Raw genomic sequence first — 69,240 nt, 5'->3', positions numbered from 1 at the left:
AGTTTGAAGATTTTTGTTGTGGAAGAAAATTGGTCTTAGTCTTGTAAAACCATTGTGGAAATCAGTGTGGAGATTCATCACAAAACTAGGATTAGAGGTCCCACTTAACCCAGCTATTCCCCTTCTGGGTGTTTTCCCAGAAGAATTAAAAACATCATACCACAATGATATATGCATACCTATGTTTATAGCAGCACAATTTGTTGTAGCTCAGTCTTGGAAACAATCTAAATACCCATCAACAGAAGAAGGGATAAGAAAAAAAGAAGAATGGATAAAATGATGTGGTATTTTTATACAGTGGAGTATTACTCAGCTATAAAAAAGATAAACTCAAGGATTTTATAGGTAAATGGATGCAACTTGAGACTATACTCATAAGTGAAATAAATCAGACTCACTGTGTAAACATCCTATTGTCTCCCTAGTGTAAGAACTTGAAAGAGTAAATAAAACCCAAAAGGTACAATAGATATTGTGAAAGGACAAGAAATTTCTCAAAGGAAAGGAACAACTGGGATGAGAGAAAGAAGAAAAGGAAAGAGAGAAGGATGGGAAAAACACATATGTATATATGTATATAGAAGGATAGCTGGGATAATTGTACGGCTGATGTCTGTTGTTTTATTGAAAGGAACAGTTAATGCTTAAATTCTTTTTTTGGACCAGTTTTGCATGTTTATATCTGATAACCTGAACAATTAATCTGAAGACATCAATATGCAATATAATAACCAATGATGAATTCCTACCATCTTGCTTAGTGAAGCTCTGTATCATTTCTAATGTTTTTTTAAATTATTTTTTATTCTCTTTAATGGTTTGATCAATCTTGCATTCTTATGTCTAGTAATCTGAACAACTTCACTGAACATAACAATATGTAATATAACAACCACTATTAATTCCTATCATTTTGTTTTGAAATGCTGTGTCATTTTTATATTGTTTTGTTCTTGTTGATGTTGTTATTCTATTATTTTTTATTCTCTTTAAAATAAAAAAATTAAAAAAGAAAAGTCAGAAAGAACAAGTGCTTAGCAATATTCATAAATCTGGATTGGATGCTAGTTACTAAGTATTACACCTTAATAAATTTGAATAATCTTATAATTTTAATTCTGATCCTCCTGTTCTTATCAGTCTAGTAAGAAAATTTTCTTAAATACCTATTACACACCAGAGCATCAAAAATTGTATTTTAGCTCCTATAGGTTCCATGTGAGATAGAGGATCCCAGTCGCAGTCCCTTCTTGACGCATACAGTATTGTCACACTTAATTTGTAATCCTAGAGGTGACCCCAGGTGGGCTTTTCCGATTACTGCTTTTTGGGTGTAGAAATTGATCTGTTGTGTTTTATTAAACCGCCATGACACTAGGATAAATTCAAATTATTTTTTGAACAAAGCTGAGGTATCAATAAAAGACTGCTTTGCTATTTCAGTCCAGGTGACACCTACTGGGGCTCTGAGGATCTGTCGAAGCCCCACTAACCCGCTTGCTCTCTGTGTCTCTGAGCACCTGCACCCACTCCCTGTTCCTTCCCAGGCTCGCCGGCCCACAAGTCCTCCTCCTTTTCCTTGGAAACAAGAGGGTGTTCTCAGTACATGAGCAGAAATCACCTTCAACACTTTCTCCTGGTCCAGAAGTCACTTAAGGATAAAAAGTCCTCCACACAGGCCTTTCAGTTAGCACTTGAACCTTTCACTGTGGAAACCTATTTAGATTAGTGAAGTGGAGACTCAAAGTCAAGTGTTTGTATTAAATATTTAAATGAGTCCTACTTAGTTTAATACAGGAGCTTCGAGGGTTTTATATCTCCTATCTCAGAAACAGTACTTTTACAATAATAATGAAGACAGTACTAATATCTTGGTCCATTGGGGCTGCTATAACAAGATGACTTAGGCTGAATAATATACAAAGAAGAGAAACCTATTGCATACAGGTGTGGAAGCTTGGGGATATAAGATCAAGGCACCAGCTGATTTGGCATCTGGTGGTCACCCATTTTCTTAGAGCTGCCTCCATTTGTGTCCTCACATGCGGGAAGTAGCCTTCTTTACAGAGGCACTACTCCATTCATGAGTCGCTCCCTCAAAGCCCCATCCTTTAATACCATGATCACAGTTGACATTTCCATATGAATTTTAAGAAGGAAATAAATATTCAGACAGAAGCAACTAATGCTGCTGAAATAGCAAAAATCCTCTTGAAATGCTTCTATCTACATGCTTATTTCCTTCACTAGAACAGTGAAAGGAATCCCTTCAATTGCCTCCTCCCGCAAAGTCTCTGCTAAAAGCTTACCTTGTGGCTGTTCTTCCACCGTGCACATACCTTATGCGCCTCTTGACACAGGGGGACCTGAGAGCAGGCACCATTACCGCATGTTTGTGGAGTCATAATGGATGTGGGTAACTGTGATGTTGTGAGACGTGCATTGTGATCTTGTTGGCCATAATGAGATGCAAGTAGCATGAAGGGAAAGGAGGCCAAGAGGAAGTGGGAGGGAACTGGGAGGACATCTGTTTCAGAGGATTTCACTGAAACTCAGCAAAAACAAGACACAGTAGTTGAAGGGTAGATGACGCAGTGTTAAAGAAGAGGTTCTTATTTTAGGTTGATGGATTTGGTGGGGGGATACGAGAGGAGAGAAGATGAGGGAAGGAATCGCTGGCGTCATTTGTAAGGAAACAGATTAGCCCCAGAGCCCAAGTACAAGGGTGGCACTGCCTGGAGCACAGGCAGCTGTTCCTGGGGAGAGGGTGTCCCTCCCTGTTCACACAGAAAGCAACTTCACGCTGCTGAAGTCAGAACAATATTCCTTCCACGCGGGAGTCACAGTACAACACCCAGCAATGCTGTGATGGTAAAATATGCACCAATTTTACAGGATAATAGTTACCAATTAAAAAGAAATAAAAATTCCAATAATGATGTGAATGGGAAATTAATAGTAAAATCAAATTACACTTGAAGTCACACACTGAACAAAAGATTGTGAGATCAGCAGGAAGAGTAAAAGGCAAAGAGGGGCAGTGCTATGAGATGGGATTCAGAGAGGGGATAGTACAAAAAAGGTGAAAAGATTTTTATTCAAAATAGATGTTTCTGGTGTCCGGACTTTAGCTGTAGTGTAAAAATTAAGTGTAGTATAGCAAAAAAAAGGCATCATTATTCTCTGGGTGAAACTACTTCATGACTGGGGCAAACATTTTAATGGTCATTTGTCCTTGAAAGGCAAGCAGCAGGAAGGCGTCTATAAAACAGATCCCATCGAGTAAGAACTGGATACCTTTACCTTTCCAAAAGCGCTCTGGTTTTTCCTTGAGATCAGGCCCATATTTGGCTTGAGGCTCAGAGAGTGAAAATGAAAACGGATTCTAGTTGGAAAAAGGATAGGTGCGCGTGTGATGTGAGGGCAGGACATGGCCTAGAGATGAATGGGAGAGAATGGCAAGAGACCTTTAGCTACAGTGCGGCCTGATTTCGAAACTGACAAGTGTGTGAGAAAACCACCTCTCCTTCTTCTCAAAGTTTTACCAAATCCTGTCTCGCACTGTGGTTGGAAGTGGCAGAGAGCCCGGGCCATGCTCCAGGGGAAGCCGCTGAGACACGGAGCAGCTGGCAGAAAGAAGGGAGGAGCATGTGCCGACAGTGCTGCAGGAGGCCGCGGGAGCTCAGGGAACACCGAGAGCTGGGGACCGGCAGGGCGTCCTGAGAAACAGCCGAAGATCTGCCTGGGTTCAGGACAGGGCAGGTGGGGCTGCTCAGGAGGAGAACAAGCCCAGAGATGGGGGGTGGGAGTGGAAGGGCACAGGAAGTACCCAGAATTGAGCCGTGCTATGCGCATGTACCAACTCCGTGATGAGTGAGATCATTCTACACTGGAAACATGAACTAATAAAAACAGAAAAGACACTTTGAACCAACCATTTAAAAAAAGAATGATGGTATAAGTGTATCTGAGCAGACAGGGGAGCATTTTTAGGGGTGTCAATGACATCGTGTTTTACTCTAATGGCTAAAAAAATAAAAGAGGCTTGGAACATTTTCAGAACGCTTTCTAACAAAGGACTTCTTACAGTCACTTTCTAATCCTGCTTTACATGAAAATAATGAGAAAATTATAACTATCCTATTTTGCCTGGACTTTCTGGAGGAAGGAAAAAAATACTAACTTCATACATGGCATCTTATCTTGATTTTTGTTGTGTTCATCTTGCTAAATCTTAAAAACTAGCACCTGAATTTTTTACCCAAGTGTCTCAACTTAAGGATAACTCTCTTGAAAGAAAGGTTTTGTGAGAGGCAGACATAGTTTACTGTGTATACTCTGTCTGTGTTTGACAGAGATTTTCGAGTGTGTGGATCAGCATCTTCAGTTTTAGGATATCTTCATTTATTTGTTTTTCAACACTGCTGCTGTACTTCTGTCTGCTTTCTTCTGGGAAGTATAGTTCTACTATAAATACATAAAGTGTTTAGACATGTCCTCACATGCACTTTATCATAGTTTCTATATTTTCCAGCATTTGATCTCTCTGCACTTTAATTTGAATTTTTCTATTGACCTTTTTCTAATTCTTGGACCTTCTCTTCTTCTATAACCAGTTTGATATTAAATCATCTCCTGTGACATCTATTTCAGAGGTGACATTTTAAGCACTTGAATTATTGCTTGGCATTCTAATATTTCATGGAAAATATATAGAGTGTATTGGCAGCTATTTTTTTGCAGATCCCTGCCCTTGGGGTTAGATGTTTTACCCTGAATCTTCCCATGAGTAAGGTAAAGATGAAGCTGCTTTAAAGATGATAATTCTAAGTGAAACTTTATCAGAGGGAGAGGACAAATCACTGAAGAAAAAAACTAAAATTGTGAGGCAACTTGGGGGATGTGGGACCTCCATGAATCTCTAAAAAAAACTGTCGTGGAAACTTAAGTGCAATTTTCTTAGCTTTCTCATATAGATGTATAATTTAGAATAAAAATGTATTTTTATTTTATTTATTTATTAAATGCATTTTTAAAATTGAAATTATCAATAAGATTGATAAATTTAGCAAATAAGATACAGGGCTTCCAAGTAAATGTAAATTTTAGATGATCAACCACTAAAACTCTTCAATATAGTATATCTCATGTAATATTTGGGATGTGCAAATATCAAAAAGTATTCACCTTTCTTTTTCTGAAGTTCCATATTGAGAAAGTGCTTAGCAGTGTTCCAGGCACAGAGTAAGCAAGTGATTATTGCTACTTTATTTTCATTATTGACATTATGATGACAGAATGAGAGTAAGAAAATGTTTAAATTATTTAAAACTCTCTTGTCCCTGGTAGTAAGTGGGTAAAAGTATAAATACTCACAGTGTTTTTACGAGTATGAGCAAATGAAAGATAATACATTAATTTTAAAGAAAACAGCTGCATCTTCCTTTTATTTGAGCATGCTAGGCTACTTCTTAGGAGCTGTCACTACATAGAGAAACTCCTCCCTGGCACTGATAGGAAAGGGTTACTTAGGCATCTACCTGTTTTGCAACTATGGATTATTGTGCAAGAAAAGAAGCAGAAGCGTGAAGTGCACCTCTGCTTCCTGCCTGAGCCAGGGTCTGCAGTCTGGAGAGGAAAGACGGAGCAGGCATGTTTGTGACTGTTCCTTAGCAGGCGGGCTTCCTCTGTGAGGAGCCCTGTCAGAGCAGCCCTGGGGCCAGAGGTTTTCTCTACGGCAGTGCAGCTGGCCTTGTACGAGTCGGGGAAGTCAGTGCTTTCTTGCTGCGTCCTCTCATGGCAGAAAGAACAATGAGCTTCTCTGGACCTCTTCTCTGGGTCACTGATCCCATTCAGTAGGGCCAATTCTCCATCACCTAATTCTGTCTCAAAGGCCCAAGCTCCTAATAACACGACCTTGGGAATTAATGTTTCAACATGTAAATATGTGACAGTCACAGAATGTCATACCATACCATTTCCCTGTTACCTGTGAGCTTCCTTCCTCTGTCTGTCCATCCACTTATTCATCTGTGTATTGGGTCTTCACAAACTCACTCATTTTTTAAACAGCCATTTTAGTACCTTCTCTACATCAGCTACTCTGGGGGCACTGAGAGTGTGAGATAATAAAAACAAGACTTGTTCACTTTAGAAACTCACACTGTAGCAAAGCAGACAGACATAATCAGAACAGAAAACATGGAAAACAGAAAGAAACAGAGAAAACATGAAGAGAAATGGCAATGTCTTATTTGTATACTTTGATGATTTGTTGCATAAAAATGCATTGGTGTACCACCTGCATTAGGAAATTGTCTGGTCCTTAATATCCATGGACTGTGTAAGAATTTGTCACATCAGACCTTGCCCACCATGTGTATAGTCTCTCTTTCAGTCTGATAGCAGAAATGTTTGCAGGGAATGTGCAGAAAAGGTAATTTCCAGTTACAAAATCCCTTCTGCTGTTTTAGCTTCTGAAAAGGGAGAACCAGATCAGAAGAGCTTCATCACTGGTGATGTGGCCTGGAGAACTAGATCTTCCTGCTCAGCTCCTTCTGTCTTGATTACAGAAGTTTCTGTATTTTAATTTGTACCTGGGGCCAGTGCCTCCTTTGCCTGACTCTTTTGTCAGATGCATCCATCTAGACAAAAATATGTACACAGTAACAAGGTCTCGTTTCTTCTTTTCAGTCTTGAGAATTTAGGAAATCTGAGGTTTTATGTTAGACAAGAATTGTACTTGCTTAGGAATAGGTTATATGCATTTTACATGAAAAGTCAATATAAATAAACAGAGAGCTACACCAACAGGACACATGAGCAGAGTTGGTGAGTGAACTGTAAAACACCTTCATGGGCGAGACCAGTATCTGCTTCCTTCTCACCGTCCACAGGCTCTCTCTTTTGTTTTTGCTCTTCTATCTCTGCTTTTTATGCTTTACTGTTTTTGTTAATTGTCCCACCCCATAAGGATGTCATTTGTTCATATCATGTCTACGTTTAAGGAAAATGTGGTAAAAGTCAGCGTTGGCATTCAATTTATGATTTGTAAATCAATGTCTCCCCTCCAGGACCAGTACACAAATGAATAAAACAAAGTTCACACCTACCGAGACCTTCCACCCAAAGAGAGAACTAAAACTCTGTCCACGTGTGAACGAGGTATCAGTGAGAAAGAAGCACTGACAGAAGAGATCGGAGCTGGTGTGAAGTGCAGTGATGGTTAGGCGGATGCTCTGGCTCTGGGTGGTGCTGGCCTTTGTGTTTGGCCCAGACAGACGAAGCAGAGGATTCAGAGTGTAGAGGGGGGAAATGCGGATGCAGTTTTAAATGTAAAGGAAATCTTATAACTTATGCTTCTAACACCATAAAAGATGAACCTGGGAAGCACAGCCTGTTCCCACAGTTAGAAAATTTCAAAACTGAATGAACGTTAGCATTCCAGTGCCAACTGCAAGGTAAGTGTAGCTGGACCAGGGGCGCATCCTGTTACATTTTGTCTGTTTTCAAGTTTCCAGAGAATTATCACCTCAAGGACAGCTTGGCTCAGTCTTAGGTAATGATTTATTCTTCCTCCTCACCACAACCTAGACCTCCTTGTTATATGATAGTTGCCCCAATTAACTTTAGCAAGATAAACTGTGTCCAGCAATGTATAATAAGACATGCATAACCAATTGTAGAGTATTCTGTTATCTGCCTTTTGTACTTCCTTCTAACAACCTATGTAAGAGACTGTAAAACCCCAAGGTGGGGCTGATGATTTGGACTTCATTGTCCCCCAGGCTGATAGCATAATAAAGCTGTATGCCTTCCAATGTCCCTTGGTGCCTTGCCTTCCCTTTGGCTTGATCCCAAGGTCTGCAACAAGGGAGGGTAAAATTATGGAATGGGGAGGGAGCAGGAAGAGAAAATCCCATGAAATAGGGAAGTATGAAGACTATGTGGAGAAGATCAGGGACCAGAGGAGACAGACGCTCATAAACCTGGAGTGCACATAAGAGCTCAACAGTGGTGTGCCTGCCATCTTGTACCAAAAACCTCAGATATTCGTTTGTTTGAATCAAACTGCAAGATCACCACAATAACTACAAGGAGAGACTCTTTATTTTCAATCAACTGCTATAATTTGGTATAGGTATGTACGTCACTGCTGAGGGAGCACTTTCTGGCTTCCCATTTGTGAGGCTGGTTTTGTGGCCTCCCTGGTACGCATTTATTGCATTTATTTATAGCATTTGGTTGGATAACCACAGGTGCCAATCTGTCCTTGAGTCACCCTGCATCTCTCTTGGCATGTGCCTCCGTGATGGTAGCAACAGCAAGGCTATCTATAGCTTTAAAAGCATCTAAAAGAGAAACATTTTTAAAAATGTGAAAAACATTTATATCTTAAACACTCTGCTGGAAAGACACAGAGCCGTGTGCTGTGATGCTCCATACACCACAGAGCATTTGTTTCCCAAGGCAGTGATTATTCTGCCAGCATCACACAGCATGACCCAAGCATGGTTTGCTTTCAGCTCTCAGCAGAGCTGCACTGCTGCCTTTGTAGGGGGCGTGCATTTTCTTAGAAGCAGAATGATGAAGGCCCTCATCTGTGGCTCTGCATGCATCAAGCAGGAGCTCTATGAGGCAGCCTGACCAGGAGAAGGTCACCTCTCAGGGACCCCACTTCTGTCTGGGCACACAAGCCAACAGTTTTGTTTCAGTACAGCCAGCAGAGAATTATCTCAACTGTTTGCTTTCAAAGTCATTGAGCTCACTGTTTGAATGGACATGGGAGAAAAACATGAAGTTTCAAGTCAAGAGATTCTTTAATGCACTGTTGGCGACTTAAGCAGCATACAGTTGAAAACAAAAAGTGATAGTAAACAGAAACTCTGATTGTTTGAATATTGGGCTTAAGCATATCCTTCCTTCCTTCGCTCTCTCTCTTTCTCTCCCTTTTCTCCTGCTACTGCTGTAAGCACTGCCAAATAGAAAAATCTTTGTTGTCTCTTAAGACCTCCTTGCTCTATGTAACATAGGATTAGGAACAAAGTTGGTAAAATGAGTGTTTTTCAATATAATTTCTATGGGATCCATCATCTCAGGTCCTAGACGCACACTTTCTCTCACTTACCTCTATCTCTCTGTCACATTCCCTCTACTGTTTCCATCTGTTCTTTCCTTTTATTCTCTTCCCATACCCTCAAGGATGAAATGATGCTCAGATATGCAGTCGGGAAAGCTGCCCCCCCATTAAATGAGAATAGTGTGGGCCTTTAGGGCCTTTGTCCACAAAAGCTACCTTCTGATGAGATGAAGAAACAGTGATTTATAAATCATAGGTTGACTATCTGTATCAATCTGTATGGTACCCAATGACTTTACCATATAAAGATTTTAAGGTGAAGTTCTATACTTCATTCATTACATAGAAGTAAATTTCTTACTATTATTTAAAAACAATTCCTGAAAAGAAAAAAAATAAGTAGCACAGGTTTCACCATAACAAGCACTCTCAGCGCAAGGAGCAGTGAAGACGTGAAGCATGAGCTGCAGTGTGCACTGAGCTCTTAAAGTTCCTCCGAGGTGAAGGACACAGAGCGTGGCTGTATCAAGTAATTCATAGAATGCATGGTCTAAACATGTGCTTGAGAAGGGCGGGAAGAGGGAGAGAGAGGAGAAGAGAGAGTGGAGGGAGAGAGAGGAAGAGAGAAGGAGAAAGAGAGAGAGAGAGAGAGAGAGAAAGAAGAGAGAGAGAGGGAGGGAGGGAGAGCCTCAGCTTCCTTCTTTGGTGAACTGTTCTATTCTTCTGGCCATCTTACCTGGAAGCCTCAGTAAGAATACGAAGAGGACCATGAAGAGAAAGTACGGATTCTCATGGCTGAGAGCTGGTGGGCTTGACTGACGGGGGAGTGGAGTTCTCAGCCTTATAAAGGCCCAGGTGCCTGGTGTAGACCTCGGTGGGGGCTGCAACTCCAGTGATTGCAGTGATTAAAAACTAGACACCTCATCTCAGGTCAGAAGAGGGGCACTTAGAGAACAAAGCACATCTGGCCACCCTTACACAAATTCCCCCTCCTGGAATCAGGAGCTGCTTCTTTCCTTGCTCCTTTGGGTTCTGGAGAGATGAGGTGAGGAGCTGGGTCTGTCTTTGCCTCATGGGGTCAGACATATGGAGACAGCGACCTCTTGATCACTTGCCTGTTCTTTGGAGCTTTAGCTGTGCCAGCTTTCTGCTGTTCCTGAGAAACTGTTCATTCCAGCATCCCCTTGTGTATTCAATATGCAGAATAAAAGAGAGGCTTCTTAACTCCCAAGTCCTGAAAGGTGAACTTGGGTATGGGGTCTACAGAAAGAAAGATGGAGAAATTCATGTGAAAAGTCTCCAACAATTCACAATTCACCCAAGGGGACAGGGAGAGTCAGATGGGTGTGAAACAAGCTGGGAAAACACCCGTGCCTGGAGGGATCTCAGTGGGCTGATGTAGGACAATATGAGTGAGTGTCTTCCCAGGCAACCTGGCAACATCCACCTCTACAAATCTAAACTTCCAAGCCCAAGTTTCTTGGCTTTTCCTAGATGTCACTGCTGAGGCATTCTGTTGGCGTTTGGCTTCCAGCCCAAGATGAGTAGCGTTCCTGGTGCTTGTACAGTCTCCCAGATGCTATGGTTGGAACCTGCTCTGAGACAGCCATGGCTTAGGGCTACGTAAGATCCCTGGATTCCTTTAGAACCCCTTTGCTGACTTGTAACACGAGAAAACCATTGCCGGTCATGACAATGGGCAGAGTACGTGTTAGAGCTGTGGAGTGAGATCTTGTAAGGGAAACCAAGAGGTTTCTTCTTCTTGCCATCTAAACTAGTTTAGAGAGGCAATCACACGGATAAAAAGCTATAACTGATGGTCCTATTTGGTTAGGGCTCTGATGGAGGCTGGAACACAGAGACTGGAAACAGAGGAAGAAGGAGGACCTATTCATTTACATTGCTATGCATTAAAGGCTTATGGTTTTATGCTAGGAAGAGACTTAAAACTGGTACATAGTAGTTGTACATGCTCATGGAGTTTAGTGTGACATTTCAGTACACACATACAGTGTGCAATGATCAAATCGGTGTCACTGTTTCTTTGTTTTGGGAGTATCCTAAGTACTCTCTTCTATTTTGAAATACATAGGGAATTACTATTAACTGTGGTGACCCTGTGTACAACACAACACTCGGACACAAGCCTTCCCTCTATATTCCCCACCTGCTTGGCGTCATTTCCTATGCCCCATCTGATGCTCTTCCCAGCCTCCCGTCCATGCTGTTCTTACTCCTGGGCCAAAGATGTTTCTAAAGGAACATGGAAATGATGCTCCGTGAGCAAGGTGGATAATGGTTTTTTGATTCAAAGAAGTTTCTGATGGTGTGAGAGACGGCAGGGAAGGGTTAAAGTGCTGTTGGAAATTATAGACAGATACCCATGGGGCGGACCTGTAATTACTGGGGCACCTCACCCCTCCTCAGGCCTCCATTTCCTCATATCTGATATTGAGAAGGATACACACTCATGCCTGACTCTAATAGCATGTGTTCCAGGCCAGGAAAATACAGTGGTGATGTGGCTGAAAAACTGTTTATGAAAAATTTGGTTAGCAAACATAAGCATTCACACAATTTTGCTTAAGTTTGTGAATCCCACATTGGGTGATGAGCACAACTAAGACCATCTTCCCTGCAAGAACATAAATGCAGCCATCTTCTCCAGAAACGTGGACCAAATGAAGTCTGTGAACTGATGTGCCACTGTACAGTATAAGAAAAAATCCAGTGTGAAAAATGGTATATATGCGCAGTTATTTTGAAACAGCAAATAACATGTGTGAAGTTTATATCACTGACAAAATACCTGAGAAAATCAAATTAAAAAGGGGTTTATCAGCTCGCAGTTTGAGGGTTCAGATTGTTTTTACTTGACTTCACTATCTTGAGGCCTGTGTAAGGCAGAACATCATATTAGGCAGCACATGGTGGAGCAAATCTACTCACCTCATGACAGCTGAAAGGGAGGGGAGAGAGAAAGAGAGAGAGAGAGAGAGAGAAAGAGAGAGAGAGAGAGAGAGAGAGAGAGAGAGAGAGAGAAAGAGACCCAGAGCTTCAATATTGCCTCTAAAAGCATACCTCCAAATGACATAACTTTACTCAACCAGGTCCACTTCCAAATAAGATCCCTTCCATCAGTATCACAATACCGTGACAGAGGTTTTAATATATGGTCTTCAATGAACATTTAAGATCCAAATAACAGCACAATGTGACACTGCATCCTACTTATCTCAGTGTCCATTTAAAGAGTAATAGGACAGTCCCATATAAACCACAATAACGTTTGCACACTTTAAAAAGGATAATTTCTAGTATCATCTAATATATAGTATTCAGCATTCACATTTCCCATCTTGTTCCAAGCATAGGCTCCATAGTTATTGTCGTTTCTGTTGTTGCTATTTCTCCTGGTCCATTTTAAAGCTAGAGCTACACATTAAACACATTAGCAAGCTGTCATAAGAACAAATAGTAAACATTCTTGAAAAGGTCTTTATTGGATTGCATGTTTGGATTTCAAAAGTTAAGTAGAGATAGTAATTTCCATGTTTGGCATTAATTGTTGCTCATTTTTTCAAGACTCATATGCTTATAATTATTTTAAAAGTAATGCACTGTCACTTAAAATCCTCCCCATAAAAGTGAGGAATCTCCCCTCCACTCCTGTGTTCACCCCAGAGAACAACCAAACAAACAAACAGCTGCGTGTGTGTGCAATTCAGAATGTGCATGGGGGTAATTTTTCTCTTCCCTGGATTTTGTATCACTTACAACTTCCTGCTGGAGAATGTTACAGTGTAGATTTAAAGGGCCTCCCAAAATTTCATGTTTCTAAAAGTGGGGATGTTGAGAGGTGCTTTGACGATGGTGGCACTACACTCAGTAGTGGATCGATTCACAGCTGAATGTACTTTAGGAGCTGGTCAGGGATGGTGGGTCAGGGACAAGTCACTGCGATCTTCACATAGAAGTGTGTATGGTGGTGCCCTGCTCCACTCACTCAGATTCCTGGCTGCAAAGAGGTGAGCAATATTCCTCTGCCATGTCTTTCTGCCAGGCCCTTCCTGTCTTGGCTCCGACCCAATAGGAAGTGAATCTTCTGAAATGTGAGCTAAAATAAACCTGTCTTTCAGGTGTGGATCTCAGGCATTTTGTCTTAGTGACAGGAAAGTTGACTAATGCATAAAATTCTTAACTGAATCAGGACCATTGTTGAGACTGTACCTGACCAGGTGACTCAAAAACCTTTGGAACTGGCCTGTGGGACAAGTTTGAAAAGGTGAGGACATGCCAGCAGGAGAGGCCCAAGAATGTTGTAAGCACAACTCAATGGCTAATTCTCGTCAGACCTCCGAAAACCAGAATGTCAATAAGATTGCTATTATGAAAGGCGGGGCTCAGGAGGTTCCACATGAGAATAAGGACTTTGCTGGAAACTCAACTAAATTCCATACGTGATACAATCTAGAAAAGAAGTGTCTACAAATTTGAGGTGAAGGAGAACATGATTGCTGAAAATTAATGCTAAAACGAAAAAAAATACTTTGTATCAGCACAATAGAAAGGATAGGTGGACAGTCTCTTAAGAAGTGGCCAGACCATCCCGTATAGGCTCAAAGGTGTAATAAGGTAAAGAACTTTGAATTTGTTTTGAGAAGAAAACTCCAGGGTGCTCTCTTCCTTCAGAGTTGCCCAACCATATTTATTCTTGAGTTCAGCTATCCAACTCTCAGCGGCACCTGCAACCATGGATGGACTAAGGGCCAAGGCTATTGCCTACATTGGCAGCAACCTTTGGGCCATCCACATGAGTTTTTAGGCATACAGAATGAAACAGTTTCCAGGTCCTGGTGGCTTCCACCCAGACTTCAAAGGAAGGTCTCCAAAACTAGCCAACCTTCCCCTGACAGACAATGAATACAATGAGAGTGGAGACAAAGGTGTCCTGAATACTTCAGGTATGTAGACATGTAGACATGCCAGAAACATGAAATTGAGACAGAGGAAACCTGCAGGCAGTAAATGGAGTCAGCCCCAGAGAGAGGCCACAAGGGCTGCAACCTGCAACGCCATACGTGGATGGCCACCCAAGCCCTTCAGAACTCAAATGTTGCCAAAATGTGCCCCAGGAACTGAACAAAGAGCTTCAGGCTTTTATGTTTGCTCAGCTGCATTTCAGGCTTGCTTTAGCTCCACTCGTTGCTGTTGCACTCTCCCTTCTTTTGGGAAAGGGAGTGTTCATCTTGTGCTGTTGTATGTTGGAATCCACTTTCATTTTTTATTTTTATAGGAGCTCATAGCTAAGTTTGCCTTTAGTCTCAAGGAAGACATTGTTCTTGGACTTCTCAACCACACTAGAACTGTTAAGATTGTGTGACACTTTGAACTGAACTAAACAGATTTTGGATAATGGCATGGACATGACACATTCGGGTGCTAGGTTGGAAAGCTATGATTTGGGTATGAAGTGTTTCCAAAAGTCTCTTGTGTTTGGAATGGATGGGATCACATGGGTGTTTAACTCATGAGAGGATTGTTCCAATGCTGAGTGCAGTGAGTGGTTACACAGTCAGGGAGTGGAAGCTGCTTGGAGTTTAGCCAAGGGGGATTGGACTGGAAGGGCATAGTCTTGTCCCAGACTCCACCTTTCATGTTGTGCCTCCAGGATGCCACGAGGTAAGCAGCTTTCCTCTGCCACGTTCTTCTTTCATGTCTTTACTAACTCCAATACACCAAACCAAGGGCTGAATTCTATGAAGCATGAGCCAAAATAAACTCCTCCTTCTTTAAGTTGCAAGTGTTGGTTATTTTATCCCAGTCGTTGGAAAGCTGGCCACTGCCAAAGTATTTCCCCAAGTAAAGAGCAGTTTCTCCTTTAGAGTTTACTATCTACCTGGAGAGCAAGCATGGATGAGATAGTCACAGTGACTGTTTTTTTCTGTACTAAACTTCATCTCTACTCTACAATCAAAGAGAGTTACTTCCAGGCCCCAGAAAACAAACCATCTATTTTGAATAAAAAATACTTCAGTTACCAAAAGTTCATGAATACAGACAGAATCTGACTGTCTGGGTTTGAAGTGGGTTTGAGCAGTACAGTATCAGGTTTAGATCTGGTTTGTAGTTGAAATTTCAATATATAATTGATCATGAGTTTTTGGTACATCATATTAAAATTACTACTATTATATTAGTATCCATCCTTTGGTAACTTAATTTGACCTTGTGACCAGGTCCCTTGAGAGATGTATTTATCTAGATTAAATCATTTTTACTCTTAAAAGGTTTCATTTCTTTTTCTTCTTGGGATTTTAAGAAATCCATGACATTATTTGGGAACAAAGTTCCTTTTACCCAGAAGCAGGTTGTATGCCCATTAAATGAAGAGTTAATATAAAGAAACAAAGAGCTGTACATAAGTGAGACAGATCATGAGTTAGCTAAGAATGGCCTTGGAAGGAAGGTCAGGGCTTTTCAAAAACTATCTTCCTTCTTTTTACTGCCAGTGGCCTTTAAATTTTTGCCTGTGTTCCCATATCCCTGGATTCTGTGCTTTATTTTTGTCAATAGAATCTTCCTTAAAGGAATATTTTCCCACTTCATTAGTTTGTATCTTACTATTTCTAGTAAGATACCACTTAGCTTTGGCATTCCATTTGTAATCATTTGTGAATTAAAGTCTCCTTCCAATGGCAAGTGGATAAATGAATAAGCAAACTCCACACCATAGAGATCTTCCATCCAAGGAGAGAACTATAACTCTACCTCCATGTGAACAAGGTGTCTGTCAGTAGGATCAGTGACCAGAGAGAAAGGAGCAGTTGAAACATGAGGGATCCGTGTCTGCCTCTTTTGGCTCTGTGAAGTAGTGGTCTTGGGGCTGGGGCTGGGGCTGGGGCTGGAGGGAGGAGGCTGGAGGGAGTGTTCAGGGTGGGTAAGGGCACCAAGGGAGGCAGTGGAGATAGGAGAATCCACGAAACAGGAAAGCACCAATTCTATCAGGCAAAGTTAGAAGGACCAGAGGGGACACAGGCTCATAAAGCTGGAAAGCACACAAGACCTAACAGTGGTGTCCCTGGTCATCTCATGCAGAGCTTAGAAATGGTTAAGATTTCAGATACGGATTTGTGTGAATTAAACTTCAAGAGCATGACAAACATAAAAGGCACAATTCCTTCATTTGAGCAGCGTTTTAATTAGATAGATCCTTTTTCTATGACAAATTTATGGCTCCACGTATGTCACAGTAGTCTCTTGGCTTCTTTGCTATCATCTACAGCATTTGGAGAAAGGGAAGCCACAGGTGCCGATGTATTTCTGATGGGTTCCACATTTGAATGTGCATGAGCCTCCATTTTTGTAGCAACTGACAGGATTGTTCACAGCTTTAGAAAAATCTAAATAAATAAATAGATAAATAAATAAATAAATAAATAAATATTATACATAAACACAACATCAGAACAGGAAAAATCCATGTGCTTTGACCTAGTGGGTTTCACTGTTAGGGCTGTGTTATTCCACCAGGATAACACAACATGACCCAAGGATGGTTTGGATCCAATTCTCAACAAAGCCTGCACTGCTGCCTATGCAGAGGATGTGCATTTTCCTAGAACCAGAATGACAAAGGCCTTGGTCTGTGGCTCTCTATGCATTGGGCAGGAGCTCTACAAAGCAGCCTGAACTGGAGAAGGTCACTTTGTAGGAACCCTGCTCTGTCTGTGCACACAAGCCAACAGTCTCAGCATTTGAACAGGCTTAAGTGACCTGTGCTAAAGGTCTGCTTTGCAACATGTAGTTCACTATTTGCATTGAGATCAGAGAAAATCATACTGCAAGCATTGGAATTATTTAATAGCTCTTGATGCCTAAAGAACATAGAGTTGAAAACAAAAATGAACAATTAGCCTAAACTTCTGTAATATTGTTTCTAGTATCTACTTTCTGGTCAAAACCTCATCTTTCCTTGCTCTATTCTTTCTCTTTTCTCTATTCTTGCTCTTTTCTCTTTCTCTCCTTCTCTGCCTTCTTGTGTTCTAAACATTGGCATATACCAAGGTCCATAGTATTTCTGAAAATCCGTTTGTTTTCTATTTATATTATAGGTTTCTTGTATAAGAGAAACCATGAAATACTTAAGCGTGTGTTTCTGATTTATTTCACTTAACAGTATAGTCTCAAGGTGCATCCATTTATCTTCAAATGATTCAAGTTTATCTTTCTTTATGGCAGATAGCATTCCATGGCATGTAAATCCCACAGTTTTTTTTATCCATTCATCTGCTGATGGGCATACACTCCACGTCCAAGATTTAGCTATTAGAATTTTGCTGCTATTAATATCAGTATACATATATCACTACAATGAAATGTCTGTAGTGGCTTTGGAAAGATACCTAGGAGGGGAACAGCAGAGTGAAACTGAATTTCTAGTTGAAGTTTTTGAGGAATCTTCACATTGCTTTCTATATTAATACTGCTTGTACTACTTCACTTCCTACCAATAATGTCGAAGGGTTCCTTTCTCCCAGTAGCCTTTCCAGCACACGTTATTGTTTGATTTCTCAGTGTAGAACATAGGTGGTAAGAAGTAGCGTGATGCATATTTCTCAGAGTGGGAGGGGATCAACAGGTGGAGGTAGGAGCAATAGAGGATGAAAAACTAGATCTAGATCTGTTCTCTGTGTGCACCAATCCCACACAGGGAATGTAAACATTTTATCCTGCATACATTTATCCAAAAAAGAGAAGAAAAAGGAAAGGGCATGAGGAGATGGGTGCGTGAGGAAATGAGGGACGGGAAGGAGACGAAGACGGGAATGAAGATGTCTTATGCGCATGTGCCAACTTCCCGCAAGCAGTGTAAGCACCATGCACTAGTAACATGCACTAATAAAGTTTTTAAAAGCCTCCTTGCTCTTATGAACAAAATTGACAAAACCAAGTTTTTCTGAATTATGCTCTCAGGTCTAGCCTCACACCTTCCCTCCTCTCCACTCTATGCCTCCCTCAGAACCACGCTGCTCTTTCCTTTTGCTCATTCCTTGTATGCGGTTGTCATCGCAAGAAGGATGAAGTGAAGTGGGCACGTGCAGTGTGGAGAGCCGCTCCTGTGCAGGGACGGCATCCTCAGGGACTGTCCTCAGCAAACACCGAGGAAGAGGGAGCTCCCCAGTGCAGGCTGAGCCAGGTCACTACATGGGGATCTCTCAGCTGCGAGAAGACTCCAGCCTTTAGGTGTCTACAAGATAATTCTCTGCAATTCTTTACGTAAAAGTAAACCTTTCATGAGAAAAAAACTGAAAAGGAAGAAAATAAGTCACCCCAGATTTCACCCCAATGAGCAGTTTTCAGAGGTGGAGCAGTGAGGACACAGAACTAAAAGTTGCAGATCAGCTCAGAAGGACCTGAGAAACCACACTGAGACTTTTTTTAATGGAAAAAAAAAACCCAAAATTTTATAGCAAAATACTAAGAGAATAACAATAGCTCATACACTGTGTATCATTATCTTCAAAGTAGCTACTCAGAGTACAATACACAGACAAGAAGATCCTCTCTTATAAAGAAGAAACAGATAATAGCACAAAATTTTCTTTTCAGTGAACTAAGAGAAGCTAGTTGTATAAATGAAACAAATTAGCATAAATATTAAAATATCCTCTTTCTAAGTACCTTCCTCAAAGGGTTAAAATCATCATATTACAGGATATATGCATACTCATGTTTACAGCAGCACAATTTATACTGACTAGATCATAGAAACAGCCTGTATGTCCGTCAGCAAAGGATGGATGAGGAAAATGTGGTGTTTACACACAATGGTCTATACTCTGCCATAAGAAACACACGGAGATTCTTAAACAACTTTCAAGTTGTTGGAAGTGGTGATCACTTCTATCATGTAATCCATACAACCACACTGGTCTAAAATGGGTTGAGAGAATGTAGAGAAAGGAATGGAGAGGGAGTAAAGAGAAGAACAGAGAGAAAGGAGAGAGAGAACGAAAGATGCCAAGGTGAGCACATTCCACAAAACGAGAAACAGAAGAAGCAGGTAAAGACAAAGAGAAAGAAAGGGATACAGAGAATGCAAAAGGAATGACACTGAGACAAGGGATGGGGGAATAGAAGAGATAGGGGAGGGAGAGAGAGAGAGAGAGAGAGAGAGAGAGAGAGAGAGAGAGAGAGAGAGGAAGAGGGAGGGAGACCTGACTTGGCTCCATCTCTAACTTGAACTGTTTATCCCCCTGCCTTCTTACCTGGCAGGGTCAGTAAGAATACGAGGAGGATGGAGAAGAGGAAGTGAAGGATCCTCATGGCTGACGGCTGCTGGACTTCTGGAGCAGAGACTGGAGAGGCACTGAAGTGCACTGCCTTAAAAAGGTCCAGGAGGCTGGGGTAGATTTCTGTACCAGAGGCTATCCTTACTGGGCAGGTCTGGGAAAATCCCCTAGAGAACAAAGAACATCCAGTCACCAGTATGCAAATTCTCCCCAGCCTGGAACGAGGTGTTGCTTCCTTCCTGGTACTTCAGGATCTGGAGAGGATGAAGTGAGGGAAGAGCTTGCTCATGGGGGTCCAGACTTAGGCTGGGACACCCTGAGTTCACTTGTCCCCCGAGGAGCTCCAGTCCTGCCAGTTTGGGGACAGTTTCAAACTCATCCTTCCATCTGTGTGTAATTAATGTCTGGGATTAAACTGGGCAGGCTGATGTTCTGAGTTCCAAAGTGTGCTTGGTCTTGGCTGTGGGGACCACACAAAGAGGGCTATCTCCTCAATTTATCACAAGTTGGTGGAATTCATACAACTGGTTCTAAAAATTCACCATCTGCCCAATGAGATAGGCATGGAGTCAGGTGGGTGTGCTATTTCCTTCCTCAGAGAAACATACTGGAAAAATGCTGTGGAGAATGGCAGGTCTCCTTGGGTTCACAGAGGGCAATGTCAGTGGTTCATCCTGGACGTCTCGCCATGATGAACTCCAGGAATCTTTCAAAATTCCTAGTCCAAGTTTTGGACGTTTCTATTGATGAGAATCCTGGTTGTCCTTTGGATGCTGTTGCCCAACCCTAAGTGGGGTTCCCGGCCTTTATACACAAAACAAATGCTTTTGGTGGTACCATTTCTGGAGGTATCCTGTAGCTTAGGCTGTGCAAGTGCTCCGGGGCCCCTCAGAATGCTCCTATTCCTTTATGAGGTGGGAAAGCCATTGCTGGGATGACAATGGACAGAGCTGGTGCAGGAGCTCAGAGGTGAAGCTTTCCTGAGAGGAGCTAAGAGACTTGATACTCTTTCTCATGAGTGAAGTTTAGCGAGAGAAGCCCCTAGGCAGAAATCTACAATAGAACACCATTTTTCATTAGGACCTTAGGGGAGGTTCATTCAAGTTCCTGGAAGCACAGACAAAGGGGAGGTCCTCTTTATTTACACTGCCATTCATTTGAGGCTCAGTTTTCTGCTAGTCAGGGACATTTTTTTTTTAAAAAAAATTGAAGCATAGCCATTGTATATCCTTATGTAATGTAGTGTGATATTTCAATGCACATATACATTATGCAATGATCAAATCAGTTTCATCATGTGTTCATTTGGAGGTATCCCAAATCCCGCTTCTCAGCTATTTTGAAATACACAATGAATTACTGTTAACTGTAGTACAATGAGTGACTGTTAATTACTGCAGTGACCCTGGTGTGCAGTAGAATGCTAGGACTTAATCCTGTGTCCATTTCCTACCTGCTTGGCAACATCTCCTGTCCCCTTTGGATGCCCTCCCTGTCTATGGGACCTACCTCTCTACTCTCCAGTCACAGGAATTTCCTGGGTAGGCTGGTGATCATGCTGTGTCATTAGGACTGGAAATAACATTGTGACTCAAAGAGGAAGTTCCTGGTGGAGTGAAAAACAGCAGGAAACAGTTAGGATGCTCTCGGAAGTGATGGAGCAAATCCCATGACTTCAGAGCTGTAGTCAGCAGGGTACTCGCCCTCCTCAGGACTTGATTTCCCAGTTCCTGAGGAGGCCTGAATTGACAAAGCTACACACTCATTCTTGACTCCAATAGCATTCACTCCAGGCCAAGGAAATATAAAGAAAAACAGAATGTGACAAAACCCCTCTCTATGCTATGTTATTTTGAAGTTAGTAAACATCATGTGCTTCTAAGCTTTCTATCACTGTGACAAAATACCAGAGAGAATCAGCTTACAGGGTGGAAAGGTTTACTCGCTCACAGTTTCAGAGTTTTCGACTATTTTTCATTGACTTCGCTGCTTTGAAGCCTGATGGGAGGCATAGCATCGGGTTGGGGAGCATATGGTAGACCAGAGCTGCTCACCTCGTGACAGCTGCAGGAAAAGACAGAGAAAGGAAACAGGTGAGTGTCAAATGCCCCCCTCAATGGCTTGCACCCCATGATAGGCCTTCCCCCAACTAGGCCCCACCTCTAGGCAATTACACGGGGCTCAATAGCATCCTCAGATAAAGGAACAATCAACCTTTAACATATGGCTGCCAGGGACTTTAGGATTCCAGCCACAGTACATCATGACCTTTCACTCTAATTATCCAGGTGAACATTTCTTAACAATATGAGAAAATTGCTATAAAATTCAGGGTAAAATTCATAAAGGTGAAAAGAATGATTGATGGCATAATTTAGTGTAATCTCAATATTAACGTTTCCCGTTTGTCCAAGTAGAGACTTCGTAATTGTTGTCCCCATGCCCACACGTCCATTTTAAATCTAAAGTTCCACATTGAGACAGATGGATCTGTCTCTGTTTATTACAGCAAGCCATATTAACAAGCAATCTTGGGGCCCTGCTTGCGCAGGGGCTTTACTGGATTTCAAATGTTGAATTACGTTAGTAGTTCTTACCTTTCTCATCTTTGCACTAACATTTACTCATCCTTTGTAATGACTCATATGCTTACAATTAGTATAAAAATAATATGCTGTGATTTAAAAATCCTCACACACAGAAGCAAGTTCTTTTCCTCCATTCCTGTAGTGACCCTAGAGAACCTCCAGCAGCACTTTGGCTTGTGCGATTTTAGTCCCACCTCCTTCTCAGGGCATTTGCAATGTTTGTGTTAGACAAAAGTATGGTTTAGATCTAAATGTCCCACAGAAGTTTCACACCTTCAGAAGTTACAGAAGGTGATAGGATGAGGGTGAGGAAGTTATCATCAGTGGATTTATCCAGTGTAGGAGGTGAGGCCTCTCTGGAGGTGTTAGATCACTTGTTTCTTTTTTTTTGTTTTTGTTTTGTTTTTCTCTGGTACCGGGAATCGAACTCACAACCTTGTGCTTGCCAGGCAGGCGCTGTGCCGCTGAGCTAAATCCCCAGCTCCTAGAGCACTTGTTTCTTGACATAAAAGGGTGAATATTCACTATTGTCCGCCACTGTTCTCTCACCCCTCTTGCTATCCACAGTGAGGTGAGCAACATTTGTCTACTATATGTTTCCATCCATCCATTCTTCTCTGGGAGCCAACCTATCATGGGATGAATTTTCTGACACATGAGCCAAAATAAGCCTTTCTTCCTTTAAGTTTCAGGTGTCAGGTATCTTCATTACAGTGATAAGAAAATTGACTAATGCTGAAAATCTGCACCCAGGAGTGGGTCATTGGTATGACTGACCATACAAGACCACAGGGTCAGGGATAAGTGTGAATATGTTCTGTGGGTCAAGATTGAATAAGTTTGGAGATGCTCCCTGGAGAAGTCTCAGGTGCTGTATGCAGAGCTTGATGGGCACTTTTGGTCAGAGTTCAGAGGAGCAGAATTTCAGGAAGAATTCCGTACTCATAAGGTTTCAGATAGGAATGATGACTTTCTTGGATACTGGAATATATCCTGTATATTTTTCTTTCTGGGAAAGAATCTGTCTATATTTTGTCCATTGGTTAAGTCTTTGTGTGAGGTTGAGTTTAAAGGTAGCAGAAAAACATCTGGCAGAGGAAATTTCCAGGCATCGCAAGCTATGACTTGGGCACTGCTGGCTATTTTCATTCAGATTTATGGTCAGAATCAGGAGGGAAAAACTGAAGTGAAATGATTTGAAAAGCCTGCAGCTGCATAAGAAAGAAAGCACCCGGAGGTGGGGGCAAAGGAGAGTCTGGTTGCTGAAAAGATTAACATGTAAACAGAAGCCAAAGTATTCGTATTGGACCATGGAAATCATTGCTTCAAGTCATCTCAGGGATAGAGCAGATGCCACCATTCACAGTATGAAAAGGCTAAGAAACCTTGAAAGATTGTTTTGAGAAGACACTTCCAGGGTGCCTTGCTCTTTCAGGTTTTTCTACCTAAGAAAGAATATCTCTGAGGTCAACCATCCAGCTCTCAGCAGCACCTGCAAACGTGTCTCAAGGGGGAGCAGTAGAACATGCACCGTTCACTCGAATTTTCTGGCATGTGGAATGAACAAGTTATGGAGCCCTGATCAAAATCTCAGAGGAAGTCCTCGGAAACCAGGCAAGCTCGCCCTGGGAAGGAAATGCATGAAGCCAGGAAAGTAAGGACTAAGGTGCCCTGAAGACCTCAGGAAGTTAGAGATGCCAGGAATGTGAAACCTTTGCAGAGGAAACCTGCAGGCAGTACGCAAAGTCAACCTAGGAGAGAGACCATAAATCCTGCAGCCAGGCCATATGCCATAAGGGAAGGGCCACCCAAGCCCTGTAGAGCTCAAATATTGCCATACTCGGCCCTGCGTGCTCCACAGGGAGCCGCATGAGTTAACGTTTGGCCTGTTGTGGTTCAGTCTTACTTAGTCCCATTCCTTTTGAGTCCAGTATTCCTCCACTTTGGAATGGGAACATTTGCCTGTGTCACTGAATGTTGGAAGTATTTAACTTTCTTTTTTCATTTTCACAGGGGCTCACAGCTCAGTTTGCCTCCTGGGGACTCAGAAGAACTCAGATTTGATTTTTTCAATAATGTTGTTGCCGATAAGATTGTACAACTCTTTTTTGCTTTATTAAAATACAGAGTTTATTTAACGTGCATAGTTTTGTCTCCTCACTGTCTCCATGTCTGACCATGTTATGGTTGAAACATTGCGTCAACTTGGGGAGTCTAGAGGTTTGGCTAAGTGACTCAGCAGGAAGCCAGGATACTTACTTTGTATACATCCTGAGCCTGTGGAAGAGGAGAGCATGGAGATTGTGTGAGAGCTACACGCCCCTTAGGTGGGGGTAGCCTGTTTACGATGTAAGGCAAGAAAGAAGCTGCTTGCCGCAATTCCGCCCGTTTTGCTCTGGCTGCTTTGCTGTTTGGCTGCCGTTTCCCCCTTTGCTCTTGTTGGTTTGCTACCTTCTGCCTCGGAGCCAGCCAAGTATGGACTGAAACCTCCACAAACTGTGAGCTAAATAAACCTTTCCTTCCTTCGTTTTGGGTGTCAGGTATTTTGTCTCAGCAACGAGAGAAAAGTAACCAGGACAGACCACCATCACTATTATGTCCTATTATAACGTTGCATACATCCTTCAAACCAAGTAAAGTTCGGGAATTCTTTTGGACAACACATTCTTGGCCATGGAACCTGAGCAACATTTATCGAACACTGTAGGGAAAGCTCACACTCTGCTTTGCAAAGAGGATAGCCAGATAGCAACTGCTACAGAAATGAAATGACAGAAATTTTTTTACAAACTATTTAAACTTTTTTCTTAGAGACTTTCTCCACTGGTAGAGATCTTGAATAGCCTCCTGGCTACTCATCTGGAAGCAATCACATAATTGATGTGCTTCGCTTCCACTTTAGATGAGAATGACCTTTTTCTATACTTGCTAGCATTTTTGCTTTAATATCTTCTATGAAACTTGGTCCTTTGGGTGTCTTAAGAGTCTTTTCCTGCTTTTTGAAGTATTCCTGGCCTTTTGATCTTCTTGTTGATGGTTCTGAGTCTTTTCTATTCTGGTTTGATTTTTTGTGCATTTTTGGCAGGAGTATGTCATACTGATTTCTTCACTAGCGCTATCTCTTCAGTTTTCTCATCAAAATCATCATCATCATCATCATCATCATCTTCATCACAAGCTAGTTTTACTTTTTTCTGTGGAAACTTGCCACCACTTCCAGGGACAGATTGTTTTCCAGATACACTGAAGAGTTTTTCATTTTTTATTTTAAAGAGAGGAAAAGATCAATAAAAATGATACAGAATTTCAAAACAAAACAAGATGATAGGAAATTAACAGTGGTTATTTGCATATTGTTATCTTCCAAGTAGTTGCTCAGATTACAAGATATAGACATGAAAAATTACATTTTCTTCCTTCTCCTCATCTCACTCCGCATCTTCCTCCGTATCTACCAAGTGACGTCCACTAATACATCGGGTGCTGAATCACACTTCAGTGTTAGGAAAACAGGTGGTATAATTTCAAAGCTCCCAAGGGAAACCATTGGCTGTACAGACATTTTCAAAGTTGCCAGTGTTACTTTAATTGGACTGCCTTCATAATTCACAGCCTCTGCTCCAACAATGTGCGATTCATCGTTTGGACCAGCCCCTGAACTGACTGTTCCTAATGACAGCTGGTGCTCATATTCATTATGCACCTTCAAGTGATAATCTTTGTTGGCCTTTAGTTCACAGCCAAAAGAATCAGTCTGAGGCCTCAGGGGACTCATGTCCGTATTCACTGAGTCTTCCATGGAGTGGTGGCAGGCACTTGGGCAGAGAGAACGTGGATGGAAGTGAATGGGTGCTGCTCCAGAGAGCAGAGGAGGAGCAGGACGGATTCACGGCAGGGAAGATTGTACAACTCTTAAACAAAGACTGAATGCATTTTGAGTAATGAAATCATTATGAGACTTTGGGGTTTGGATTTAAAATATTATCTAAAAGTTTCATGTATTTGGAAGGTGTTGGGATGTTTTGGGGACAATGGGAGTGCTATACCTGTCAGTGGATTCACCCATTGCCAAGTGCAATGAGTGGATGCCCTGTAAAGTATGGGGCCTTTTAGGAGTTCTGTCACAGGGTGTGAGCTGGAATACTGTATTCCTGTCCCAGGCTCTAACTCTTTTCTGTCTCCTGGACACCAGGAGGTAAGTGGTTTTCTCTGCCATGCTCCTCTATCACACTATTAATATTGGAGCCAATCAAGTATGGACTGACCCTACTGTGACATGAGCCAAAGTAAATGGTTTCTTCTTCTCATTTGAATATTCATTATTTTGTCACAGCAAAAGGAAAGGTTACTACAACCAAATGTTTCTAAGAAAGGAGCAGTTTTATCATTTCCCTAGAAAACAAGAATGAATGAAATAGTCATAGTAACTACTTGATTTACTGTGATAAACTTCATCTCTAACTACTCAGGCACTTACTTCTAAGCATCAGAAAACAATCCTTCATTTGCTAAAATTACACTATTAAAAATGGGATCTGCCTATATGGGATCAAAGTGCACTGAGTGGGTTTGAGCACTTAGGATTTGTCATTTTGATATTTTACTGATCATTATATTTTTTCAGTAATTTACCTTTACAAAAAAAAAGTATAGCACTGTACAATCATTTATCTCTGGTACATAATCTTTTGGTAAATTAACTTGACCTGTGACCAGACCCTCCTATCAGATGTATTTATGAAGGTAGAAATATTTTTAATCTAAGAGGGTCTGATTCTTTTTTTCACCTTGAATGCTTAAGAAATCAAACACATTATTATGGATCAGAATTGCATTTACCCAGAAGTAGATTAAATGAAGAGTTAATAGAAAGAAAGAGACAGCTGTGTACAAATGAGACTCCCTGAATTAGCGAGAAAAGGACTTAGAATGAGTTGCTCTTGTTCTTTACCCTGTTCCATTTTATATCAGACTTACACAATCAGCCGGGTTGCTCCTTCTCTACTTATTTCAGTAAGCTGTTTTAAGAACTAATCCATCTCAAGCTTCTTCTTAGAAAGGAACATTATTAGATTTCAAAGGTTGAGTTAGCAGTTCTTATCTTTCTTGTGTTTGTTGTTAATCCGTACTCATCTCTTCTTTATGGCTCATATGTTTAAAATTATTATGAAAGTGAAACATTGTCATTTAAAAATTCACCCATGAAGATAATGGATTTCACCCGCACTCCTACTGCAACTTCAGACAGTCACAACCAGCACTTTTGTATGTGTTGTTCTTGTTCAGTTTACATCTCAGGGCACTGGCAGTGCTCATTTTAGAGCATGTTGTGGCTTAGGCTAGAAATATCCCTGAAGAGAGTCAGGTCTCCAGACTTGAGGCCTTTGGAAACATGTTGGTGTGATGGTGGCACCATATTTATCAGAGGATAAACGTTGATGAGTTAATAGCAGAATGTTCTTTCGGTAGCCAGGGCCTAGAAGAAGTTGGGTTCTAGGCATCTTTGCCTGGAAGGTTTCTTGTATTCTTGTCTTTGACTCCTTTCTTGCTGGGCTTCCTAGCTATGATCAAGTGGGCAATAATGCTCTGCTATGTCTCAGCAAGGCTACTTCTTTCTTGGAATTCACAGCCATAGACTGAATCCTCAGAAATGTAAGACAGAATAAGTCAGTCTTTCAGTTTCAGGAGTCTTGTATGTTGTCGCAGTGACGGGAAAGTCCACTAATGCAGGAAATTGGTACCATGAGTGGGGCCTTTGGTGTGACTGGCTATGCCCAGCTGCGTGGTTCCTAGGTCAGAGGACCAGAATGCTGGCAAGAATGCTAAAATTAAAGGCCAGGCTCATGTGTTTTCAGGTAGGAATGAGGACTTACTGGAAACCAGTCTACATGACATATGAGGTTCATTCTAGAAAAGAATGTGTCTATATTCTGTTTATGTCCTAAAATTTTGCATAGTTCACAGACTAATTGATCTGGAGGCAGATATTTCAAGGCACCTCAATGTTCAAACTGTGGCATGGATTCTGCGGGTATTTTCATTCAAATCTATAGTAAAAGTAAGGAGAAAAGAGCAGAAAAGTTTGCAGCTTCATGAGATAGGAAGTGTTTTCAAAGATGGGAAAAATAAAGCTTGGTTACTGAAAAGATCAGCAAGATTATAAAGAAACCAAATACATTTCAATTGACAGTAGGTAAAATGGCTGAAAACATCTCAGGAATCGGTCAGACTCCTCACTTCACAGTTTCAGGTGCAGAGAAGGATAAAATGTTTGAAAGACATTGCTTGGAGAAAGTAATCCCAGGGTGCTCTGCTTACTCTGGGTTGCCTAGTGAAGTGTCTCCTTCACTTCAGCCACATAGCTTACAGTGGCAGCTGCTACCATGGTCAAGGGGGCTGGAGTAGTGCTTCTGCTGGCAGCACACCTAGCATCACCCACAACATTTGCAGGCATGCTTATTTTCCTCCCTTATGTTGTATGCAGGCTATCAGCCCAAGGGTGGGTGTAATGCTCATACTGCAAATCTCAGTACTAGACGATGAACCAATCACAAACTCTGGATTCAGCCACCTCTGAAACCCCACCATCCATGGCCACATGAGGTTCTGGGGGAACATCTAGACACAAACCATGACATTATGCCCCTGGCCCCCCAAAGCCTCTTGCACATCCTCTTATGCAAAAAGCATTTAGTCCATTTCTAAGAGTTTCTAAACTTCTAACAGTTTCAGTATTGCTGAAAAGTCCAAGTCCCAAGTCTCCTCTAAGATGTAAGCCAAACTCTTATAAATGAAAAGAAAGTTAAACACTTCCATCTTTCAATGGCATGAGATAAACAGTTCCATTGCAAAAGTTACAAACAGAGGGATACAAAGAACTGGGACCAAAGTAAGTCCAAAATCCAGCAAGGCAAATGTTAAATCTTATAGTTTCATGTGCAAGGTCCCATACAACCTGTGGCAATGTGTGAGCTCCAAAAGGCTTGGGTGGCACCACCCTTAAGGCACTTCTGGTGGTCGTAGCTCCCATGGCTTCTCTCTTGCACCAGCTTTCCTCTCTCCTTGCAGGTTTCCTCAGGTGATCCACTTTTCTGGCTTTCCTAAACTTCCGGGGTCTCCACTGCACCTTTGGCATCTCCTTCACAGCTTCACACATTGTCTTCTCAGAGGCACACTGCCTGGCCTCCCAGGCTTTCTTTTGAAATCTGGGTAGAGCCTTTTTAACCTCAGAACTCCTGCATTCTGCATGGATCCAGCACCACATGGATGATGGCAAGATCTGCTGCCAGCTGGAGCAGTAGCCAGGCTTCTCTCTTTCTTGGCTGTAGGTGTTGAGTGCCTGTATAACTAAGCACTCTGAATCCAATTCTAAGGGATAAATTCTCTATGCTGCTGCCATTGTGAAACCTGGTGCAGCTGAAGCTATTTTGGAACCTGGCACTCTGGGACTTTCTTCTGAAAGCAAGGTCTTTTACTTTTGCAATTTTGAGGCTGCAAAGGTGGAGATTTACTGCTGCTTGTGATGCCCTCCAGGCATCTTTTTTATTCTCCTGTTCTTTCTTAGCAATTGAGATCTCTGCTCTATCTTTGCAGTACACAGCTTTACTGGAGCTTCCTTTCTGGCCAAATTCACAACATTTTAAATCATACTTCTGGTCTCTTTCCTGTTGATTTTTAACATAAATCTGGCTAAAAGACCCCACCAATAACCATGCCACTGCCTCAACATTCCACTGCCTTGATATTTCTCCTGCCAGATTAATTAATCTCACTCTCAGGCAATGTCTCTGGACAGGAGCAAAATGCAGACAAACTTTCTGCTAAGCCATAACATACATACTCTGGAGTCTAACAACCAATACAGTCCTTCTTCCCAGCAGAAACCTCCCAAGCCTGGTCTTTACTGGCAGGATTTCTATCAGGCTTATAGTCTTCTGAGCTCTGACCAGAATCTCCTGTACAGAGCAGCCTAAGGTGTTCCAGCTCTACTATTTCAGGAGACAACTCTGAACCTTTCTAAACTCTTCCCACAAGCCATTCTTAAAGGCTCTTGAACTATATGATCAGTCATAGTCAGAGCAATGACCCCAATTTGGTATCAAATTCTGTCTTGATTATTTTTCTCTCATTTTTGAGACAAAATACCTGACCCCCAAAATTAAGGAAGGACGTGTTTGTTTAGTTCAGTTTTTGGAGCTTTCAGTCTGTAATCAGCTGGCTCCAAGGCAGGGTGAGGGACATTTCAAGACTGCAGAAGACAGTAAAAGCAACAAGAGCAAACGGGGAGGCAAGCCCCTTTCCCTCCCTTATGTTGTATGCAAACTCTCTGCCCTAGGGCGACTGTAGCACTCATACCCCACTCCCAGCCCTAGACAATGAGCCAATCACAAACTCTAGATTCAGCTGCCTGCAAAAAGCCTGGCCCTGCATGACCACATGAGGCTTTTGGGAGACATCCTGACACAAAGCCATTTAGGCCATAACAATGCCTAAACTTATTTACAGATGGAAAAGAAACTAACTGTGGACCCAAACTTCTTTAATATTGTCCTCACTATGTGGTATCTGGTCCTACTTGTATCCTTCCTTCCTTTTCTCCCTCTTCCCTCTCTCTTTATTTCTTCCTAAGAGGTAAGCATTGTGTTCTAAACATAGGCACACAGCAAGCTATCTGGTGTCTCTCAGAACCTCAGTATAGTTCTGTTAACACAGAACCATAAGCAAACATGACCAAATGAGGCCTTTTCAATACCCTTTCAGTATGAATAATGATCTCAGGTCTGGTCTTCTAGTTTCCTTCCCCCTCCACTCTATCTCATCCACCATGCTCTTTTACTTTTCCCTTTTATTCAGTTTCCATAACATCAAGGGTGAAATGAGGCTCAGACATGCAATTTGGAAAGCTGCCACATTGAAGTGAGGCTACAGCGCCTCACAGTGGGTGTGTCCACAAGAGCCACCCTCTGAAAAGACAAAGGAACAGAGAATTCCCCAAGTATAGGCTGGGCTTGATTATTCTATGGGCTTCTCTAGGGCAGCCAGTGACGCCACCATTTCAAGATATATAATATGACATTCATTTCTATACATAAATGTGAAAATGTTTATTATTATTATTGAAAATGTCCTAAAGAAACCAAAAAAGGAAAAATCACCCAGGTTTTTAATCACAGTAAGCTGTTTTAGCTAGAGGATCAATGAGAATGGTACGTGAACTTGTGAGTGTTTAGCTGAAGGTGCAGTGGAGACCCTGGAAGATTGGAGAAGCCAGGAACATGATCAGCTCAAGAAAGCTGCAAGGAGAGAGGCACAGGGAAGAGCAGCGCAAACTCTTTGGAGTTCACATCTTGCCACAGAGTGCCCCAGACGCTAGACATGAATTTAATGTTTGCCCTGCTGCATTCTATACTTGCCTTGGTCCCATTCCTTTCTGGTCTTCTGTTGTATCTTTTGGAATGGTCATGTTCATATTATGCCATTGTATGTTGAAAGTGTTTAACTTTCTTTTCATTTGTACAGGGGCTCACAGCTAAGAGTTTGCCTTAAAGCTCAGAGGTGACTTTGGACTTGAACTTTTCAGTGAAGCTGAAACTGTTAGGATTTTGGTAACAGTTAGAGATTGACTAAATGCCTTTTGTATAAAGGGATGTGTGTGAGTCTTTTGGGTGGTAGAGGAAGAATGTCATAGTTTTTATCTACCAAAGCCTCGTGTGGTCTTAGGTGGGGCTTTTTGGAGGTGGCCATATTTAGTATATGTAAATATTTAGTATATGTAAATATTTAGTATATGTAAATATGGATTAATGTTGTGATATTGCAATTAAGAGTGTGGACAATGGATGCCCTTCCCTAGGTATGGTGGCACCAATCAATAGCTTATATCATGGATGGAATATAAAGGAACAGATAGAGTCTACTGCTGCTGCTGCTGCTGCTGCTGCTGCTGCTGCTGCTGCTTGGTGCTCACTGCCCTCTGCCTGCCACACCATAGACTGTTTCTCCTCTGTGATGCCCATTGGCTATGATATTCTGCCTGACAGCCAGCCAACTGTGGGCTGAAACCTCCACAAACAGAACCAAAATAAACCTTTCCTCCTTTAATTTTGGGAGTCAGGTATTTTGTCTCAGTAATGTAAAAAGTAATTGAGACACACATTATTAGCTTATATCATATTATAATGAAATTTAAGGGAAACTTAGTACAACTCACATTTGTTACTCAATCTATAATCATTGTTGAGGTAAGGTCTCCACTGAATGGTGAGTGCATAAAGGGAAAAGGCAAACTCTGCACTCATCGACAGTTTCCTTTGAAGAAGAGCACTACGGTTCTCTTACGTGAGAACAAAGTGTCACTGAGTAAGGAGCAGTGACTGAAGGGGAGTGAGCAGCTGTGAACAGGGAGGATGGAGAGGTCGCCTTCTCTGACTCTAGGAGGAGGCGGGAAGTTGGGACCCGAGGGAGGAGGCAGAGTGTCAGGGTGAGAAAGGGTATGCAAGCGGGAAGGAGCAGAAGGAGAGCAAGTCTTGTAACAAGAAAGCACCAAACAAGACTCTTTGAGGAGCACAGGACCAGGGGGTGCAGTTGCTCATAAGCCTGGAAAGCCCACAACTGCCCAATGATGGTGCCCCTGGTCACCTTGTGGAGATATTAGAGCTGACTCCCAGACATCAGATACTGGTTTGTGCGAATCAAAATGCAATTACTGAAGGGCAAGAATTTTTGTTGTCAGCAAAGTGGTTCAATTTGCTTTAATTTTACAAGTTGTTTTTAAGGGAGAAGATTCTCGGCCCACATTGTCAAGGTGGGCTCCTGGCTCTTTCACTGTTATCTGCAGCACTTCGTCAGAGGCAAGCCGCAGGTGCCGATCTGGGCCTGGTATTTACCACACTTAAATGTGCATGAGCCTCCATTTTTGTAGCAAGTGAATGGATCTTTTACAGCTTTAATGGAATCTAAAAGAAAACAAATAAAAAGCAAAGGTAAATGAGTTTTATACGTGAAAGATGATTTCAGAAAGGACACAAACTCACGTGGTTTGGTCTTCTGTTTACACTAACGTGTTTTACTATCAAGGTTGGACTATTCCACCAGCACAATGCAACGTGACTCAAGGATTATTTGCTACGAGTTGTTGACATGGCATGACACTGCTGCTTTGCAGGAGATATCATTTTCTCACAATTGGATGTTGAGGATTCTGATCTGTGGCATGCAATTCAGGTCAGGTGGGAACTCCTCAAGGCAGGCTGACTTGATTTAGTTCACCCGTCAGTGACCCCACTTATGCACATGCAGGTTAGCAGTTTCAACATCGAAGTGTTCAGCAGTGACCTGTTTCATCTTTTTGGTTTTCTGCCCATTTGACTCATTAGTTACTTTCCCTGAGGTGAGATCGAAAGAATGCAGCTCCAAATACTGAAACTGTTCAATGAGAATTTGGCGCATATGTAACTTATACTTGAAAGTACTTATTTACAAGAAAAATAAACCTTAGTAATACTGTTTCTTACATGTAACATGTGGTTTAATGGCATTCCTCCTTCCTTCCTCCCTCCCTCTTTGTCCTGCTCCATTCCTGGTGTGGCTCTAAGTGTGGGACGGATGCAAGGTTTCTGGTGTCTCTTGGAACCTTCTAACATTGAAGCCACATATGATGTTTACAAAAGGAAGGTTTTTCTCTGTGAGTTAATCTGATTTATGATCTCAGGCTGTAGCCTCAGATTCAGATTTCCTTATGCCTCTTTCTATTCCATCTTTCCTTCCATCCTGCCACTCTCTGTTTGTTCATTCCTTTCATTTTCATAATGTCAAGGATTAAATAAAGTTCAGACATGCGGTTTGGAAAGCTGCCCTGTTCAGTGAGCCCAGGACAGCTCTGTAGCAGGATGACCTCTGCCAAGTCCAAGGAAAAATCCCTCCCCTAAGTATAGGTGGAGCCTGATTATTCTTTGGACTTCCCTAAGGTACTAGACTTCTTAGCCCTTTGGGAATTTATAAGATCATATTCTGTATTTCTTTGTCTAGGTAAAACTAAAATTTCCAAATATAACTAACAACATACACAAAAGAAAAGAAAGGAAGTTACCACAGTTTTTAGCCACTGGGCAGGTTTAGGATGAGGAAGAGGAGCAGACAGAAGACCTGAAACTTGGCTGAGAAGCGGTTTTGAGTAGTAGAGTGTCATTCTATGAAGGACAATAGATGTGGTATAAAATGTTCTCAGAGGAGAGAAAGATATAGAAAGAGGTGAGAGAAGAACTGATAAAGTAGTGGAAGGTAGGGTGGGGAAGTAGAGAAGACAGGGAGAGGGAGAAAGAGGAGAAGGAAACCTTTGTGAGAGGGAGACAGTCTCTCCCTCACCTCCACTGTGAATAGACTTATTCCTGTTCCTTGGCTGTCTTACCTGGAAGAGTGAGCAGGAATACCAAGAAGACTGTGAAGATGACATGCAGGACTCTCATGGCTGATTGCTGATCTTCTCAGCAGAGACTGGAGAGGGAAGGAGCCCAGTCCCCTTATAAAGGTCCAGGTGTGTGGTTCAGCCGTAGATTTCTGCACTGGCTGAAATACTACGAATAACAGGGATTATAGACTTGATACCTTTCCTGGTGTGTCAGAAGAATGGCCCTTAGAGAACAGGGAACACATAGTCAGACTCATACCAATTTGCCCCTGCTATTGGGACCTGGAGCTTCTTCCTTCCTTGTTCCTTTGGGTTCTGATGTGGATGGAGTGAGGGTTCAGCCAGCTGGTGGGGAAACAGACTTGTTTGTGACCTTGGGCTCACTTGCCTGCTCTGTAGACTTTTAAGCTCTGCCAGATTTATGTTGCTTCTGTAGGTCTGGGGACAGTTTCAGGCTTATTCCTACATCTCTGGTGATACCCAATGCCATGAAGCTTTACTTTCTAAATCCCAAAGTGGCCAACAGTGGTCCCAGCTTTGGGCTTTGTGGGAATAAAGACAGGAGCCCACATTTGATAATGCCCACATTATCAAAGATTCATAAAATTCATGTGAAACTTCTTAAAATTTCAGCATCCACCCAATGGTCCAGGCACTGCGTCAGTTAGGTCTGCTCTTTATTTCTGTAGAAAAAGAAGCTGGGAGGACACCATTGTGCCCCGAAATGATTCCCCACAGTTCCATGAAGAATAAAGAAAGAGAGCAGATTGTCTTATTAATGTGGCCACTTCCAGCTCTAGGAATCATCCACACTACAGAGCCCCGGATTTGGGGGGAGCAACAGACATCAGTGCTCAGGGAATTCTGTGACCCGACTCTGCAGGGAACCCACTGTCTTCCAGATGACGTTGCTAGGACCAGTTCTGAGACTCCCCATGGCTCGGGGCTGCAGGAGGGCTGCAGTCCCTCGTCCCCCTTGCTTCTTTGTAACATGGAGAAATCATTGCTGGCCATGGCAGCGTGCTGGGTCTTTGGTGGAACTCTGGGTTGAGGATTTTCTGAGCGAAACTCAAAGTTTCTTCCTCCTTTCATCTAAATGAAGTTTAGGCTGACAATCAGATAGACAGAAATTGATAATTTATAGTCGATTTTGATTAGGACAATGCTGGAGGTTAGAACAAAATATTTGGTAGTAGAGAAAGGAGGAAGAACTCTACAGTGTTATATTCCAAAAACTTATGTTTCTCTGTGGGGCAGAAACATTTTATTTTACATCGATACATGGTAATTATATATATGCTTTTATGCACTATATGGTGATTGATAATTCAATGCATACATACAATGCAGTGATTAAATCGAAGTAATCATTTCTTTGTACTGAGAACATCAGAAATCCTCCCTTCTAGCTATTTTGAAACATGTATTGAATGGTGTTAGTGACCCTAGTGGGATGCAGAGCACTAAGACTTAATCTTCCTGCCATATGTTGCTTCTCCTAATTCCCTTTTCTCTGCTAACACACACACTGCCTTTCTTGGTCTCTGGTAACCACTTCTCTAGTCTTGGATAAGAACTATTTCTGAAGGAAACTGGTAATGACGCTGTGTGTCAGCAAGATGGACAATGACCTCTGATTAAAAGAGGTGCTGTTGGAATTTGTGGATGTATTCCTACTGCACTGGAGCTATAGTCAACAGGCACCTCAGCCTTCATCAGGACCCTGTTTCCTTCTGTGCCGAGCAGGTTGGTATTGAGAAGTTTGAACCTTGTATCCTGAATCTAACACCATTTCTTCCACACCAAGCAAGCTAATGGAACAAAGAATGTGAGTCGAGTCTACGCGTGCTCCGTCATTTCTCTCAGGTTTTGTGGCAATGAGCAAACATCCCCAGTTGCTGGCTTTCTGTCCCTGCAACAAAACAGATGCAAGAATTAACTTAAAAGAGGTTTATGGGATTATGGCTTCAGAAGGTTCAGTCTTCTGTTGGTTGACTTCATTACTGCTGTTCCTGAAGCCCTGAAATGAGGCTGAGCATCGTGTTGCGGGCCAGATGGTGAGATCAATGGTGGAGTAGAGCTGCTGGCCTTATTGAAGTCAGGAAGGACACACAGAGAGAGACAGAGAGACAGAGAGACAGAGACAGAGAGACAGAGAAACAGAGACAGACACTCAGGTTCTCGATATCCCCATCAGCTTTCAGTACAGGTCCTCAATGACTTGACCTGCTACAATTAGGCTCTAATTCCAGAAGTTTTAATCACCTCTCAGCAGCAGCAAAAGATGACAACTAAGCCATAGCACATGACTTTCAGGGGTCACTGGAGATCTAAACCAGCACACGTCATGACACTGCACCCTCCATGTCTCAGTGTGCATTTCTTAGGAATAAGAGAAAATTCCCACATGAATAACAATGACCTAGGCAAAAAGAATGACTTTTAGTATTATTTAGTGTGCGATCAGGATTCACACTCCCCTGCTGTTTCAATAGGGGCTTCACAGTTGTTGATATTTTCCCCATGCATTTTAAATCTTGAGTCAGACATCAAATCAGGCTATGTCCCTGTTTTTTCAGCAATGAATCTCTTTTAAAAATTAATTTTTGGTACAGTTTTGCTATACATAATGACCATATTCATCATAAGGAGCTTGGACCTGTACATACCAAATATTAATTCTTCTATTCTCATTTCTATCCCCTCCCTTCCCTTCAATCTTTCTTCCCTTCCCTATTTACAATACTTGGTTTCCATTGTTTTCTTTCCTTTCCTTTAAAAATAGTCCCTATTCCCTACCCCACTCCGGCCACTTATTCCTCTTTATATTTGAACATTTTCTTCCTACTTCCCAGGATCTATCATTTTGCTCCTTATTTACCCTTTGGGTTTCTTGCACAAGAGAAGCAATGTATATTCAGTTGATTTCACATAAAATTGTTTTCAAGGTGGATACATTTACCTATAAGTGTTTCAAGTTTATCTTTCTTTATGAAAACTATTACTCCATTGTAAATAAAAGCCACATTTTCTTTATCCATTCAACTGTTGGTGGGCATATGGGCTATTTCCAAGATTTAGCTATTATAAATTGTGCTGATAAAAATATGGGTGTGCATATATAGCTGTGGTATAATGCTTTTAACGCTTGAGGGAAGATATGTAGAAGGGGAATATATGGGTCTAATGGAACCTTTGGTTTTAGTTTTTTGAGGAATCTCCATACTGATTTCCATAGTGGTTGTACCAATTTACATTCCCCTCAACAGTGGAGAAAGGGTCCTTTTCCCCTACAGCCTCACAGGTATTTGCTATTGTTTGTCATCCTTTCTAGAGTGAGATGAAATCTCAATGTTGTTTTAATTTGCACTTCTCAAGTGACCCGCGATGTTGAACGTTTTCTCATATAATTGTTTACTATTTCTACATCTTCATCTGAGAAGTGTCTATTTGTTTCAGATGCCTATTATTAGATTAGGTCTTTAAATTTGGGAGGACCTGATTTTTGGAGTTCTTAATATATTCTAGTTGTTGGTCCCTTGCCGGAGGAAAAGCTGGTAAAATGTTTTCCCATTCTGTGGGTTGCCTCTTCACTCTATTGGTGTTTTTTTTTCTTTTTGCTGTTCAAAGCTTTTTAATGAGATGTGACCTCAGTGTTGATTCTCACTGGAATGATTCTTCAAGCAGCATCTTAATCCCCTTCCTCGGAAGGAGCTCTGTTGGGTTTCAGCAGTTGAATTAGCTAGGTAGTTCCTATGTTTTCATGTGGGCATTAATCCTCACTCATCCTTCCCTAATGACTCACATGCTTACCATTCAAAATGCATTGTCATGTTAAGATTTGCCCACACAAGAGGGTGAATCTGTCCTCCACGTCTGTTCTGGCCCCCAGGAACGACCCACAGCATGTGAGTGTGTGTACCTTCTGTCCTGCCTGGATCTTGAAGGACTGCTGCAGTGTTATGGTTTAGGTCCAAGATGTCCCAGCCTGCTCCTGTGTTCAGAAGTGGGCTTGTTGGAAGGTGAGTGCATCTTGGAAACGCTGCTCATCTGTGGATTAATTTGTTTTTTAGTGCCTAGCTTAGTGTGCTGTTAGTGGGCGGGGCTCGGTGGGAGGAGGTGGTCACTGGGGTATGACCAGGAAGCGTGCATTCAGGTAACCAGATCTTCTCTCACTTTGTGTCCTGATTGCCACACCATGAGCAGCTTCACAGGTCCTTCCAGCCATGCCTTCTCTGCTTTGGAGCAGCTGACCCTCTGAAACCGTGAGCCACATATGCTTCCCCTTTAAGTTGTAGGTGTCAGTATGTTGTTCTCGTGACAGGAAAGCTGGTTAATAATGCAGAGAAGGACATAAAGTTTGTCTGAAATGTAAAAAATTCTGAGCAATGCTTGATCTTGGCGGGGAAGAATATCCAAAAGACTCATGACCTCATCAATACTACATAAAAACTGGAGTGAGTTGTCATCAGGAATTCCGAGGGTTGCAGCTGCTGCATATGGCATTGTGTAAGGTGCCTCTTGGTGGATGGGATTTGCCCTGATAACAAAGCTCACTGGAGAAAGTTCCCCAGAGGGCACCATTTGTCTCTCAAAAGCTGTGTTAGTAACTTGACTCAGCTGTAGGTGGCCTCACCATAAACCTAAGAACAGGTATTATAGGATTTGGGGACTTGTAAACTTAAAGAATATCTACATTAATTCATTTTCATAAGCTCAAGGCAATGAGAGGTTGTGATTAACATGGTACCCATTAGCCCTGGGTGGGGAAGAAACCTCATGGCACTATTGGTTTCAGGGGAGGCAAATGCTGTATCTCCAAATGTTTCCCCCCTCTCATGGCTGGGGACTGAACAGAGGCTGTATGTCTATGCAAAGTGGCTGAGGACACCAGGCAAAAGGGAGAAGTTCCGTTCCTACTGACAGACTTTCAAAAAGCAACCTCTCTCACATCTTGGATTTTGGAAACCAGCGTTTCTCAGTAGCAAGTATTCAGTGTTAAGAAAGGCAATTTCTATTGGTTCCCATTTTGTGGCCAAGGTTGTCCTGAGGGTTTAAGAGCTGTAGGGTCACATAGGGACTAGGCATTGGGAGGGCAATGCTGGATGACACATTCGTCTGTCACCATGGTGTCCTTCTTGACAGTGTTTTATCTGAGCCACTGTGTAATCCAATGAGACAGTTGTTCAGGTACATGGGAGAGTGAGCAAGTCAGTACAGGGCAGTGGGATCATGCCCAGGCTGAGAGGTGAGGTTGGCCTGGGTGGCTGGAGCATCCCTGGGGTGGGCTGGGCATCTTGGGAATAAGGCTCCTGGCGGTGATGGAGGCAGCAACGGCAGGAGCAGCAGCAGCAGCAACAGCGACCTAAAACCTAGATAGAAAGAAGAGTTTCCATGTAGGGCACCCTGGGAGCTCTGCATCATTCCATGTCCAGAACCATCTCAGAGCTTCTTATCATCACTAATTCCTGGCCTGAGCTCTAGGACAAGAACCCATGTGATCAGGCAGCAAAATGTCCAGAAATATGCAAACCAGGTGTGAGCATATGGGCTAGAATGTAAAGTGCCTGGAGAAGTTCTAGAACTCTCCAGAGGTCTTAGAACCTAGAAGGAGTTGTCACCACCTCCAAAGTGGAAATAAAATTTATAGAGAACAGCATACAACAGCAAGGTGCTACTTTTACATGAAGCTTCAGAGAAATCAAGGAAAATTTTAACATTAAGTTTTCCTTCTTATTGAAGACGCAGCCACCGAATGCATCAATGGGAGTGTTGAATTAATAACAAATCACGAAGGTGTTTTTGCTGTTTAGTGGGCTTCTACGTCTTCTTGGAAATGTCAGAAATGTCAAAATCCCACTCTATAAGTGACAATTTAAAATTCATTTTGGTCTTACATGAAACAGATGTTTAAATAGTTACATCTTGTAATATTTTTTCATAGAAAATTACTAACTCTAGCTATATTGATTTATGTTTTAATATTCTTAATGATGCCACAGTTTGTGAAATACTGTTCACCACACCCTAGTTGCATTAGCCGTTGTGTACACAAATGCTGTTCCAAGTGCAAATGTTGGTGATCTAATAAATGAATTTGCAATCCCAAGAATAAAATATTAGCCTACTAAAATTATGACACCGAAACTATCCTTTTACGGTTTGAAAGCTTATGTTGTTGTTCCTTTATAACTGTTTTCCTTGCTGGATTTTATTCTTCATAAAACATTTTTAAAGGAAAAAGCTTAACTCGTAAGGCAGCCATACCTTTGGCATCATATTTCTTTTCTTTGTGTTTGAGCCAACCACTCCATGTTTCCATTTTTATTTTAGCTTTGCAAGTTCTACAGCCCGCGCTCTTGTGGCTCCGCTTATATAAGCTACATTATTCAGTCCTCATCTACAGACTGCAGACAGTGTGACCTAACTTCACAGATGAAGATCCTGGGGTCTCCCCACCTTAAGAGACGCGTCCAAGGTCACCTCACAACCCAGGGGCAGAGATGTCGTTACCAAGGAACCCAGCCTCTCTTCCAAGTCCTTGCTACTCTCTTCCTTCTACAGTCTCCACGGTGTTCTGAGAACTTCTCCCCTTCGTTCCCCCATAGCCTCAGAGCCGGAATGACACTCTCCAAGCACCAACCTCTTCCAGTACTTCTGTCATCCTTCCCAGCCTCCTGAGGTAAAGGCAGCACCCAGAGCATGACAACTTTGTAAGGGACAGAGAACGTGGTTGAAAACACTGCCACCTTGTGGTACTCTTTACCTATGACACTGGGAGATGTGGGCTCTTTCCCTGCTTGGCGGAAGCCAGTGTGTACAATCAAGGTATCTCAGAATTGTTTTTTTCCTTAATGAACACAGGGACAGTTACATTTTAATTGATCCTATCAAAATTAGCTTTTATTTTTAAAAATTCTATTGGGTGCCTTTGTATTTATTTTTAAATACAAATGCTGTCTTTTCTATTAACTTTGAGTTTAACTTTTTTTTTTTAGTTTCTGGTGGTTAAACTTAAGAGTGTCAATTTGTAAGCTTTTCTACTTTGTACTTTAGAAATATTTGTTGCTATAAAATTTCCCTTAAGCACTGTTTTAGCTGTATTTCTGTAAATTTGGTGATACTGTTTTCCTTTTCAATAACTTCAACATATTTTCTAGCTTCCCTTGAGATTTCTTAGGAAACAATAAAAAACAAGCTGATTACTTTCTAAATAATTGGGAATTTTTTCAGGGTGTCTTTTCATCAGTATTTTGTAAATTCCACTGTGACTAACTAGCATATTTTGTATGATTTTAAATTGTTTTGGGTTTTTTGACCCTTGTTTTCTAACTCAGTAAAGACTGTACTGAGTGACACTTTAATGCATTCCACTGTTACTGGGTGGAGTAGTCTATAAATTTCAGAAGGTCACATTGAATGATGCTGTTGTTCAAGTCTTCCTTAGTTTAGCTGGTAGTTTGTCTGGTCATTCTGTTCATTACAGTGGAAAAGTACTGACATATAGGATTGTAATTGTTAATTTGTCCATTCTCTCATTTCCACAGTTTTTTTTTAAGAATTTTGAAGTTCTGCTAATCGATTCATGCAAATTTAGTATTTATTTGTGTTCTTGGTGTCTTAAGAATTTTTCATTAGGAAAAATATCCCCTACTATTTCTGCAAATATTTTTTATTTTAAAGTCTATTTTGATTTATAGTCAAATAGCCAATACAGCCAATTCTGTTTTCTCTTATATATACATGGTATACACATATATATATTTCCATCTTTTCATCTTTAATGTACCTTTGTCCCCATAGTTTACATACAGTGTGAAGGTTTTACAGACACCTGCATTTAGGTCTCACTATATGCAGAACTGGCCATTTGTCTGCCTTTCCAGAGCTGCTGGAATGTGAACAATGTGCTCCTTTCTGTCCTATGGAGTCAGTTTCTCACAAATACTTTTCTGATTTCCTGAGTGTTAAAGTGCAGGTTTTCTGGTGAGGAATTCCTTTAACTTTTCCTTGTTGTTATTGCCAGAAAATGTTGTTGCCTTTATTTCTGAGGTACACTTTTGCTGGTGTGGAATTCCAGGTGGATTCATCTGGCTTTTATAGATTCTGAAGAGCTTGCTCAATTTCTCCTTCCATTCTTCTCTGTGTAATGTTTCTTTTCTCACTCTTCTTTGAACATATTTCTTTTCATTTTTGATGTAAAATAGTTCAATTATGATATGCTTTCTGTGGTTTTATGCTTATTTTGTTGGATTACTTTTAGATCCTAAATCTTTTCCAAATTTGGAGTGCAATACACCATTATTTCCTTGGCTGTTTCCCCCTCCCAAAACTTTCTTCTCACACATACACATATGTGAGACTGCATGAGGTTTGTCACTATAATTTATTTTAGTCTTTTTTGGTCTCTCTTTGCTTTATTTGCTCTTTTTTGGTACTAAGATAGATGTAGGTTTGCAGCTCCTGTCTTCTTTAATGTCATCACCCTGAATCCAATTCAGCCTATGTTTTTCATATTTTATTTTTCATATCCAGAACTTTCACTTGATTATTTATATCTTTGATCTCTTTTCTCATTATGAATAGGTTTCCTTTCAGCCTTGGACATGTTTATAAAATTGATAATCACTCCCGTGTATCTCTTTTGGCTAACTCTAGCACCTCTGCCCTCCCTAGGTGTTTTATTAAATGACTTTCCTCCTGGTTGTAGCCCACCTTCCTTGTGTCTTCACATGTTAATAGGTTTCGATTGCATTCAATACCCTAGAATGCCTAAATTGGTGAGCTATGGATTTTGCCCTTAAAGAAAGGCAGGCCTTTGTCTGGCTCACGTTTAAGTTTTGTACAGGTCCTTTTGGTGCTTTTAAGAAAGACGCAAAACCTTGTTAGAGTTTCCTACAGACCTAAATAGCAGCACTGCTAAGGTGGTTTCTCGCAGAAGACTCGGAGGTCTCTGTTTGCTGCGGGGATGCACACTTTTCCAGGCCCCTGTGGGTGGCCACAATGGGCATCTGTCCTCTTTTGGGTGGTTCTGTTTCCCTCCAGCCTTATGAAGTTTTATCCCAAGTATGCTAAGCTTAGTACTGAGCCCAAGAGTGAAGTCTCCCGAGCCCTGCAACACTCAACAACTCTGTCTCCTCCCAGCGCTGCCCCTGCCCCAGGAATCTGCCTGGAAACTGGGATCTTGTGCTGTTTTGGTCTCCGTCTTTTCCCCTCTGCAGCTTTGCTGGTTGTGTGAGTCCTGCTCCCTGTGCAGTGGCCTGGTACCTGCCCTGCCGCAGGCTGGGGCGGTCACAAGCCTCGCCGGGTGGGGCGGTCACAAGCCTTGCCGGGTGCTTTCCTCCTTTCTGCTGTCAGCCTTGTGCTGTGCCCATGTCTGAAAGCGACCGTTTCCCATCTCCCATCTAAGCACCATGGAAGGCAGTTCCCAAGGCAGTGAATCTTTTCTGATGGGCGATGAGGTCCAGGCTTTTATTTGGAGGTTCTTTGCTCTCCTCTTCCTGAGAGCTCACTTGTACTGCCTTATCTGTGACCGATTGTCCTGAGGCTGGAGTCAGAGAGCACAGGCCCTCACTCCACTGAACAGTTGAACAGCTGTATATACAAAAGGTATGGCTGCTCCTCTAGTCACCAAACGGCCCTGGAAAAGCTTTCATGCTCGGGGCACTTTGCTGAGCAGTCCAGAAATGACGAGACGAGGTCCGTGCTCATAAACACCTTGCAGCCAGATGTGGAGATCAGCGATGTGCAGAAAGAAAGCAAGATCTGGAGATGGAGGACTCAAGTCAGAGCCCTGGGGCCCAACCAAAGAGAGACTACCTGCCCTGGGAAACCAGCTGTTTCCAAGGAGGAGGGAGACCCGGAGACAGCACGGGGGGGGGGGTTAGATTAAACATCAGAGACAAAGTGGGAGCACTGAGAAGAGGGAGCTGCGAGACCAACAAGCAGACATGCAGGAGAAGCAGCGGGAACGAGGCGGAGTCAGGCTCCCATTTCTCCGAGGAGGGAAGCTTCAGAGCATTTGGAGGGCCCTGCGGTGTGCATTGAAATTTGGGGATTTGAAGAGTTGAAATCCTCAGAAGAGGACTGGAAAGTGCAAAGCACAGTGACGGGAAAGCAAAGGAGTGCCTCAGGAGAGAGGAGGCTGGGGTGGAAGTTACAAAAGCGAGGTAGATCCTGATCACCCATGGGAAGTAAGCTGGGGGACCTCTGCAGATTCCCCGAGGGGTTCTGCTTCATTTGAATGAAAGGGGAGTGAGTCGTCAGCGGGGACTATTCTGTAACAACCACCACAAGAGCCAGGATTTTTTTTAATCAAGCTTTTAATTTTTTAGAAAAATATTTAATTCACTTCTATCTTTATACACTTGAAGAAGGCAACTCCACACTGTACATGTTCACCATATTTCTGCATCTTTTATTTCCTTGTTCGGCAGCATTTCCGGCCCTTAACAGAGCAGCGGCCTATCTGTGTCTCCCGTGGAAGGCAGGTAAGGGCAGCACATCGCCCGCCTCTCACTCTGCAAAAATATCTTTGTATTGTATTTATGATCCCTCCTTCACCTGCAATGAAAAAAAAAAGATAACACATGAGAACATTCTGGAAACAGTACATGGGCTTTGGAATTCCTCAAATAAGTCATCTGTTGGTGTCTTTTATGGTTTTTATCTATTTTTGCCTTTTTGGTAAAAATCAAGAGATTTGGGTAAGCAACTAATACACAGTGTCTCAGTCACTGCAGCTCAGCTGTCAGGCCACCCATGACATGGGAAGTGGCGTTACCTCCGCAACCTTCGGCAGGAACACAAGGGACCCCTGGCCACAATGGTCCTGGAGTCTCCTGAGTGGTCCTGCTGTGCTGCCTCTACCACTCACTAAACTTAGTAAAATTTCCAAGATAAATCAATGTTTCCTGTAAGAGTTAAAATTTCCCCACTTTTTTCAAGTCTCCTTAACCGTTGTCCTATGAAAAGGTGAGTGAAGAGTCAGCATTTGTGAATTATTTAGAACAGAACCAAAAAGACAATGAAGAACAGCTTTAAGGTTCCTGATAATTCTTGTCAGGAAGAAAAATAAATTATGTGGTGCCCAGTTCTAGGCGCCTACACCAGCCCCATCTGCATCCCCAGCTGGACCTGAGCCAGACATGGACGAGCCCTTGGAACCAGTTCTTGGACATCACATCGACTTCATCTACAGCTCCCTGGAGAACGGACAGGGACTGACTGGGTGATAGATCCTCGCTCTGTCCATCTCTCATTTCCAGCCCTCTTACCTGGAACTGGCATCAAGAACAAGAAGAGCACAGCAAACAGGAGGTAATGGATCCTCATGGCTGGCAGCTTGGCGTCAGGCTGAGATTGGACCAAATGGCACGCTGGAACAGCCTTATAAAGAGCTGGGCCAGGGCTGCGATTCCTGCAATATCACGGCGATGACAACACGCAGCTTCCTGCTCTGTCACACCGGTGTCTCACTCGGCAGCGGGCACGCCCACTCACCCCGGAGCTGGCTGCACGCCCCAGTGCGTGGCTCTTCTGTGTCCTCTGGGCGCCAGACGCTTGTGCACGTGTGGCTCAGGTCTGGCTGTGGGTGTACATGGAGGTGCTGTGGGTGAGACCCGTCTTCTTGTAGAAACAGTGCCAGGTCGTAAGGCGCGGGGCTGGCTTGTCTGCACTCTCATACCTTTAACCTTTCTGCCTCCTCCTAGAAGTCAGGGAGCACCTGAGATCCTCCTCGATCCCGAGTCAGTCAGGAACTAGCTGTATTCAGAACGACAGACCAGAACTAGCTATTGACTAGTTAGGAACGAAGGGACGGTGGCTACAGACATCCCTCATTTAACCACCTATCCATTAATGGCTGTTGAGCTTCTGACTGAGGCGCACTGTTCGGATGCATGACCCAACTTTTCTTTTTTTTCTGTACAGTTCTGCACATCTTGTTTATACAGCCTCTGTGTCTTTCTGGTACAGTGTATGTGTTTATACAGTCCTGTAATTTTTGCTGATCGTACTGCACAGAGCTGTCGTTTGTGTCCTGTTGTACACTGCAATACTGTGTGTAAGAATTCTGCAAGAAAAGCAGTCATCAAATTGGATTCTGCTTTGGCCATTTCTTGGCTCTTAATATTGTCATGTACATGCTACGTACAAGTCCTCATTTAGCGACAGTCTCATTTAACTAGAGTTGCAGGAGTATAACTGCGCCCTCGGCCTCGTTAATCCAGGAATGTCTGTGGAACAGCTCTTGCTCTGAGGTCCTTGGCCTGAGGCAAGATACCAAAGCTAGAGTGAAATACTGTACATCTTATATTTCATGACTGTCTGAAAGCTACCCAAACTTAAGTGTGTTTTTTTGTTTGTTTGTTTGGGGTTTTTTGTCTTTTTAAGATAGGGTCTCGCTATACAGTTCAGGCTGGCCTTGATCTCACTTTGTAGCTCAGGCTGGTCTTGAACTCAAAACGATCCTCCTGCCTCAGCCTCCCGAGTGCTGGGACTACAGAGGTGTATGACATGCCTGGCTCCAAACTTTAGAATGAAGATGTTCTTTTATTTTGCTTCCCTGTGATGACACACTTCCTGCTCTGGCATCCCCTGCTCATGGAGGACACTGTCTATGCCACAGAGGGGCTTTGGAGGGCAATGCCAGCCCTCGCAGAAGTGCTCTCGACTCATGAGCTTTCAGGGAAGTGCGGGGTTCAGGTGAAATTCAATGTTTCAAGCATAAATCACTTTTCTGCAACTACTAGGCTTAAATGTTAAGGAATCTGATCAGTGGGTTCTATTTGTTGATCAACTACTTAATTGGGACTTAGGGCACCATGATGCTGCCTGGCTATTGCACCGTGTCAATGCAGTTGTAGCGGATCCACTGAGGTTCTGGGTGTGTTACTTCTAGGGGTGTGTGTTCAGGGACCCCGGGGCACCTAGTGGCTTCAGTAAGCAAAGTGAACACCTCTTACAGGTTGGGAACCAGCCCAGGGCTCAGTGTGGGCGGGGGATGGATGGGGTGAGATAAGAACCCAGGGAGTCTTGGTTTCTTTTCTCCAGAAGCCCCAGGTGGGTTCAGACAGGTGGGCAGCGGGAAATGGAGGTGTAGCTTGGTGGTAGAATGCCTGCCTAGGATGCAGGAAACCCTAGGTTCAATGCTCAGACAAAAAAAAAAAAAAGACAGAAAAACCTGAGAAACAAGAACACATAGGGTAGATGCCAACAAAGTGTCACAGTAAGGGTTCAAGCCTAGTGTCACTGCATTGTGCCAAAGGGATGAGTCACGCCGAAGAACCCTGCAGGGACTTAGCTCCTCATATTTAAGAGGACTTTGGAGCTGTAGATACTTTTATCTATTAAAAAATATACCTTAAAATGTATCCTAGGTTCAGAATTAAAGACAAAGAGAAATAGTTTTCGGTGGAGGAGGGCAGCGTGGCTTTGCCTTTGCAGTCCTACCGCATTCTACAGAGTATGAGGGAGACGTGGGTGGGGCTGGGTGTGGTGCAGATGTAAAACCAGCTCCCAGCGCAAGGTGCAGGTCCAGCGTCACTGTCTGCTCTAGCGCTGCAGATGACTCAGTCTTCCATGTGGGAAAACAAAAAGACTGCAGCAGTGAATCTTTGGTTTAAATGTGCTCTTCATGAGAGGCATTTCTAGGGCAGCACCACTCTTCATAAGAGGTTCTTTGGGGATGAAACTTGCTTTACGCCGGGCACTTGGAAGCTGTTGTTGGCACTTGCTCCATGCTCTGTGCCTCCTGCAGTCCAGTGGATGCATATCTCCTGGGGATGCCTGAGCCATGGCTGAGGGTTTAGAAGATGCTGTCTTGTCCTAACCTCCAATTTTTACAGCCACACAGCAAGTGGGCCAGGGAAAGCATAGATTTACTGCACCAGGTAACTGAGTAGTCCGTCTCCACCAAACCATATGGTGTGGACTAATACAATCTCTCACCTACGGCAGCACATTTTCTTGGGATTTTTGCATCTAACAGGCAGGAACACACACTGAGGGCCCTTTGGCTTTCTGTAAATCTTGCTGAATTTTGAACACTGTATTTGATATTATGCTTCATCTTCTGAGAAGGGGCTGAGAGAGAAAGAGAGAGAGAGAGAGAGAGAGAGAGAGGGAGAGAGAGAGAGAGAGAGAGAGAGAGGGCAATAGGAAGGCAAGGAGAGGGTGTGGAAAGAAGGCACAAGGGCTGAACACAAGGACTTCTGTCTCCCCGTGAGTCACCGGATTCAAGATGTGTCAGATCTGGTGCAGCAGCTCATGGAGAGACAAGCACGCTGTCCAGAAGCAGGACCACAGAGGCGGGGACGCACATCACCAGTTTAGTGTGCAGTGGGTTGTCTGGCCTGCCCAAGGCTGGTAGGAAATATTTCAGACAAGTTTGCATTTGACTTGGTAGACAAGTGGGGGACAAGAATTCATGAAAGCTAGGCCTAACACTTAAATCACCTAATGTTCTGGCCCCACCAACTATTTCTTAAATAAACACTGAAGAGAAGTCCTGAGAAAGACATGAATAAAATTAACCTGATGAGCCTAGTGCTTACTTTAAAAAAGAATCATTGTGATCTAAGGACATTTATGCAATCTACCTGCAAATGCCCATCGGTATCTGAAGGTCTTGAGCGCTGCGGGACAGGCTACTGACGTCCCGGGACACCCGTGGTGCCCAGCCACTCTGCCTCCCTGGGCCTCTCAGAGCAGCTCAGCATAATCTAAAGGGAAACGGCTCTGGGCCCAGGGATTGCTAAGCTCTTGGTTCAACAACAGAGGAGAGAACCGCAGGGCAGAGCTTCTCTGTGATCTCACACTGAGAGGCCCCGAGGCTCAGCTTTGGTCAGCCCTCCTACGCTACTGTTTCCTGTCCTCTCTTCTCAAGCGCAAAGTGATGCATTTGTGGAGATGGCGCTTAACTTCCTTTCTGCTCTCCTGTGCAGTGTTCCCCAGACCTACCAGGTCCCACCTTGCTGTAGCCAGTCTACTGTTCTGCACTGGGTGCTCTACCCCGCACCAACTCTGCTGAAGGGCTTCCCTCTGGCTCCCACTCGCACACCAGCAAACACGCAGACACCGCTTAGCTTTGGGAAGAGGGGACACACTGGCCCCGTGGTTCCAGGTCCGCACGCTGCATCAACTCTCCACAGAGAGCGCCTCTTGGGCACCATCAGATCATGGGTTCAGGGCCCCTAGGTTTCCCTGCTCGAACAAGGGATACTGGGGAGAATTGCATGGTGCAGGGGGACCCCTCAGGGCTCCAGGAGAGAGGGTCTGAGGACTGCTGCCTCCACGGGGAGTCCTCAGACAGAGCCCACTGTGTGCAGAGGGGGCGGGAGGGCACCGGTCACGAACGGCAGGCTTCAGTTCACACAGTCAGTGTTCGCATCATGTTCAGGCTGAGGCTGGAGCCTGGGTGGACACAAGTTACCTCCAGACAGGAAAACAAAAAAGTATTTCCTGAATCAGAGCAGGTTATTATTATTTTTTTGGATGAATCAGAGCAGGTTATTATTATTTTTTTGATGATTTTTTTTAAACTAAGAGAATGGTTAGTTTAAAGAGCATAAGTTAAGAAGAGATGAAGAAACATCCAGGGCTCTGACGATCCGTGTTTTCTATTTGGCCTCTGTTGACCTGAGTGTGTGGTCAAGATTAAAAGACAAGTAGGCACCACCAAGGGGAGAGAGGAGCCAGAAAGGGTCCTGGAAATAAACGCAGGCACACAACAGCTGCCACAACACAGCATTTGCTAGCAGCAACATAACGGCAAGGGCGCAGAGGGTAGCTGCCGGCTCGGAGGCCCCATGTCCGGCACTCCACCCCACGGCCAGCGGGCCCCGTACTGCACCTCGTGCTGCAGTGGAAGGAACCAGACCCCCCTGGGTGAGTCTGAAGTACACATCTCCCCGAGGCCACTGAAATGCACACCAGCACGAAGATGCACACCCACCTGGGACTGGGAAGCGGGGAGCCCTGCTCTGGCTGCACGGGCTCCCTGGCTGTCAGTGAGCACCCGTGCAGCGGTGACCACCTCTCACTAGGTGTTCTGATGGAAATAGAAGGGCACAGGCACCAACCCTAGCCCAGTCAGGTCTCCATGTTTCAGAGCCTCCTCAAGCGTGTGCATTTTCATGGTTCCTTGCTTCTTTCATTCTCATTTTAGAGAAATTCTCCTTCACAAGACTCATCTTTGAACCTTGGAACCCACGTCTTTAAACCATGCGCCACTGTTCCTCTCCAGCTCCCTGCTGTTGGCACCTTCAGTTGCTCCACAGTGATCTCAGTTCTTTACTTAGAAATAACCCATCCTGGACTCCTTTTCCTCTTCTCCAACCACTGCCTCACTCTCCTTTCATTATCAAGTTTCTCAGACGGTGGTTTCTGCTCACGCGTGGTGCTCTGTACTCATGCGTATTCCTCCTTTCCTTCCACCCGTTGCCCCGAAACTCACTGCTTCCTGGCATCTGTGTCAAATCCATCAAACTCCCCCCCCACAGACTCAGTAGTCACTCTTACATCTCTAACCCAAGCCCTCTGATGTTGGTCACCTGACTCATCTTTCGGCATCGTGTGACTTGTAAGCACACTTACATTCTTGAAAGCTATTTCTCTGCTTCAAGTCCACATTCACATAAAGTTCTGAACAGCTGCTGTGTGTTAGGACCCTAGGAACCAGTCCTGTAGAAGATACAAAAATCAGTAACATTTAGCCTTTGGGTTTTGTGTCTTTCTCTATTTCCAAGTCAAGTGGTAGAAAAGCCATAGACATTGACTTCGTAAAATAACATGAAAGATGTATACATTCTATTTTCTCTCATACTTCTGATTATTGTTTGTGATTTAGCATAAACTTTTCCTTCTGTGCCTGAAGTTCCCAAAGAGATCAACTTCAAGATTCTAACATTATCATTAAAATGATAATGATAAAGCTTTTATCCCTTCTCTTTTTTTTCTTCTTCCTCCTCACCCTATTTTCTATGCCAGACCCTGTTAAACAATTCACATGCACATGTTTGCTTTGAAATGTAGATCAATAAAGTCTATAGTACCTCCTGCCTTTCACAGACAAGGCAAGCGCTTAGAGGAAGTAGCGTGCATCACACTCTAAGTTCAATGTGAAAATCTTGCTCATGCCCCTCTTCTGGTTTCACGCAGTCCTTCACTCTGCCTCCACGCAGCGGTTTCTGTCTTTATCTCTAGCCTGGATCACTGCCTCCCAGTTTTCCTGGATGACAATTATGACTACTTGAGCATCAGTATGACTTCTGCCTGCTTGATAACATCCAGTATGTCATAGTCATCTCAGTTTGTAATCAAATCTTTCCACTTTTTATAAATATCACCACCACTTTCCAAATTGCTCAGTCACAGAGGCTGAAAATTAGATTCTTTTCCACTCTTCTCTTTTCCTAATTGCTCAAATGCAATCGCTCACTGAACCCAGTCAATTATTCTTACACAATGGTTTGCACAATCTTCAGAGCCCAGCCCAAGTACCAAGTCCTCATGATGTCCATCGCCCTGGTCAGGGTGGTACTTTCCTGCTCTGCACTTATGCCAGGCATCAGTTGCATCACAGCTGGAAACTTCTTCCAAGTTCCATAGTGAACACCACATGCTAGCGTGAATATTTACCAGTTTTTATGCATGGTATCTTTTTCTCATTTATTTCCCTATGTGAATATGAAAGTAAATACTCAAGCTTCTGTCTTCACTCTGAATTATAGGAAATATTTTCCTACTAGGGCCCTCAGAGTGATTATGGTAAAGAATAAATGATTCCAGAAGAGTAAGGCACTAGAGAGGAGAGGGAAAGGCTGTACATTCCCAATGCCAGCAGAATGAAAACAAATGGTTTGAGAGGTACAGCTGTCTGGAAGATGAAGTGAAAAGTTGGCAATGATTGGTCAGGGAAAAAGGAATTAAGACAGAGAGAAGAAGTAGGCTCCGAAGTCTACGGCGGCAGGGTAGAGGTGGTCCCATTCACAGAACTAAAGTGGCGGGAGCCCTGATCTGGAGAGAGATGAGGCCCGAGATATGCCACCGTTTAGCAGGTCAGACAAGTTCGGGAACTTGAAGCCGTGGCAGTGATGCATGTGCTACACGCCTTTCCCACAGTCTCCACTATCACACTCCGCTGGGCCAGGAGACGACTCTCCCGACTCCCGGGGTTAAATCAAGAGCAAGAGCGGTTCATTACCAATTCCCATACCGCCGCCCTAAGGACGTTTTCCTGCCAATCTGCCAGCAATGGTGCGCTGCCAAGTAGAGGGAAGTGCACAGTGACATCTTTCTGTTTACCCTGCTACACTCTGATCAGATCCTCTGAGTGCGTTTCACATCAGCTCAGTGAAAACTCCCCTCACAGCAGCGCTTGCTGCCTGTTTGCGTAGCCTCCCGGCTGCACGCTTGGGTAAGAGTTGTAAGGTATGCTTGGCTCTTATAAAAGACTCACGAGGTGGGTACAGCAATGGCCAGGGAACTAGGGTAGGGGAAATGATATGTCCAAGGGCAGGAGGCGGGGCTTGAGAGATGGTTCTTAATGACTTCGGCCACTGTCATTTCGTCAGAACCGATGACTGAAATGAACCTGCTGGCTCTGCCTCGATGGGCAGCGAGGAACCATGAGACGCCCTCTGCACGATGGTCGGCATCTGCGGCGCTCTTCCCATACCTGCCCGTGTATTTGAAGCTTAATGCACTTTCCCGACAATGAAAGGCATAAAGCTAGTATTACAATCAGTATTTTAAGAATAAGGAAACCGAGGCCAAGAGAACTAAAATAACTTCTTCTTGTTCAAATCTGGGACCGAGGCTGATCTGGCTCACAGGTTATTATGCTAAATAGGCAATCCATCACTAGAGATCATTATAATTATAATAATGTTGTGTGTCCATCTTTTCACTAAAAGTTGTGGGGATGTGGTTTCCATGAAGGTGAATGACCATATGTGAAGGAGGGTGACTGAGACAGGATTTGGGGAACTGAGTCCACATGACCCAGAGGGCTGATCCTGTTGTGCGAATTCATAGCTGACTGAGTTTAAGAAGTATACTCCATGGCACTTGCAGTGCTGGAGCACCAGGAGGAATGCAATTGGAAAAGGACGGTGACATCTTTATCTCAGTCCTCTCTTCCACGTGCCCCAAAGGGTTTTATGACTGTACCTGTTAGTAACCAGCAAACCTCTTCTAAAAAGAGATGCACAGTAAATAGTTTTAGGTTTCTCTGGGCATGTGACTTCCGTTGCAGCTACTCAATTCTGCAGATAGGGTGCAAAAAGCAACCACAAAAATACATAAACAAATGGCCAAGACTTAATTTCAATAAAATGTTAGTTTTATAATCAGTGGAATTACAGCTCTGGTCAAGACTTGACTGCAGCTTCACTGCAGAAGACCCCAGCCAGGCCATTCCTGGTACCCACAATCCATAGAATGCATGAGGTAACCTAAGTTTATTGTTTTCTGCTACTCAATGCTGGTCTAATTTGCTATGCAGCAGTGGGTAATTTATACAATGAGTGTCGTACATACATCAATGTGAGAAATTTGGAGGCCTATCTTCCAGCCTCAGTTTCTTGACGAATTTGCCATGTGAATTTAGACTAGCTGTTGAAGTAGTCTGGGGCTTCCATTTCCTCATTTTCCTAGAAAGGGGATGGAAATCATGGAATTCTGGTGTAACTACAGGTCTGAGTCTTTACAGTTCCTAAAGGGAGTCAATCTGATTCCTGCATCTAAACCAGAGTGATTGATTGGAAACTTATGGGTAAAATATAGCAAATCAACACAATTTTGATATTAATTGCTGACAGCTAAAGGACCAATGATTTTGCATACACATCTAGATTTCTGGATGCTTCAGAGAAATACGATGACTTCATGATAGGGTCCACATTTCTAAATGATAACACTAATGTTTACTAAAAATCTTTTGCCTCCTTACATAAATTACAAGCCCTTGCATGAAATGCAGGATCCCGATCCGTCATTCTCTCTCACCAGCCACTAAATGATGCTGAATTTAACTTTGAGGTCTTCCTTAAAATGGAAAAAAGATGGTCTTTCTGCTTTTGCCTTAGTTCCAAGACATTGGCCAGTTTGGGCTCAATATGCCCTGTGTGAAACCCTGCTGCCGTAGTGCTGCAGGGACTCAGGACGTCCAGTTCAGAGCCTGGGCGGGATGCGCATTCCTTTCATGGACTGCACACACATCTTCTTTCCTCTCCCACCTCACATCCAGAAGGCCCCTGGTCCCTCTACTGCCTTTATTGGAAAACACACAGTCATTTCCGCTTGGAGACAGCACAAGCACACATGTAAATAAATGCACTCACACGCGCTCACCAGTGCCCCCACGCAAACACACTCAGCGTCACACAGCTCATGCTAGCTCAGAAAGAACCACCTGTCTGATCTCTTCCCCACTCCAGAAAACCTTTCCGGTTCCCAGCTCCTGCAAGTCCTCACTGTCCCTTCTCCCAATGTTACGTACTTTCTGACACCGTCTCTATGGATCCTTGATTTCTCTTCCCCTTTTCCTTCCTTTTCTTTCATCTTCTCCCTTCCTGTTCACCCACCCACCCCCAGTCACATTACATACATTTTCCTTTTAATTCACATGCCTGCATTAGGGTCTTTATTCTTTGCGTGCTGTGAGTTATTAGCTCTTGAAAAATACAGTCTATGTGATATTCTTGTGATACACACATGTCTATGTATGTAACTTGCCACAATTTAAAATTTGTGTTGAGGGAACATTTGTGTTTTGTTATAAGCATTTCCCAAGACAGGTGCGGTTTAGTAACTCTGGCCTAAGGCAAGTCTGTGTTTTTATGCTCTAGGAACACCTGCACCCAATTCCTCCCACACACAAAGCTACTCATTGTCTACCAGACAACAACCTGTGACCCTTGAAACATCTAGTTTCAATGAAACATCTAGATGTTCTCACAGAGCATATTTAAGAAGAATAACTTGCTAGCAGCTGGGTTTTAATCTCCCAGAGGCTGATATTTGGAGACCACAGGTCTGTGAATCTCACATTGTTATAAACACCACACCTTCACCAAGGAAGTCAGGGGCCTGGGATGGCAGATGCAGGCTTCCCTTCTGTGGGATTGGTTTCCGGAGTCCCCCTAATTCCCTGAGTTGTGTCAAGCTGATTCCTGTACCTAAACATGAATCATTAACTGGACACTCCTGGGTGAAACAGTATTTTGATATTTATTTTTAACTTTGAAATGGCTAGAGATTTTGCATGAAAACCTGGCTTTCTTGCTTCAGAAAGATGTACTGATCCAGAGTGCTTCTTCTAGCTGGTCCTTTTGCAAGACAGTGGTGCTCACTGTCACGAGCTGACGTGCTCAGTGCCCTGACCCCAGGGGTTCTACTCAGCCTCCCTGTCCTGATCCTGTTGATGTGGGCCTTATCCCTGCTGACACAGAGGGGTGCTCCAGACCTCAGCCTGTGGACCTCCACGGAGCACGCACATTTGTCCAGCAAAGAAATGCAAACCATTGAGTATGCACAGATGTTTATTTTTCCACATTTGTTTACCTTGAGATTTCTCCCTTTCCTATGAATACCCCCTTGTGGTTTTTTTTTTTCCCCTCTATTTCTTTCTCCTCTTTCCATTTATTGGGCCTAGCGCCCTCTCTTGTTTTCATGTTCTCTTTGTCTATATTTTCTCTTTGACTCTGTGCTTTTGTGTCTTTTATCTCTTACCCTGTTCTATCTGCTGTCATCTGAACACTGCCTTCTTCTCTGAATGTCTCCACATCAACAGCCTCTTCCTGACTAGTCCCAGTGTGTGCAGCTCTCGATCCTCCCTCTGGTGCCAGTCAAGGATGGTCTTCCTCCTCTGCCTCTGCAGGTGCTGCCCGCTGACTTTGGGAGAGGATGAGGAGACACACAACTGAAGTGTTTCCCCCAAGGTCAGGGTAGGACATTGAAGTGGCTCTTGTGTTTGGCTTTCATCACTAATGCTACAGTGAGTGCAGAAGTGGGGGTAACACTGCGACATACTGGTTTCAGTTCCTTCGGTGAATACACGGAAAGCTTGCTAGATTATATGGTAATTCTGTTGTTAATTTTGGGAGAATCACCACGCTGTTTTCCATAGTGGCTACAGCAACAAACATTTCCTCCAACAGAACACCGTGCTTTCTTTCTCTCCAAATCCTTACACACACACACACACACACACACACACACACACACACCATGCAGACAGGAGTGAAAGGATAGCTCATTGTGTTTTTAGGAGTCTTTTTCAATTTTTATTTTTCATTAGTCATGTTTGCAGTGTGTAATGATTACATTCGTCATGGGGAGTTAGTGTGCATGCAATGTATCTTCACTCTGTCTTTGTCTTCTTTCTCTCCCTCTGCCCTCCTCACTTCCCATGATCTCTTTCCTTTTTGCAAAAGATCTATCTTCCCATTTCCTATGAAATATATATTGAATTTTCATTCTTTATTTATATTTCAAGTTTTTCATAGATGCAAAACCACACAATATTTAAGCTTGTGTGTCTGGTTTATTTTATCCAACATTATGTTCTCAATTGGCATCCATTTTTCTACAAATCACTCATGTTAGTCCTTCTTTATGGCAGAGTAGTACTCCACATCTTCTTAATAAATTCATCTGTTGATGAGCATATAGTCCTCTTGCAATATTTAGCCATTATGAACTGTACTGCTATAAACAACCCAGCTATTCTCTCTATAGGTATTTCCCCAAAGCAGTTGAAAACATCATAGTAAAGAGATACACACAGACTCACTGTGTTGTATTTTATTTATTTTTTTATTTTAAAGAAAAAAAACAACAAACTGACAACAACAAAGACAAAAACAAAACAACACAAAAACAGTAAAAATCTTGCACAATTTCAAAACAAGACGATAGGAAATTAACAATGGTTGTTGTATTATATATTGTTATCTTCAACAACGTTTCTCAAATTGCCAGATGTAAGAATGTAAGTTTGAGCAAACAATTAAAAAGGATAAAAAATTATTCTCCCTGTGGTTTTGATTTATATTTCTTTAATAACTTGTAATGTTGCACATCTTTTTTTATATACCTGTTGGACATTGGTATATCTTCTTTGGAAAAATGCCCTTTGCCTATATTTTTAAATTTTGCTTTGCTTTGCTATTGAGTTGTGTGAATTGCTTACATATTTTATCAGATTTGTGGTTTGCAAATGTTTCAGTCATTCTGTAAGATTTCTTTCATTTTAGTGATTATTTCCTGTGCAGACTGACTCATTTATTTTTCCTTTTGCTTCTTGCGCCTTTGGTTCATAGCAAAAGAATCAATGCTAAAACCAACACCAAGGAGCTCTTCCCCAGTTTTTGGAATTTGTGTTTTCAGGTCTGACCTTTAAGTATTTGTTTTGTGCTGATTATTTATGTATAATGAAAGATGAGTGTTGAGTTTCCTTATGAACCATGTGGATATGTGATTTTCCTAATGGAATTTATTAAAGACCTTCCCTTTTCCCTATTTTGTGGAGATCAGTAGACACAAATGTGTGGGTTTATTTCTGGGAATTCTACTTTTTTACTCTTTCTACTCTTTTATGTTGATCTATGGGTCTTTTTTCATGCCAGTACCCTGTTTTCATTACGATAGCCTTTTAAAGTGTTCAGTATTGATAGTGCAATATCTTCAGCTTTATTCTTCTTTCATTGCTTTAGCTATTTGGGATTTGGTTTGATTTCATACAAATTTGAGGGTTTTTTTCTTATTTCTGTGAAAATTTTACGGAATTTTGTGGAGATTGTATTGAATCTGTATACCATATGGAGTACATATGGTATATTTTATATTTCATTCTGTTCGTGTGAAATACTGCATTTATTGATTTATATATGTCGAACTATTGTTACATCCCACAAATAAATAAATACCTCTTGATCATGGTGGTTGGTTGGTTCTGTGTGCTGTTGGATTCATGTGCTTATATTTTAATGAGGAGTTGAGCATGCATGTTCATCAGAGATTCTATTCTGATCTATAATTTTCTTTTCTTCTGTTGTTTTTATCTGACTTTGGTTGCAGGGTAATATTGATCTCTTAAGTGAGTTTGGAAGCATAAAACTTTTTTCCTTTTGTGGAAGAATTTGAGAAAGATTGACTGTAATTCTGTAAATGTTTGATAGAATTTACCTAGGAAACTATCTGTTCTTGGGTTTTTCTTTGTTGGGAGATAATATTTTATCACTCAGTAAATGTTCCTACTGGTATGTTCAGACTTCTGTTTCTTTACCATCCAGTTTGGGCACATGGTGTGGTTCTACGAATTTATCCATTTTTTCTCGGTTATCCACTTTTTTGATCTATAATTATTCATATTTGCTTCACATGATGCTTTGTGTTTTGGAGGCATTGATGGTAACGTCTCCTCTCTCATTTCTGCTTTTATTTATTTGTTTTTTATTAGCTTTTTTTGTTTTGTTTTGGTTTTTCTCCGGTACCGGGAACCGAACCCACGACCTTGCGCTTGCCAAGCAGGCGCTTTGCCGCTGAGCTAAATCCCCAGCCCTCTGCTTTTATTTATTTGAATCTTCCATTTTTCCCCTCAGTGAGTCCAGTGAAACTTTTCTCAATTTTGTTTATCTTTTCAAAAAAAATTCGATTTTTGTTGACCTTTCTTATCATTTCTGTAGACTCTTTTTCCTCTATTTCTGGTTTATACTTCATTATTTTTTTTCTGTTGATTTTGGTCTTAGTTTAATTTTCTTTTTCTAGTTTCTTAAGTTTAAAGTTAGGGTGCTTATTTGAGATTTGTTCCTTAATATTGAACACTTCTTTCTTAGTATTTCTTTTGCCCTATCCTGTAAGTTTTGATATGTTGCTTCCATTTTCATTTGTCTCAAGATATTTTTTGACTTCTTCTTTGACCTATTGGTTATTCCAGGATGTACTGATTAATTTCCACGGATTTATGAAGTTTCCTATTTTATTTCTGCTATGATTTCCGGTTTCATATCATACAGTTGGGACAACATAAATAATATGATTTAAATATTACATTTGTTAAGACATTTTTGGGATCTCATACGTAGTCTACGTTAAGGTATTAAGAAGAAAGTGTAGCTTCTGTTGTTAAATGAGTTGTTCTACATATGTCTGTTAGGTCTACTTTGTTTAAGCAGTTGTTCATGGTTGTTTTTTATTGGTTTTTGATCTGAATGATCTATCCAATGTAAAGAGTGGAGCATTGAGTTATCCCAAAATTGTAGAAATGCTATGTCTCTCCTTTCAGTTTTGTTAACATTTGCTTTATACATTTACAATTGTTACATTCTCTTGAGGAATTGACCCCCTCTATCATTGCACAGGTACCTTCTATGCTTCTTGTATTTACTTAAAATCCATATGAGGACAGCCACTTCCACTCTCTTTGGGTTATCATTTGCATGGAATATCTTTTTCCTTCCCTCCACTTTCAGCCTTTTTAATCTCTCACAGGCAACATAAAATTGAACCTTGCATCTTTATTTCCTCAGCCACTTTCTATCTTTTGCTTGGAAAATTTAACCCATTTATAGTCTATATAATAGGAAAGGATTATTTTATTACCTCTTTTTACTGTTATTTTGTTATTTTGTTAACTGTTTTCTTATCTTTTGTGGTTCATTTATGTTATGGTCTGAAAGTGCCCCCAGAGTCTGTGTGTTGGACACTTGAACCCCAGTGCAGCAATGTTGGGAGACTGTAGGTCAGAGAAGTCTTCTCTCATGAGGTATGACTGTGGGAGTGGGCTCCTAGTAAGGGGATGAGTTCTACCACCTCTCACTTTCTTTCTCTTACCTTCTGTTTATTCTTCCACCACGGAATGGTGCAATAAGAAGACATTGGTGCAATACAGACCCCTGGATCTAGGGTTCCCAGCTTCCAGAAGGATGACTCAAATACTTTTCTGCTCCTTATAAGCTACCCAGTCTGTGTATTATTTTATAGCAGTGCAAAATGGACTAAGATAATTTGGTTATAAAATTAAAATTAAAATCCAGTTTTTCCTCTTTCTAAAGTTCAGATCTCTGAGTATATGGGATAATATCGCACCATTGAAGACTTACTCATGAGTACTTGCTTAAGCTCAGCACTAGACATCTTCAAATCAGGTTGTGTGTCCTTTAGGACAGTTCATGCATCAATGAGCCAAATATGTATTTCAGCTTGTATCAAATGACATCAGAATATGCTATTCTGGAGGTGGAAAGTTTTGGGACTGGAAATCTGCATCCCTCTACTTCTACTTTGAAGTTTTACCTATTTCTCACACAAGCACAGACACGCAATGCTGTGGGGCTTCCTCTCTGCTGTGGAGACAAACTCTTCCAAGAGGAAAACATGTGATTCGCTCTGGTTTGGAGGTTCAGACTTGCTCTGCTTACATCTTCTCATTTCCTAAGGACAACACAATCATTTAATTGTATCCTAATTGGAAGAATCCAGCTTCAACACCTCCTCAGATACAAAGAGAAGATGACAATGGGCCGTAATTATCCCAGCAGAGCTGAAGTGGGACAGGAGAGAAACAGGTGGTGCTTTATTAACAATGAGTTTGTAACACACAGGGAAGTGAGGAACATCTTAGTAATCAGAGAAATATTTCCTCTCTCCCTGTGGGGTAAGACTGGACAAGGTTTACCATCAAACACCTGTCTTGGGGAGCGGAGCAGATATTCCTCTCACAGGTTATGGATTAAGGAGTCAGCAGATGTGCTCATGCTGCTGAGCACACCTGATGAAGGCCTCTGCCTCTCCACAAAGTGCCTGGGAGGGCCCAGTCCCCTGGGTCTGATGTTCTCTGCAGCGAGGTGTCCTGGACACTCATAGTGTCCCCCTGCTGCTCTTGGAGGCTGCTCCAGCCCATGCAATTGAGTGCCATGCTGGGATGATGAGGAGCAACCTCCGTGTTGGTAGAAGAGGAGTGAACAAGTCAGCAAAAGACAGAGGAAGGCGCTGGGGGAAAGAGACAGAGGTTGGAGCAGGTAAGACCCACTGGGGAAAACGGCTTTGTAGAGGAATTCGGCAAAGAGCGTTTCCTCTTCTAGGGAAATCATACATTCCCTAGACTTTGTTCTCCTCTGAATAAATGCAGAGAAATCGCCATAAGCATTCTATGTATACTGGAGTGGTCTAGGGCAGGAGTGCTAAGGAGTTTGGGAACAGGAAGAAAGAGGGAGGGCTGTCACTGTCCTCTGTCAGTGGCTGCAGAGGGGATGTCATGTGCTTCCTAGGGGTGACAGCAGCAGAATGCCGCAGCCCACAGCAGAGGCGCTCGGGAGGAGGCATGACTCTACTTCAGGTGATGGGCTCAGCACCAGTTACACAACAGCTGCACTCAGCTATCCCAATAACAATAGCTAAAGGCCCACACCATCCCTTCAGATCCCTACAGGGGGACGTTGGCATTTTAGTGATTTTGAAAGCTGCCAAGAAGGGATTAAGAACCACAGGGCTAGAGGCAGTTGATTCCTTAAGGGTCAGGACATTAGTTTGGCTGGAGACACAAAGCTTCCCGGACACTGGCTGCAAGAATCTGGGTACATTCAGGCTTGTCTCAGGAACAACACAATGACAGCAGCAGTGAAATGTGAAGTTTTTCTAGTTCCTTTGTTTGTGCTCACCTGTGACGTGTGCCACACCCACCATGGAGCATCACACCCGAACATTCTGTCCTGTGAGTCACCAGGCTTTGCTACTGGCTGGATGGACAAAGGTGGATTCCAAGAAGCCCTGTGCTGGCTCATTCACTGGCGTCCCTCTTCTGGGAAAGCACCAAGCCCAGTTCTGCCTCACGGGGCTAATTTGCCTGTTTTCCTGGTTGCCCTTGTACTTTTTGGTCCAGTCATGCTAAATTGAAGGTGTTTTCCTCACCTGGAGGGATGGCACATGCATCTTGTGAGAGGAACCAGATACTTCCTTCTCCCAGGAAGATGGATAGAGATACTTCATGATACAAAAACTTGTACGGAACCAGAAGAGGCCCAGAATAGCAAAAGCAATCATGGGTGACAAGAGCAACATGGGAAGCATCACAGCCCTGAATCTGAAGTTATATTGCAAGGCTATGGGGATAAAAACAGCATGACATTAGCACGAACACAGATGGGTGGATTGATGGAACAGGGACAGAGGATGCAGGCATGTGCAAGTCCATTCAACTACTTGGTCTTGGGCAAAGGGGCCAAAAACACACTGGAGCAAAGATAGTCTCTTTAGTAGATGGTGTTAGGAAAACCGGCTATCCACATGCAGAAGATTGAATCTAGACCCATATGTCTCACCATGTGCTAAACTAACATCAAAATGGACCAAAGATATAAATGTTAAGACAGGAACACTTAAACTGCTAGAAGATGAAATAGGGTAAAACTCTTAAAGGCATAGGCATAGGCAAGGACTTTCTGAACAGCACTCAAACTGCATAGGGAATCCTACTGAGAATCAACAAGTGGGATCATATCAAATTAATGGTCTTCTCACAACCAACAGAGTGAAAGGAAAAATTTACAGAATGGGAGAAATATTTTGCCAGCTGTCTTCAGATAGAGGACTAATATCTAGAATATGTAAAGAACTCAGAAAATTAGATGCCCCCAAAGTAAAAGACACAATCAAAAAATAGGCACGTCACAGAAGAAGTACAAACGCAAATAAAGGCATAAAGAAATGCTCAGCATTACTGGCCACTAGAGAAAAGCAAATTAAAACAACACTGAAATTTAATCTCACTCCACATCACCAAGAAATCTAATACTGACAAATGCTGGCAAGGTTGCAGGGGAAAAGGAGCCTTCCACACTGTTGGTGGGAATGTAAACTACAATAGCCACTACAGAAAGCACTATGGAGACTCTTCAAAAAATCAAACTAGAAATTCCACTTGACCCCATACTTCTCTTTTTAGGTATTTTCCTGAAAGAATAAAAGACACCATATCACAGTGATACACACAAACCCATGTTTATAGCAGCACAATTTGCGATAGCTAAATTTTAGAAGAGGCTTGTTACACACAATGGAGTACTACTCTGCCATAAAGAAAGAAAAGCTTGAGTCATTAACAGAAAATTGGATGCAGGTTGAGAACACAATGTTAAATGAAATAAATCAGACACACAGGCATAAATATCACAGTTTCTCTTATGTGAGAAACCCAGAGTGAAAAATAAAGGACAAAATAAGATGTGTAACAGGAAGTAGGAAGACAGGTTGTTCTCAAAGGGGAAGCGGGTAGAGGACGGAGGGAGGGGAAGGAGGCGGGGTGAGGAATGAATGGGTTGGGATGTGTTATGCACGTGTCCCAACTTCACACGAGGAATGGCGACATTAGTACTGCAAAAACATGTTAAAAATGGAGAGGATGAAGGGACTGGTGGAGAGGGTGAAAAAGGAATTGGGATGTGGTCTGTGCGGGTACCAACTCCCCACAAGGAGTGCGACCATGCACGTACTACACACATGTACTAAGAAGCAGAGGGGGGAATAGAGGGAGAGTGGATAAATGAATTGAAATGTGCCGTGTATATGCACCAACTCCACACACACAATGGAAACATCATATCCTGCAGACCTGCACAAACAAACAAAACCTGCTGCTCCCAGGATTTCTCCAGCTTAAACAATTTCCCTCAGGTCCACACGCCACCACCTCTGACGCGTCTGAGAGTCAGCCATGACTCGCTTCCCTGTGCTGCCCCTCTGCCCCGCCTGGCAGCCACTGCTTCCCTCCTCCCGCACCCTCATCCCAGGGCTGGGCCGGTTGGAACCGGGCAGGAAAGACAGGTCCCTTCTGTCCTCCCTGCACTGCGGTGGGGCTGGGTTGGCCATCCTCGGATGCCAGCCACTGGGCTGGCTCGTAACATCCATGCTTCCTTCCTTCCTTCTTCCTGCTTCCCCTCCTCCCTCCTTCCTTCCTTCTTTCCACAAGTGTAAGGTAGACATGGAGTTAAGTGATTAAGAAGGACTGGTGCACTCGATGCAGCTCCGGGTAGGCCAGGAGTCTCCCGAGGACAGGAGGCCGGGGTAGACAGTCAAGGGCAGGGTGGGAGGTGCTGCTCAAGGTCCCAGCTGCTAAGGGAGTGCAGGAGGGCACCTGGCCTGCCCATGGGGCCTCAGCATCAGCTTCCCAGAGAAATTATAGCCAAAGCAAATGGGATGATGTAGTTAAAGGGCAAACAGGAAAATGTTATAGGCATAGGAAATAGAAAATAAAAACTCTGGGAAATAGAAGATAGCGTGGAGCTCACAAATAATTAGAACACTTTGTGCTGGATGGCGCTTAACAAGTGATCAGCTCCAGCTGAGGAGTTTATCCAGCGCTTTCTTGGTCTGGCCCTGGAGGTCGCGTCAGAGAGTTTTGGCTAACCACGAGGACAGTGAAGAGCTTGTGGGAGTTTCAGGCATCAGTGAGGTGGTCAGCTGAGCACACAGCATGCCCAGGGGGGTGCTAAGGGAGGGCTTGGGAACCTCAAGCCAGCACCACCTGCTGCCTGCACAGGGCTTGTCTCGCCAGGGCCGCTGGACCTTGGCCCTGCGTCTTTGTCTTGCTTTCAGAGCACGGGCGATTCCTGACTCTGAAGCTGAGCGCTCGCTTGGTTTGTCCTCTATGGGCCGCTTCCTTGCGTCTGCCGGCCTGAGTTCTCAGTCCTCTCTGCAGCTCCTGATGCTGGCCTCTCCCCGCTTGGGACCCGCTCTATGGAGGCCGCTCCACAGGGCCTGCCCAGCTGCCACCTGCGGCTTCCTTCTCTTCCTCTTCCACACCGCACAGCCTCACCACAGGCCTGCCTGCCTGCTGTGGTAATTCTCCCGACCTTGCTCCCTCTCTGCTGCTGCCTTACAGGGCAGAGACTTATGCCTAAGGAGGCCCAAGACGGCCGCTCAAAGGCTTTGTAGCAGGCCTGAGTCGGAGGGTTTGTGCCGCCTGCCCCTTTCAGTTTTCAGGCAGACAAACGTGTACAACAGTCTCAAACCCCTTTTTGAAAGTTCAAATGACAGAGGAGAAGCCTGCTTGGTGAATGTGGAGAGCTTTAAACTTAAAATCACTCGGCGTCAGCTCCCCGAACCCAGGCTGTGATACAGGTGGTCTCCCGCTCCATCCTCAGCTGCCTGTCCACCTCCTTTCTTGCAAGATAGGGCAGAAGTCCACATCTCGTGGTCTTCAGCTGACTCTTAGGTACCCAGAGATGATTTCTGAAGGGCTTTAGCCTCGGAATGCCAACAGCTCTTTCTTCCTTAGAAATCTAGGAAGACTTGAGGCTGGGCAGAAACCCCAAAGTCCTTTCACACATTTCCACCAGAAGGAGGAAAAGAAACTGCTCATTTCAATCCCTGTGTGCCAATCATCAGCTGTGTCGTCCTGAGCAGGCTTAACCTTCTACTGCCTTGCCTCTAAAAGCTGCAGATCATGTGTAAGACAAACAGCAATGCACAGCTTGTGGTCTTCTACCAACGTGGCTGTGACCTCCATGAGTCTCACAGTCACTACTTATTCATGGAGGGAGAGCTGCAAGTGACACTCTGTGAACCTCTCAAGTCCTGCAAATCCTGGGGTAGAATGTAGCATAAGGGAAAGAGGGTGAGACTGGGAACCCAGCTGGGTCCTCCACTGCCTTGTGATGATATCATAAGCTCCTAGAACCTAAATAGGCACACGGAGGATCTCTTCTGACTTCTGGACAGACTGGAGCAGAGCTTCCTCATTCAGAAGCTGTGTGTCTCTGGGGAAGTGACTTCACCTCTCTGAACCTCAGCTGTCTCCTGTCTGTGATGGGCATATTCATGCCACTCCATACATGGTCAGACAAGCACTGTGAGTCCTGAGCACAGAAGCTGGGGCAGAGAAAGCATTCAGTTAGCGCTAGGGAGTGGGTGCTGTACTTTGGGTCTTCAAAACCTAAGCAGTCAAGGCTTAGACCCCAGGGGGTGCTGTTGGGGGATGGTAGTCCTAGGTCCCTGGGGGCCTTCCCAAAGGAACAGGGCCACCTGATGGTGGACTGAAACTCCAAAAGCTTGAGTTAAAATAAACCTTTACTTCATCTTCTCAGGTGTGCTGCTCTGGTGATAAGGAGCTGACTCACTTGGTGATGCCGGGTGTGCCTTGAGAGCACGCCTGCCCTCCTGGAGGTCCGCACTAGGATCCTGCACCCGCCTGCTGCACAGACCTAGTCTGAGTGCTGCATCACTTGGGCCCAGCTGCCATGGTGGTCTCTGTATCCTCCCAACACCCCAGCGGGGACCGCAGAGCCCACCCAGCCCTCACAGGCCTGTCTATGGGGCGGGCCACTCCTCTGTGGGAGCTCCCGTGACAGCCTCCAGCAGGCACAGACAGTAACCACAGATGATCTAAGACACGCTTGGCATCGCTCCCAAGTCAGCCCAGGAGCTGCATGCCTGTGTGGCATCCAGCCTCCCCCAGGACCACCCGGGCTTAGAGGCTGACTTATGGCCTTGCGAGTGTGATGAGCGCTTGCTCCTTCCCAGGGTAAGGGAGTGGCTGAGGGCCATGGCTGGGCCTCCTAAATCCAGGGGTCTTAGTCTCCATGCCTGAGGGATACGTGATCATGATTATCTAGGTTCTCTCCAGGAGAAGGGTTTGGCAATTTCATAGGAGGAGTTTTAGAATATTGAGCTAGTCCAGCATCATGGCTAATGCATATGGATGGCCTAAGGTCCTCCAAGAGGTGTTACAAGGGCTTTCTCATTTTTCACTTTCTCGCTTGTTTATTGCTGTAGAGCTTGAGAGACAGCATCAGATCCAGGTGGGAGAGACACCGAGAGGTCCCTGCTCCGGCGCAGGCCGGTATGAGGAGGTGGAGCTGGGCTTGAAGCTTCCCACAGCGCTCCCAGCGCACCTCCCGCAGAGCAGTGCACGGCGGTAGGACCGGGTGGGAACAAATCACCTCTGGAGACGAGGTGGGACAAGTCCCTTCCCTTTCTGTACTGTTAATCCGCATGCAGGGACTCCAAGTGGACCGCGGGCGGGGGCAGCTCTGGCTGGAGAGGCAGCTGAGCTCCCGGAGTCTGGGGCCATTGAGGCTGCATGAAGGATCACTTTCCGCATGGGTGGTGAGAATCCATGCCGGCTGAATTGCAGTGAGTCGCCGTGAGTAAACGCGAACTTGTATGCGTCTGTGCGTATTTTGTTCAGTGAATTACTCTGGACAGGGTATTCCAGTGTGGCGTGTACTGTTTCCACATTCACAATGACCTTCCAGTGCTCTTACAACGTCTTGTTTGAATGAACGTGATTCAAACTCGAGATAACAAAGCGCGTCGCCCACACGCCCACGTCACACTCCTGCCATCGAGAGACTTCTGTGTACCTGCTCTCATCGCCAGGGAACGGTTCGTGCCCAAACTCAGAGGAGGCACCAGCGGCTCCCGCGGCTCAGAACTGAGGTTTGATGCCCAGTCTTCGCTTTACCGCAGTGCCGTGGCCTCTCGGAGGACGGTTTCGTGAGGAGATACAGGGGCTTCCGCTCCTCTCCTCTGCTGGAAGCGCCAGAGAGGCCCGAACCCGAGGGTGGGGAGGACATGGAGAGGAAGAGGAAGAGAGGTGGAAAGCTGCAGCATGACAGACAGGGGTTGGGGCTCTTGGTGGTGACGAGCGCGTGTCGCGGAGGAAAGCCCCGAGGCGTCCCGTCACGTCCCCTGCGCCTGTGGATCGGAGAGAAGGGCAGCAATGCACTAAGACCTGGGCTTCAGGCCTGCGCCGGTTTACTTCCTCTTTCACGTAACTTGCACTTTCCGGTTGGCCGCAAAAGCTGTGCATGTGAGCGTTTGCGGGCCGCAGGCGCCGTCCCTGAGGTTCAGGGTCCTCTCCGCACGTCAGCAATGGGGGCGGAGTGGCCAGGCTCATCACAGGGGCTCAGGGCAGGGCCCGCTGGACAGGGAGACCGAGCGGCGGAGTCTGCCAAGCGGTGACAGGGACAGGGACGGGGACGGGGAGGATGAGGAGCAATCTGACGCAGGCAGAGGGTCCTCAGTCTGAGGCACTGGGGCCCTCGGCAGAGGAGGCGGGGTCCCTGGGCGCGGTGAATCTAACTGCACTCAGAAGAAAGCGGGGCGGGCCTCGCGGATGGAGTCCTCTTTCGTGTGCAGTGGACGCGCTCGTGCTCGGCGGCTGCACTTCGCAAGTCGGCGCCTTGGCTTTTAGTGTCCTCAGATGCTGGGTTAGAACAAAGTTTACTGGACAGTTTACTAGATCAGTTTCTACCTTTAAAAAACCAGCTTTCCAGGAGAGCATACTGGGGCGCCTCGGGGTCCCCGGCCCCTCTCGGACCTCTCCCCAGCCGCAGGGACCCGGGCTGGGGTGCCTCCCAGCAAGGACGGGCTGGCCAACCTGCCACAGAGCCTGGTCACGCAAAGCTCAAATAAAGAGCAAAAAACAGAAGACGGCCACAAGGAGTCGGGGTGGGACGGGTCCAAGCGCGGGAGGGGGCGTGAGCCGACGACGCGAGGTGAGCCGCGTGCACGCGCCAAACCCCGGGGGCACCGTACGCTGTGAGCACGAACTCAGAATAATAATAATAATAATAATAATAATAATAATAATAGCTGATAATAAGGGCGGGATCTGAGACCGAGGGAGGCCTGGGCAGGGACGGAAAGGGGCTAAAACGCAGCAAGACCCGCTGAGCACACGGCGCGCTCTCTAGGACGGTGCAAGCCTCGTGCAGCGAGCAGCAGGTCATGAAAAGCGGGCGGGGAGGCGCAGGGAGCAGCTCTGGCCTTCCGGGCCTGAGACCCGGGCTCACCCGCGGCGCTGCCCGGCGCTCCCGGAAAGGGCCACGCGACACCCGGGGTCGCCCGAGCTCGGGCCGAGCC

The 69,240-nt window shown here is 43.7% G+C and overlaps 3 protein-coding genes, 1 long non-coding RNA gene and 1 pseudogene across 4 annotated transcripts in view; 1 reads left to right on the top strand and 4 right to left on the bottom strand.

The window, feature by feature from the left end:
• LOC102005435 (beta-defensin 33-like) overlaps positions 1–2,430 on the bottom strand; it is a 7,570-nt gene extending 5,140 nt beyond the window's left edge. The window contains exon 1 of the mRNA XM_005373836.2: positions 2,313–2,430. Within this exon, the coding sequence (XP_005373893.1) occupies positions 2,313–2,408 (96 nt within the window). The 5' untranslated portion in view covers positions 2,409–2,430. The remainder of the gene's footprint in view (positions 1–2,312) is intronic.
• A 13,833-nt stretch (positions 2,431–16,263) lies between these two features.
• LOC102005097 (beta-defensin 8-like) lies at positions 16,264–19,462 on the bottom strand. Its single transcript, XM_005373835.2, has 2 exons — positions 19,354–19,462; positions 16,264–16,485 (listed from the first exon to the last, which is right to left on the bottom strand). The coding sequence occupies exons 1-2, from the start codon at positions 19,409–19,411 to the stop codon at positions 16,358–16,360; spliced, it is 186 nt and encodes a 61-aa protein (XP_005373892.1). The 5' UTR covers positions 19,412–19,462; the 3' UTR covers positions 16,264–16,357.
• A 5,293-nt stretch (positions 19,463–24,755) lies between these two features.
• Positions 24,756–25,764, bottom strand: LOC102022038 (annotated as a pseudogene).
• Positions 25,765–44,765: 19,001 nt separating this feature from the next.
• Positions 44,766–45,799, bottom strand: LOC102004444 (beta-defensin 1-like). Its single transcript, XM_005373833.2, has 2 exons — positions 45,648–45,799; positions 44,766–44,934 (listed from the first exon to the last, which is right to left on the bottom strand). The coding sequence occupies exons 1-2, from the start codon at positions 45,703–45,705 to the stop codon at positions 44,789–44,791; spliced, it is 204 nt and encodes a 67-aa protein (XP_005373890.1). The 5' UTR covers positions 45,706–45,799; the 3' UTR covers positions 44,766–44,788.
• A 15,270-nt stretch (positions 45,800–61,069) lies between these two features.
• Positions 61,070–67,545, top strand: LOC106148569. The gene is made up of 3 exons (XR_001234141.1): positions 61,070–61,397; positions 66,459–66,895; positions 67,147–67,545. It is a non-coding gene; the product is annotated as an uncharacterized LOC106148569 (long non-coding RNA).
• The last annotated feature ends 1,695 nt before the right edge of the window (positions 67,546–69,240 follow it).

This window comes from Chinchilla lanigera, unplaced genomic scaffold (genome assembly GCF_000276665.1).
Source record: "Chinchilla lanigera isolate Chin_1 unplaced genomic scaffold, ChiLan1.0 scaffold00002, whole genome shotgun sequence".
Classification (NCBI taxonomy): domain Eukaryota; kingdom Metazoa; phylum Chordata; class Mammalia; order Rodentia; family Chinchillidae; genus Chinchilla; species Chinchilla lanigera.
Note: the sequence above shows the minus strand (reverse complement) of the source record. Positions and strands in the feature narration are given on the sequence as shown.

Bases quoted from the DNA above. Each gene is read 5' to 3' on its own strand.
- LOC102005097 (XM_005373835.2), bottom strand. From the start codon at position 19,411: ATGAGGATCCTTCACTTCCTCTTCTCCATCCTCCTCGTATTCTTACTG. The intron at 16,486-19,353 runs GTAAGAAGGCAG...TTATTTATTTAG, and splicing joins ATTCTTACTGACCCTGCCAG to ATTTTTCTAAAGCTGTGAAC.
- LOC102004444 (XM_005373833.2), bottom strand. From the start codon at position 45,705: ATGAGGATCCATTACCTCCTGTTTGCTGTGCTCTTCTTGTTCTTGATG. The intron at 44,935-45,647 runs GTAAGAGGGCTG...TTTTCATTGCAG, and splicing joins GTTCTTGATGCCAGTTCCAG to GTGAAGGAGGGATCATAAAT.